This window comes from Syzygium oleosum, unplaced genomic scaffold (assembly GCF_021117445.2).
Source record: "Syzygium oleosum isolate NSW1041296 unplaced genomic scaffold, Sole_v2.1 Sole_v2.21, whole genome shotgun sequence".
Classification (NCBI taxonomy): Eukaryota; Viridiplantae; Streptophyta; class Magnoliopsida; order Myrtales; family Myrtaceae; genus Syzygium; species Syzygium oleosum.
Window position 1 is genome coordinate 6,545,760 of NW_026607505.1, and position 72,089 is coordinate 6,617,848.

Here is a 72,089-nt window from a genome sequence, read left to right on the forward strand (position 1 = left end):
TTGTTCCTTCCTTGTTGATATCTCTTGTTAGACTTCGCGTTGGAAACGGAAAGTAGAAAGAATAAAAATGTTCTTTCCTATTTTCTATTGAAGTCACGGTCAAATTTGGAAAGTTTATCAGTGACTTGAACTGGAGCATTATTTGGTCAACTTGAATATATAGATATATATTTGGTTGGTGAGTTTTTTAGCCGCATGTTGATCAACGCATGCATTGAATACTTGAAGCGCCGCTCGTTTGTGAGTGCTTCGTGTGCTAAGACGTGCAAAGGGAACTCGTGAATTGTATTCATAAGTCAGTATTCGGGCTATAAAATCTTGTGTTAAGATTTATGTGTAATTCTTTCGTGAGATTGAGAGATTATTTGGTGAGAAATTATAAAGTTAGACACTATTTGATTTATTGGGTGGAATTGGGGCTTGTGAAATATTTAAAGTGTTGGAGTGACTTGAGTGTATTTATAATATCCTCTGTATCGCTTGATTTATAGTGGAATTCGTTGCTGCTCTTCCTGTGGACGTAGATCACTATGACCGAAATACGTAAATCTGATGTCCGATTTATTTTTTTATTTGTCTATTTTATTGTTCGATGGCTTGCTTCCGCAACACATACAAACAAAACAAATATGTAATATTTCAATTATCTTTACTTTCTTGTATTGTATTTTTAGTTTTCAGACTCGCGTTATTTATTAAATTCCGGCATGTTTCTTAGCTCTAGTCCCTAGATTCATGTCGTCAATTAAATTTTACCGTAGCATCTTCATGTTATCAAGGTTTGTCGACAATTAAATTCCAACATAATTTGTTTGCGCTTTGTTCTATTGAAGTGACTGTATTCTTCAAACCTTATCGTAGATTGCATTACGGCACAGATTATGTTTGTATAGTGTCATTCAAAGTGAAGTTATCGATTTCCTTATCTACTTTTACAAGACATAGCTTTATTTTAGTCGCCACCAATTATTTTACAAAACGGGTCGAAGTGATCTCTTATAAACATTACTCAAAAACTGTAAAACAGTTCATAGAAATACATACTATACATCAATTCGGCATATCTGAAACTATAACTGCCGATCAAGGAACTGTTTTTACTGGTCGAGAGGTGCTGGACTTCACAAAATCAAGAGGTATTAAAATGATACACTCAACACCCTATTATGCTTAGCAGAACCCAAGATTTCTAACCCTGTTTTAAAGTCTAAAGTTTGGTGGGTCGTGCGCTCATCTCAGTCAACGGATGAAAGGGGGAAGAGTCAAACAGCCAATGATATTCCATTTATCTTGATATTGCTCCGGAATACGCTTACATAACACCAAGATACCTTCGATTCCTGTGGTCTATAACCAATGCAAGCAGGCAAAGTCGGAATTTTCAGGATCAGTTTAACAGCCCATCATTTGTTAAGCCAGAAAACTACAAGTTTGTTCCTCCGCAGAAGGCAAAAATCTTACTAGTTTAACATGTTACTCCTTTTAGGAGCATTCTCGTAATAATGAAAAATTATTCCGTAAATTTAATACATATGCTGAATTGAATATGGACCGACAAATTTTATTAGATGACCAATCTTAGCTATGCCGATGTCTAATCCAAGCAACAAATAGTTTCCATATATCAATTTCGACTCTCCTCAAAGCCTGTGTTGATGCTAGCTTTAGAATTACATGTATCGCATATTTGTGTATTTTAAATTATGGATAGTGACCTATATTGGTGCGCTCTTTCTCAATTCCAGAAAAAAATATTAGTATAGTTGCGTATCAATAACCATCGGAACCTGTGCTATTAGATCAATACGAGTTTTTTTAGCGTCATAGATGAATTTAAGAGTTCGTTATATTATTCAATTGAATATACACAACATTTAGATTTCTTAAAAAACACGTAACAAAAAATCGTGAGAACTCCACACCATGTCCTATTGCAAAAACACAAGTTTTCTTAGAATTATTATTGTTGTGATTGGTTTTTTCAGTCGCAATCACTTACAACTTACAAGCTAAATCTACCCAAAATTGGGAAAAGTACCAAAAAAGTCATAAACCTATTACATTGGTACCAATTCAGTTATAAACTTTTCAATTAGACCAATTTAGTCTTAAATTTTTTTACATTGGTACCAATTTAGTCCACCCGGTCAATTTAGGCCTGAAATCGCTGATGCGGACGCCGGCGGTCCTACGTGGCACCGCTGGTGCTGACGTGGACAAAATTGATAATTTTTTAATAATTTTTTCAGATTTTTAAAAATTTTTTTTTCCTTTTTTTTTTCTCTTTTCTTTTCCTTTTTTTTTTCTTTTTCTAGAAATTAACAGCCATAGACGAGGGCCCTTGTGCCCTCGCCGGCCACGGGCAAGGGCGTCGGTCCTCACTTGGTCTGGGCTAGGGTGTCGCCCCCTCGCCTGGATTTGGGCGACGATTTCGACCCTCGCCTGGATCTGGCGGAGGGCGTTGGCCCTCGCCCATGGCTGGTGAGGGCACAGCAGCCCTTGCCCAGACTAGGTGAGGGTCGCTGGCCTTCGCCTGTGGCCGTCAGTTTCTAAAAGAAGAAAAAAGAAGGAAAGAAAAGTGAAAAAAAGAAAAAAAATCTGAAAAAATTATTAAAAAATTATAAATTTTGTTCACGTCAGTGCTGGTGGTGTCACGTGAACGCCAGCGATTTTCTGCCTAAATTGGCCGGATGAACTGAATTTGTACCAATGTAAAAAGATTTAGGACTAAATTGGTCTAATTGAAAAATTTAGAACTGAATTGGTACTAATGTAACGGATTTAGAACTTTTTTGGTACTTTTCCCATCCAAAATTTCCACAGACACATGCCGTTCGTTCACACGACTTCGTGGGAATTCAGGAAAACAACTAGAAGCTCTCCAATGTTTGAACGTAGACTAGTCTCTATTGTTCTTTCTTTTCTGTAGGTTTGGTGGGCTCTTGCGCCATCCCTTTCATGGAGGACCTTGGTTTGCTTTTCCTCCCCTCGCGCTATGAAGTAGGTTAGCTAACAGCAGCTTCGCCTTTTATGAAGTAGATCTGCACGTTGTGTGCTTTCCATATAATCAACCAATGAAGATTAATCTAATAAGAGTATTCATTGCCCACTCTCATTATCTTCTTCTGAAATTTTAATTTAAAATTTCAGATAAGCGACTTGCAATTTTAAAATTGAAAATAAAATACATTGAGCTACTCGCGGTGACGCAGCGTTCAGCGAGTAATTCAAGCAAAACCTTGCTTAGAGAGAAATCCCGAAATTCAATATTGATGATAATGTTATGTTTTTTTCAAAAAGAATCCTAAAATAAGCTTATATATCTCTAAACCAAACCCTACTAGGACTATAAAGCATAAAATATCAAAATTACAAAACTGCCCTTAAAATTAAAATCCATAAAAAAATTAAAATAATAAAAAGACCCATGTAAATAAATCCTGAATCGCTCAAATCCATCTTTAGTCACGGCCAAAGGCGGTGAGTTGTCTTCAGACCGCCGTTTCGCTTCAAACGACCGAATTTGAGCCCAATCCGATGTCGTTAACCAGGCCCGCTGGTTCTAGTCGCATTACCGTTTCGCCGTCCATTTGGACTTCTACCTGTCCAACTGGTCCAAAAACGCACTACTAATAGATTCTGCATCATTCTCCTCCACTTGAAAAAAACTCGTCCTCGAGTTAAAATCAGGATCTGGATATAACGGCTCTGGGCTCATGAAACGGTGATAAATCAGCAACATTGAAAGTGTTAGATATGCCTATACTATGTGGAAGGTCTATAACATAAGCATTATCGTTGATCTTCTTGCTGATAGTGTAAGGCCCATATTTCTTTTGCTGCAATTTGCTATAAGATCCAACTGGTAATCGCTCTTTACGAAGAAAAACCATGACCTGATCACCTACCGCAAACACCTGCTTTCGCCTGTGCTTATCTGCTGCAGCTTTATACTTCTGATTAGCTTCCTCTAGCTTCTGTTGGACTTCATGATGCACTTCCACAATCTGTTTAGCCATACGATCCGCTCCTACACTCTTATCCGTTTGCTTAGGCAACTGTACTAAATTCAGAGTATGCTGAGACGCCTTTGTATAAACAATAGAAAAAAGGCGACCTACAAATAGAACTATGAACTGCATTATTATAAGTAAACTTTGCCTGTGATAAAGCAACATCCCACTGCTTCGGCTTATCTCCACAAATACTTCGAATCAAGTTTCCCAGAGCTCTATTAACCACCTCTGTTTGCCCATCAGTCTGCGGGTGAGCTGTGCTACTGAAATTTAAAGATGAATCAAACAATTTCCACAAAATCTGCCAAAAATGCCCCAGAAATTTACTGTCCCTATCAGAGGTAATAGACTTAGGGACACCATGCAAATGAACCACCTCCTTAAAGAATAACTTGGCCACACTTACTGCATCAGAAGTCTTTCTACAAGGAATGAAGTGCGCCATCTTGGAAAATCTGTCAACTATAACAAAAACATAATCCACACCTTTTTGTGTTCGTGGCAAACCAAGCACAAAATCCATGGACAGATTTTCTCATATATTGTCAGGGACAGGTAATGGCATATGCAGACCTGTATTCTTATATTTCCCCTTAGCAGTCTGGCAAACATAACACTTTTGTACGTATCTGCTGACATCTCTACGCAACTGGCGCCAGTAAAATCGCTTCCGAACTGCAGCAATAGTTTTATCAAGACTCAGGTGTGCAGCTAATCCACCATCATGTAAATCACGAATTACCTTCTCTCGTAATGATGTTTGAGGAAGGCAAAGCTGGTTTCTACGCATCAACTAGCCATCCTACACATAAAATTCTTACACAGGTTGACCAGCAGCACATGACTTCTAAATTTGCCCAAAGTCATCATCATCTGCATAACGGTCTTTCAGCTGCTCGAACCCCAAGATGTCTTGGCGTAATGTAATCAACAAGCCAGCTCTCCTACTCAATGCATCTGCTACGACATTATGCACACCTGACTTGTGTTGTAATTTGAAAGGAAATTTTTGCAAAAATTGACACCATCGCGCATGCATATCTTTGTTAATCGTCTTCTAACTATTTAGATACTTCAAAGCTTCATGATCAGAATAAATGACGAATTCTTTCCCAATCAGATAATGCTCCCAAGTCTTCAAAACCTTACGACAGAATAGAATTCTTTGTCATAAGTGCTCTACTTCTGCCTCGCCTTGCTAAGCTTCTCACTGAAATAGCAAATTGGTCTGCGTTCTTGAGACAAAATAGCTCCTGTACCCACTCCACTGGCATCACAGTCCACTTCAAATAATTTATCAAAATCAGGTAAGGCAAGAACATGTGCAGTACATAACTTTTCCTTCAGAATGGCAAAACTATTCTCTACTTCCTCTCCTCATAGAAATTTTCCTTTCTTCATACTTTCAGTAATCGGAGCTGCAATAGTACTGAAATTCTTAATAAATCGCCGATAGAAAGTAGCCAACCCATGACAACTCCTAACGTCAGAAACTATTTTTGGAGTCGGCCACTCTCTGATTGCTCTTATCTTCGCCTCATCTACCTCTATTCCTTCAGCAGTAATAATAAACCCCAAGAATAACAGCTTATTAGTTAAAAAAACTTCACTTCTTAAGATTAACATAGAGCCTATTAATCTGCAAAGCTGTCAACACCTCCATTAAGTGCATAAGATGATCCTCCTCAGTCTTACTATAAATCAGGATATCATTAAAATAAACTACAACGAATTTGCCAATAAAAGATTTCAAAACTTGATTCATAAGCCTCATGAAAGTACTTGGAGCAATGGAAAGTCCGAAAGGCATTACCAACCATTCGTACAACCCCTCCTTTGTTTTGAAAGCTGTCTTCCACTCATCTCCAGGCCGAATCCGAATCTCATGGTACCCATTCTTCAAATCCAGTTTCGATAACCACTTAGCACCGTGCAACCTATCCAGCATGTCATATAATCTCGGAATTAGAAACTTGTAACCCACAGTTATTTTATTAATGGCCATGCTATCTACACACATCCGCCAACTCCCATCTTTCTTAGGAGTCAACAAGGCCAGAACAGCACATGGGCTTATGCTATTCTGAATGTGCCCCTTTCGCAACAACTCCTCCACCTTCACTTTTAGATTCTCGCTCTCTTTAGGACTCATCCTATAGTGCGGTAAATTAGGCAGACTAGCACTAGGAATTAAGTTTATATGGTGCTGAATATCGCGCATAAGAGACAACCCATCTGGGATCTCCACAGGCATCAGCTCACTAAACTCCTTCAATAAAGGTTTAACTGATTCGGGCTGTTCCTCCACTTGTAATTCAACCTTTGGCTCGAATGCCCGTTTCACTATTAACGGGTGAATCTGTCGAGTCTCCTTAATCTCAGCTTCAAATTTCTTTGTAAGGATAAGGAAATTATTTGCAGCAGCTTATTTTCCTTTATTCTTTAGTGGCAGCAACATGTACTTTACTCCATCCTTCACGAGGTTATACTGATTGCTCTTTCCCGAATGCTGCACATCTACATCAAATTGCCACGGCCTCCCAAACAACACGTGTGACATCCGGAAATTTCGTAATCATATGTTTGTGACGTTAGAAATTTCTATGTTTGAAAATGATACTTAGATTTAAAGCTAAGTATTATTTTCGAGTTAGTATTCGTGTGGACGCGTAGGAATTTTCGTTGGATCGTATTTCGCGAAGCGCGGATTCGGAAACGTAATCGTACCGAGTCCGACGTGTTTCATATTTAGACGTTGTCGTGTGCGTTAATCGTAGTGCGGTATTAATTAGATTACCGTCGTCTTGGTAATTAGTGGGCATTATTATTATTATTATTGTTTTATCTTAGTTAAGTAAGGTTATTGCCGTAAGAAAAAGAGGGAAGAAATCTACTCAAAAATATCCTCTGGACTCTTATTTCCCTCACGTGGCTGTTGAAGAAGAGTTGACCGAATGCCATTTGTCCCCTTGGGCTAGACACCTAAGCCTTGGGTAATCATTTCCCTTGGCCAATACTCCTACGATTAAGCTGCTGATTTCTTCCACCTGGCCTTGATGAAGAGATAAGATGCCACCTGTGAATACAATGAATTTACCCACCCCTTCGAATACCTCTCCGTTTTCACTTTCGCCTGGGTAATTACCGAAGATCATTTTCACCCAAACCCATACTCTCTCCTTCACTTTCTACTCTCGCCATCACCGATCCAAAATTTCCGGAAGAGTTTTAACCTTTGGGGTGTTCAGATTCTGTTCAAGGTAAGTGAAAATTCTAGGTTTAAGCTAAGTAAATCTACTTGGCACTTGCAACTTGGTTGCTTGAGAAAGGTTATTTTGAGGTGCAATAGTGAGGTTGTGATGATGGTTGAATCTGTTTTGCTGGTTCTGTGCAAGTTCAAATGGATGTGATTTGTTTCCTTAAAGTATGGCGATAATATCGGCAAGCGGAACGATTAAATCGGAATGAGTAAGTGTAAATTTTGAGGTGATTGTTGGGTTCTTACTATTGGTTTATGTATGTTTAAAAAGGGTAGAAAATCGTTTTACTCAAAGTGATGATTATGTTTATTGTGATACTCAAAGTGCTGATGATGTTTATTTGATTCTCCAAGGGATGTTTTTGTTTATTTTTGAAACTGGGCAGATTTTTAATCCTCAAAATTTGGTTTTGTGTACCTTGAAACTGCTAAGACTTTGTTATCAAAATCTGGTTCTGTGTACTTTTGAACCTGCTCAGACTTTGCTATCAAAATCTGGTTCTGTCCACTTTTGAAAAATATTCAGATTTTACTTTCGGACTTTAACTTCATACTTTACCTTCGAGACTTTACTTTGAGACTTTACCTTGATTTAACATCCGGACTTTGCGTTCGAGACTCTACTTTTAAAATTGCTTAGACTTTGCTGCTCAGATTTTACCGTTCATACTTACTATTCAGATTTTACTGTTCAGATTTTACTGTTCATCAGATTTTACTGTTCAGATTTACTATTCAGATTTTACTGTTCATAATTACTGTTTAGGTTACTGTTCAGACTTACTTATAAAACTGATTCAGACTTTATTGTTCAGAACCTACTTTTGAGTCTGAATTAGGTTCTGAGTCTGAATTTACTTCTGAGTCTGAACCCGCCTCTGAGTCTGAATTTACTTTTGAGTCTGAATTAGGTTCTGAGTCTGAATTTACTTCTGAGTCTGAATCCGCTTCTGAGTCTGAATCTGTTCCTGAGTCTGAACTTGCTTCTGATGACTCGAATTTGCTTCTGAACCCCAAATTGCTTATGAGCTGAGTTGCTACTGAGTTTGAAATGTATTGTTTCATGTTTAAATTGCTCGGATGATGCATTTCATGGCTTTAAAGTACAAAAACCGTGATGGCTCGGTATGGGACGGGCCAAAGCGGACTTTTGCATACAAATACTTGGTTGTCATGACTTGCATGGGAATAATATTAATTCCGTCGCCCATTTAGTGGTGTGTGATGATGCCCCGTGTGTCGGGATGCCCCGTTGGTCGGGATGCCCCGGGGAGTGTTTCGGGATGCCTCGGGAGTCGAGATGCCTCGTTGGTCGGGATGCCCCGGGTGTGTGCCGGGATGCCTCGGAGTTGGGATGCCCCGTTGGTCGGGATGCCCCGGGAGTGTTCGGGAGGATGAAGTAATGAATCTAATCGAATGAGCATAAATGTTTTACATCATGCTTGCGGTAAGTGAAAATATCATGGTATGTTGCATTATTCAGATTTTGCGGCACATCCAGACGGAAAAGGTATAACTTGCATTCAAAATCTATGCGTATCGTTTGCTATGCATGCGTATGTGTTCAGGCCAGGGGTAGTGGTAAGCTGATTTTCCTAACTTAAAACTAGAGATTTCATTTGCTGGGCTTCGGCTCATTCCATCATTTTTTCAGATATGTAGGATGGATGTTCCACAGCCCCTACGTTTTGGAGTTCCTGTTCATTTTGATGCTGTTTATGAGGATGTGTTTGCGCCGGAGCTTGACGCTGTATATACTAAGTGTAGTTCTACGATATGGGTTGATGTGGGGCTTCCGGAATGGGTTTCTTATCTTTTTGTTGCTTGGTATTTCAACTTGGAGGGCGAGTTGATTGGCCCGTTGAGGGGCTTTGACCTAGACGATGGTGGTTCCGCAGCGGAGGGTGAAGTGATCGACCCGTGACGGCCGGACTTTGTGCGACTTTTGGATGAAGGTTCTAGTTGGAGATAGGCAACCCCGACCTACCCGAGTTTTGTTTTTGTACTTGTTTAATGCTTTGTCCGAGTTGTAAATCGACAAGGGTTTATTAATGAGAAGAAAAAAATATTTTGACTAAATTTATGTGATATTCATGTCTAGGCTTTGTTTTCTGCTGGTCAATTTATTAATAATACTAATTGGTACGTGTCGCGCGTGACGTTCTGGGGCGTCACAGCCTGTTTGGTATCAGAGCAGGTTTTACCCATGGAGTGATAAGGTGCGCTTAGAATTTGGAGTAGTAGACTTGGCGTAGATTGCGCGAGTGTAGAAAATCAAGTGCTTGTGTTTGCTCTTGATTGATTTTGCGCTACAAGTAACTTCTGTTACTTATTAGTTAGTGGCTAAGTAAGATATATATGTAAGTATCACAAGATGAGTTCGGATAGCAACATAGAAAAGGATCCTCGGTTGGAAGGAATCCTTCAAGTGCTTGCCAATGTCGGAAGTCTAATGGAGAAGCAAGAACTACAACGAGCTGCCTCTGGCTCTGGCAATGGCGAACGCCGTTTACAAGGTCTGGTCGAACAATTTTTGAAACTGAAACCACCACGGTTTGCTGGAACTGGAAATCCTGAAGAGGCAGAAGCGTGGATTGACGGGATGGAGAAGATATTCGATCTACTGGACTGTAATGACGTTGACAAAATAGCCCTAGCAGAATACCAACTCCAAGGAAATGCCAGACACTGGTGGAAGGCATCCAAGGAGACCGTGTTTCCAACCGGCCTTAATGAAACTTGGGGCGTTTTTGTCAAGGTATTTTTCGGGAAATACTTCTCTGATTGTGCCCGGGATAAAAAGGTGATGGAGTTTATGCAACTGAAACAAAATGACCTAACTGTGGACCAGTATGAAGCCAAGTTTGCAGAACTTTCAAGGTTCGCCCCCAGGTTGGTTGAAGACAAGGAAGACAAAGCTAAAAGATTTCGAGATGGCTTGAGACCAGATATCAGAAGTAAGCTAGTGCCCTTGAATTTGAAGGATTATAATGAGTTGTACGAACGCGCACAACTTGTTGAAAAGGATTTGGCAGAGTTAGCGGAGACAACATTGACTTTCCAAGCACGACCCAATTGCCAAACTTTCCAACCTAATATTCATCGTGACAAGAGGCCCATGCAAACTGGAAAACGGCCTTTTGTTCCAAATAAAAGGAACAATGTTGGAGGTTTTGGATTTACGCGAAACAATCGACCGGCGATGCATATGCAATCTCCTAATAATATATGTCGCACTTGTGGCAAGCGACATGAAGGTACGCCATGCCCAGTTTTAAGGGAGTGCTATTGGTGTGGACAGCGAGGTCACATATTACGAGATTGTCCAGTAATGAAGCAACAACGTATCACGCCCCCACAACAACTACAGCAGTCGTCTCAAAACAAGATCTCGCAACAGGGAAATTCCTCAAGGCCACCAGCTCAAGGTCGAATTTACGCGATCACACGGAGGAAAGTTGAAGCCTCCAAAACGGTTATATCGGGTATCATCTCATGCCCAACAAGAATGCTTATACATTATTTGATACGGGTGCCACACATTCATTTATATCTGCACGATTCATGAAATTGATTGGATTAAGTCCTCGACCACTCGAAATACCCCTTTGTGTTTCTACACCGTTAAGAGATACAATTATGTCCACATTGATATGTAAAGACTGTAAGATCTCTATAAGTGGACACGATCAAACAATAGATTTGATCGTATTGACTATGTTCGACTTCGATGTTATTCTGGGGATGGATTGGCTTCGTAAGCAACGAGCCAACATGGACTGCTATCGGAAGATAATCCAATTTAATCCCCCTAATTGTCCTAGTTTCGAATTCTTTGGAAAGGGAGCAAATCCTTCAATGCCGCTGATCTCTGCGCTCGAGGCACATCGTCTTCTTGATAATGGTTGTCAAGGATATTTGGCGTTTGTAGGGGATCAATCAAGGGAAGAAATGAAACTTGAAGAAATCCCCGTAGTTCGAGAATTTCCTGACATATTCCCGGAAGAATTACCAGGGTTACCACCAGAGCGTGACATCGAATTTGTTATCGAATTAGCTCCGGGAATAGATCCTATTTCCAAAGCTCCTTATCGGATGGCATTAACGGAGCTAAAGGAATTAAAAGTGCAGCTACAAGAATTACTTGACAAAGGTTTTATCCGACCCAGTGCATCACCTTGGGGTGCACCGGTATTGTTTGTAAAGAAGAAAGATGGGTCAATGCGCCTTTGCATTGATTATCGACAATTAAACCAAGTCACGATCAAGAATAAGTATCCGCTTCCAAGGATCGATGACTTATTTGATCAGCTGCAAGGGGCGTCAATATTCTCCAAGATCGATTTAAGGTCAGGGTATCATCAATTGCGGATTAAGGAGGAAGATATTCCTAAGACGGCTTTTCGAACTCGATATGGACATTACGAGTTCTTAGTTATGCCTTTTGGTTTAACTAATGCACCAGCCGCATTCATGGATTTAATGAATAGAGTATTTAAGCCGTTTTTGGATCAATTCGTAATAGTATTCATCGATGATATCCTTATATACTCAAAGGAACGAGAGGAGCATGAGCAACATCTAAGACTTGTGCTTCAAACACTTCGCAAACACAAGTTATATGCGAAATTTAGCAAGTGTGAATTCTGGTTGGATCGTGTGGTATTTCTGGGTCATGTAGTAACCGGTGAAGGAATATCGGTGGACCCATCGAAGGTTGAGTCAGTAATAAATTGGCCAAGACCGACAACAATAACAGAGATTCGAAGTTTCTTGGGTCTAGCTGGATATTATCGAAGATTTGTCGAAGGATTTTCTCGCCTTGCGGCTCCATTGACTAAATTGACACGGAAGGAAGTGAAGTTTGAATGGTCAGTAGAATGTGAGCAAAGTTTTCAAGAACTCAAAAGAAGATTGACTACGGCTCCAATATTGACAATACCAGCAGGATCCGGAGGTTTCGTAATTTATAGTGATGCATCTTACAAGGGGCTTGGTTGTGTTTTGATGCAACATGGAAGAGTAGTTGCCTATGCGTCAAGACAGTTGAAATCATATGAGCTAAATTATCCGACCCATGACTTAGAACTTGCCGCAATTGTTTTTGCTTTGAAGATATGGAGACATTATCTATATGGGGAGAAGTTCGAAATTTATACGGACCACAAGAGTCTGAAATACCTATTCTCTCAAAAAGAATTGAATATGAGACAAAGACGTTGGATAGAGTTGTTAAAGGATTATGATTGCGAAATCTTATATCATCCCGGAAAGGCAAATAAAGTCGCGGATGCTCTTAGCCGAAAGTCAACTCAAATGGTTGCCCAGATGATGATTAAGGAATGGACCTTGCTTGAAGCGGCTAGAGATTCTGAATTTAGATTTGATATGAGTAGTCTTTCAAATGTAATAGCTACTCTTAGAATTGAACCTGAGATTGTGCAAAGAATCAAGATCCTACAACAAACAGATCTTGAGATTTCAAAAGTCAGGGAAGAGACTTTAGAAGGGAAAAGGCCAGACTTTCAGGTATCAGAAGATGGAGTTCTAAAATTTCATGGACAACTTTGTGTGCCTAATGACATTGATTTAAGGAATGAAATTTTGTTAGAAGCACATCGAAGCAATTACAGTGTGCATCCAGGAAGCACGAAAATGTATCAAAACCTCCGTCACCATTTTTGGTGGAATGGAATGAAGATGGATATTGCTAAACATGTCTCGAGATGTTTGACATGCCAGCAAGTGAAAGCAGAACATCGTAAATCGGGTGGAATGTTGAAACCGTTAGAAATACCTGAGTGGAAATGGGAGCATGTGACGATGGACTTTGTTCAAGGATTGCCAAGGACATCGACGGGCCACAATTCCATCTGGGTGATAGTGGATCGTCTAACGAAATCTGCTCATTTCCTTGCGGTGCGAATAGACTATACATTGGACAAATATGCTGAGCTGTATGTCCAACAAATAGTTCGATTGCATGGAGTACCTGTAACTATCACGTCAGATCGAGATCCAAGGTTCACTGCGAACTTTTGGCGAAGTCTTCAAACTGCATTGGGAACTAAACTCCAATATAGTACTGCTTTTCATCCCCAAACTGATGGTCAATCAGAACGAACTATCCAGACGTTGGAAGATATGCTGCGAGCTTGTATAATTGACTTTAAAGGCAGTTGGAATGAACATTTGCATTTGGTGGAGTTCGCTTACAATAATAGTTTTCAGCAAAGTATCGGCATGGCTCCTTTCGAAGCATTGTATGGGAGAGCCTGCAGAACTCCTATCTGTTGGAGTGAAGTTGGCGAAAGGAAATTAACGGGACCGGAGTTAGTACGAATCACTTCAGACACTGTAAAAGTGATTCGGGATCGGCTTAAAACTGCTCAAAGTCGACAAAAGAGTTATGCGGATAAACGTAGAAGACCATTGGAATTCAATGTTGGTGACCATGTATTCTTAAAGGTGTCGCCGATGAAAGGTGTTTCACGATTTGGAAAGAAAGGCAAGCTAAGTCCAAGGTTTATAGGGCCTTTTGAAATTCTTGAAAAGATTGGTGACTTGGCCTATAGATTGGCATTGCCACCCAGACTTTCCAATATTCATGATGTTTTCCATGTATCTATGTTGAGAAAATATGAATCGGACCCTACTCATGTATTGGATTTTGAGACGATCGAGGTAGACGAAAGAGTAACCTATGTGGAGAAACCAGTACGGATCTTGGATAGAAGAGAACAAATTTTGAGAAATAAGACCATTCCGTTGGTCAAGGTCTTGTGGCAATATCATGACATGGAAGAAGCAACATGGGAGAGCGAAGAGGACATGCGAAACAAATATCCACATCTTTTTGAATGATCAGGTAATTCTGAATTTCGAGGACGAAATTTCTTTAGGGGGGAAGAGTTGTGACATCCGGAAATTTCGTAATCATATGTTTGTGACGTTAGAAATTTCTATGTTTGAAAATGATACTTAGATTTAAAGCTAAGTATTATTTTCGAGTTAGTATTCGTGTGGACGCGTAGGAATTTTCGTTGGATCGTATTTCGCGAAGCGCGGATTCGGAAACGTAATCGTACCGAGTCCGACGTGTTTCATATTTAGACGTTGTCGTGTGCGTTAATCGTAGTGCGGTATTAATTAGATTACCGTCGTCTTGGTAATTAGTGGGCATTATTATTATTATTATTGTTTTATCTTAGTTAAGTAAGGTTATTGCCGTAAGAAAAAGAGGGAAGAAATCTACTCAAAAATATCCTCTGGACTCTTATTTCCCTCACGTGGCTGTTGAAGAAGAGTTGACCGAATGCCATTTGTCCCCTTGGGCTAGACACCTAAGCCTTGGGTAATCATTTCCCTTGGCCAATACTCCTACGATTAAGCTGCTGATTTCTTCCACCTCGGCCTTGATGAAGAGATAAGATGCCACCCGTGAATACAATGAATTTACCCACCCCTTCGAATACCTCTCCGTTTTCACTTTCGCCGGGTAATTACCGAAGATCATTTTCACCCAAACCCATACTCTCTCCTTCACTTTCTACTCTCGCCATCACCGATCCAAAATTTCCGGAAGAGTTTTAACCTTTGGGGTGTTCAGATTCTGTTCAAGGTAAGTGAAAATTCTAGGTTTAAGCTAAGTAAATCTACTTGGCACTTGCAACTTGGTTGCTTGAGAAAGGTTATTTTGAGGTGCAATAGTGAGGTTGTGATGATGGTTGAATCTGTTTCTTGGTTTCGTGCAAGTTCAAATGGATGTGATTTGTTTCCTTAAAGTATGGCGATAATATCGGCAAGCGGAACGATTAAATCGGAATGAGTAAGTGTAAATTTTGAGGTGATTGTTGGGTTCTTACTATTGGTTTATGTATGTTTAAAAAGGGTAGAAAATCGTTTTACTCAAAGTGATGATTATGTTTATTGTGATACTCAAAGTGCTGATGATGTTTATTTGATTCTCCAAGGGATGTTTTTGTTTATTTTTGAACCGGGCAGATTTTTAATCCTCAAAATTTGGTTTTGTGTACCTTGAAACCTGCTAAGACTTTGTTATCAAAATCTGGTTTGTGTACTTTTGAACTCGCTCGGACTTTGCTATCAAAATCGGTTCTCGTCCACTTTTGAAAAATATTCAGATTTTACTTTCAGACTTTAACTTCATACTTTACCTTCAGACTTTACTTTCAGACTTTACCTTCAGATTTAACATCCAGACTTTGCAGTTCAGACTCTACTTTTAAAATTGCTTAGACTTTGCTGCTCAGATTTTACCGTTCATACTTACTATTCAGATTTTACTGTTCATCAGATTTTACTGTTCAGATTTACTATTCAGATTTTACTGTTCATAATTACTGTTTAGGTTACTGTTCAGACTTACTTATAAAACTGATTCAGACTTTATTGTTCAGAACCTACTTTTGAGTCTGAATTAGGTTCTGAGTCTGAATTTACTTCTGAGTCTGAACCCGCCTCTGAGTCTGAATTTACTTTTGAGTCTGAATTAGGTTCTGAGTCTGAATTTACTTCTGAGTCTGAATCCGCTTCTGAGTCTGAATCTGTTCCTGAGTCTGAACTTGCTTCTGATGACTCGAATTTGCTTCTGAACCCCAAATTGCTTATGAGCTGAGTTGCTACTGAGTTTGAAATGTATTGTTTCATGTTTAAATTGCTCGGATGATGCATTTCATGGCTTTAAAGTACAAAAACCGTGATGGCTCGGTATGGGACGGGCCAAAGCGGACTTTTGCATACAAATACTTGGTTGTCATGACTTGCATGGGAATAATATTAATTCCGTCGCCCATTTAGTGGTGTGTGATGATGCCCCGTGTGTCGGGATGCCCCGTTGGTCGGGATGCCCCGGGGAGTGTTTCGGGATGCCTCGGGAGTCGAGATGCCTCGGGAGTCGAGATGCCTCGTTGGTCGGGATGCCCCGGGTGTGTGCCGGGATGCCTCGGAGTTGGGATGCCCCGTTGGTCGGGATGCCCCGGGAGTGTTCGGGAGGATGAAGTAATGAATCTAATCGAATGAGCATAAATGTTTTACATCATGCTTGCGGTAAGTGAAAATATCATGGTATGTTGCATTATTCAGATTTTGCGGCACATCCAGACGGAAAAGGTATAACTTGCATTCAAGTTCTATGCGTATCGTTTGCTATGCATGCGTATGTGTTCAGGCCAGGGGTAGTGGTAAGCTGATTTTCCTAACTTAAAACTAGAGATTTCATTTGCTGGGCTTCGGCTCATTCCATCATTTTTTCAGATATGTAGGATGGATGTTCCACAGCCCCTACGTTTTGGAGTTCCTGTTCATTTTGATGCTGTTTATGAGGATGTGTTTGCGCCGGAGCTTGACGCTGTATATACTAAGTGTAGTTCTACGATATGGGTTGATGTGGGGCTTCCGGAATGGGTTTCTTATCTTTTTGTTGCTTGGTATTTCAACTTGGAGGGCGAGTTGATTGGCCCGTTGAGGGGCTTTGACCTAGACGATGGTGGTTCCGCGGCGGAGGGTGAAGTGATCGACCCGTGACGCCTTCGGACTTTAGGCGAGACTTTTGGATGAAGGTTCTAGTTGGAGATAGGCAACCCCGACCTACCCAGTTTTGTTTTTTGTACTTGTTTAATGCTTTGTCTGAGTTGTAAATCTGACAAGGGTTTATTAATGAGAAGAAAAAAATATTTTGACTAAATTTATGTGATATTCATGTCTAGGCTTTGTTTTCTGCTGGTCAATTTATTAATAATACTAATTGGTACGTGTCGCGCGTGACGTTCTGGGGCGTCACAACACGTGACATACATCCATGTCTACCACATCACAATATAGTTCATCATAATATTTTCCAATGGAGAATGGAATTTTACATTGCTCAGTCACCTAAATGCTTTCCGCTCCAGATTTAATCCACCCTAACGTATAGGGATTAAGATGCTTCTCCACGGGTATTCCCAGCTTCTTCACTGCCTCTTTCCCAATGATATTTTCCATGCTTCCACTATCAATAACCATAGTAAATATTTTTCCCAGAATAGTGCACCTACTTCGGAATAACTGATGGCGCTGCGAATCATCTTCCTGTTTTGGGGCCAATAGCATCTTACGCACCACACAATTTACTTCCCCTTCTTCTTCTTCTTCAAAATCGTCTTCTTCACCATCTGGCTCACAGCAATACCTATCTTCTTCCTCATCTCTCGCTGCTACGTTTACAGTTTTTCTCTGAGGGCATTCATTAGATCGGTGTCCAGGTTGATTATACCTGTAACACTTTATCGCGGCTGGTTTAGCATAGGGGTTAGGGTTCGCAGTTTTCTGTGCTTGCGTTCCCTTATCCCTCGGCTCGTTTATAGGACGCCTTTCTAATGCCTTATCTTCTTGATTTCGCCCTAGGTTGTTGCGGTTGTTGAAGCCGCTCTTCTCTATTGAACTGCTCGAACTGCTACCTCGATAATTTTCGTATGCTCTTTTTCTCTTATCTTGCTGCATCAATTCTACCTTCATCGCCACATTCTTCGCTTCAGTTAAATTTCATAGAAACTGTACCCCAATTTTATCTCGAACGAAGGATTTCAAACCATCAAGATATCTGGCCACCTATTGTCCCTCTATCTCCGATAGATTATTCCGCTTCGCCAATCTTATAAATTCGGCTGTATACTCATGTACAATCCGATTGCCTTGCTGGCAACGTTGGTACTGCTGGAACATAATCTGCTCATAGTCGGGTGGAAGGAACTCCTGTTTCAGCAGCCTCCTCATCCTAGTCCAAGTTTGAACTCTCTTTTTCCCTTCTCGCTCCCTCTTATTCTGCGATCTCTCCCACCATGCAGACGCACCCTCCTTTAATTTACAGGCTACTAATCGCACCCTTTTCTCACTAGGGATCTCCATATAATCGAAAAATCTATCTATATCAGCAATCTAATCTATAAATTCTTCTATGCCCAGACTTCCATTAAAATAAGGAATATCGACTTTTAATTTAAAGTCGTTACCTTCACGATCGTCGTAACGTCGTCTTCCATCTCTCTTATCATATCCTCTTTGAAATCCTCCATGACGATGTCTGCCGCCATAATCAGCACGTTTCTCATCAAAATAATCGTTTTCTTCTTCTTCCAAACTCTCTGAAAACAGAGGGTTATTTTGCCTGCGGACAGGAATAGGCCTATCAACAGGATCACCGCGAGCAAGATCTGCACCCGGTCTTCTACTATTTCGCCGATTCCGGTTCACATCAATGCCGAGACCTTCGAATCGATCTGTTAACTCGTCAAATCGTTCTTCGAAACAATGAAGACTTTGATCGATTCGTTGATCCAAGCGTTCCATTAAACGTTGCTCCAAACGTTGCAGCGTGTCGTCCCCAAGGATTGGGGCTCCAGTCTCCTGATCATTGTCACGAAGACCACCGCCAGTCGCCATAGGTTTTGATACCACCTGACGCAGCGTTCAGCAAGTAATTAAAGCAAAATCTTGTTTAGAAAGAAATCCCGAAATTCAATATTGATGATAATGTTCTGTTTTTCTCAAAAAGAACCCTAAAACAAGCTTATATATCCCTAAACCAAACCCTACTAGGACTATAAAGCATAAAATATCAAAATTACAAAACTGCCCTTAAAATTAAAACCCATAAAAAAATTAAAATAATAGAAAAGCCCATGTAAACGATTTCGAATCGCTAAAATCCATCGTTAGTCACAGCCAAAGGCAGTGAGTTGTGTTCAGACCGCCGTTTCACTTCAAACGACCGAATTTGAGCTCGATCCGATGTCGTCAACCGGGTTCGCCGGTTCTAGTCGCATCACCGTTTTGCCTTCCATTTGGACTTCTGCCTGTCCAACCGGTCCAGAAATGCACCACTAATAGATTCTGCATCACGTAGTTACATTATAGTTAAGTGAAATAGCTATATAAATCAATCCATTATTAGGTAGTAGTACAGGCGAAGATTGAAAACTATTCGTTGGCATAGGCATAACCCCCTCCATCCATAAAGTTACAATTACTTATTTGATATATTTATTATTTGTTTTTATGGAGGAAAATTGGAAAATAATACAACAAGATGTACGTAAGTCTACACAAATATAGCTTATCCATCTGCAATCCTGTTACATGACGTAGCAGGATCTTTAATCACCCATGCACTCAACAATCAGTAGAGACTTAATGATGTTCAACAAAATTATCTTGTCTACTCAAACTATCAGCATACTTTATCTGAAAAGTAACAAGATTTTGCATGAACATGATGGTCTAAATTATCGGCAATTACGTGCTTCAATAAATTTGGGCAATACATAAATCTGATCCAAACCACACACATGTGAAGCAAATAGTCTCTGTAGAGAGCCATAGTCCCTGGCCCTACAAATGGACACTTTTAACAGTTGGGTGGATGATATGAAATTTGACTTGCTTAAAAGAAGGCAAGAGATAGAGGAGTCATTTATCAAAGCAAACAACGGTTTTTGTTGACTTCAAACATAAGAGGCAAGACATGACCTACCGCGCATTTGGGAAAAGTTTTTGCGTAAATGCAAAAGACTTTTAGAGTAGATGGTTTTCACAAATGCATATTGTGATATCCCTGAATTAACTCACTGAGATATTATCTGCTTTGACCTGTCCCATACCCATACCGAGTCTCGTGATTTTGTTCTTTTACATACAGGAGAACACCTTCACTGGAGGTTACCTATCTTGATAGTGCTATAATTTGAGCATACTTAACTTTGGAGTTTCAAAGCAAAACTCGTTGTTACGTTAAAAGGCGTCTCAGTAAGTTAATTCCAGTTTTCACATATATATCTAAAAAATGCTCTATCTCTTATCGGTGTACAGTTTGGTTCATTCCCGCCCTCTTTGCCATCCTAGAAACCTACTAGAAGTTGCTCCTTGTCCAGATCCTTTAGCCCCGGCGACTACTCCCCACCCTCATCGGACCAAGTCGTTATAAGCCCACTAGCTTCCGCATGGTTTGTCCCCTAACCACACACCTATTGAAGGCGGTCCCGCTCTGATATCATATTGTGACATTCTTGGATTAACTAACTAAGGTATTGTCCGCTTTGGCCCGTCCCATATCGAGCCTCATGATTTTGTCTTTTCGCGTATAGGCTAGCATCTTTCTCCAAGGTCACCCATCCTGATAGTGCTTTAGCCTGAACACGCTTAACTTTGGAGTTCTAAAGCAAAGTTTGCCATTACGTCAAAATGTGCCTCCGTGAGTAAATTCCAACTTTTACATATGTATATATATCCCAAAATCGTTCTCTCCTTGTTCGGTATACAGTTCGGTTCATTCCCGCCCCTTTGCCATCCTAGAAGCTTGGCAAGAGCAGCTCCTTGTCCAGGCCGTCATGTCATGACGATTACTTTCTGCCCTCGTCAGATTGGAACTACACATATAGTGCTTGGTAAACACATTTTGTAAACTTTGATATTCGATCTAAAAAGTATTTTAAAGAAAAAAAAAACAGGCTAGGATGAGCTCGCTTAAGGGCCGACCCAGATTGGAACTACACATATAGTGCTTGGTAAACACATTTTGTAAACTTTGATATTCGATCTAAAAAGTATTTTAAAGAAAAAAAAATCAGGCTAGGATGAGCTCGCTTAAGGGCCGACCCAGCTCAACCGAGGGCCGTCGCGAGCCCAACTAAGGGCTCCAAGGTCGAGACACCCCAGGCATGGCCACACTGGGATCGTGCGACCTCGGTGAGCCTCGCGATGAATAGATCTATAGTGAGCATCGACGGGAGATCTAGTGCCTTGACAAGCCTCGTGACCGGCAACGCGACCCTTGGCGATTGACAACAGATATGGAGTGAAATAGTACCTGTGAGAGGGAGAGATTGTAACTGAGGGCAACACATGCATAAGAGATATTAATGAAGGCAAGATTGGGAAAAAAATTCATTAAACCCCGAAAGCAGCAATTTTGAAATGTTGAAAGCCAATGCTAGTCCCAAGTTGTATTGGGCTTTTTAGCAATTACAAAGCTGAACTTTGGCTTGGAGGCCTTTGCGGTTGTGTCACTTAATGCCTCAACTTTGGTACAAAGACCTTTAGAGGCCCAAAAGACTTTGGGAATGCTCTCTCCAACGCACCCTTAGATGTTTTACTTTTGTTTTTCTCCCTCCTTTCCTTTTTCTTGGGGAAAATAGTTTTGCTAAGCTTATCTCCCAAATTTTATGAATTACTTCTATGACATTCGGAATTTTTTAGGTTCAATAATATTATTTGGGATGTAAAGTTAAACATTAATTAACTGGGAGTATTGGATGGCACGCATGGAATCTCGGGTGGATTATTAATTTTGTGACATACGAAAAGTGCGAAGGATGATTTTCGTGACCCTAATTGCCCCGAGTTTGATGCGTTAAGATTGAATTGATAGATATTGAAACGTGCGTTGATGGTGTAGAGTGACATAATTGATTTATCACCATATTGATTGTTGAAAGGGACTGATATGCTCCGAATTACATATTTGATGATTTTCAAGTTTTAAACTTACCGAGTTGACATTTTCCTAATGGTTGATATCTTTTCGCCATTGGATCAACTGATGAAGTGGCGACAAGACCCACAGAACCATGAAGCAAGTGGGAGTGTATGAAATGATAATCTATTTTAATATGCTTTGTGCACTCATGGAAAAAAATCATTGTATGCTATTTGGATTGTGATATTGGCCAACAATATCACCTAAATAGGGTGAATTGGTGATTTTAAAGAACTTAACAAATAAATATGGAATTAGAACTGTCGAGTGAATATGGGTGTGACAGTGAAAAACAGAGTGATATGAAGAGGTTTCGATAACATCTAGGAGTGTAGTAATGAATATGAGCAGGATTAGTGAATAGTGCACTCAAAGTTTAAAGTAATTTGGCTTAGTTTAAGCTTATGTCAACTCTCCTAGCTAACGGTCTACTGGATGGATTCCACTAAAAATCTTCTTGAAGTTATACTAGAATGTGCCGTTAAATATGATGTCATAGTGACATCGGCAAGCCGCAGGAGGTTGTCACACAAGAGACACTCGGGTGCGTGATCTCACGCGCAGAAGACTTGGATAGCGTGTGAGGGCGCGTGGTAGTGGTTCCGGCGACGGCATTTGCTGGGTTGGACTCGTTAAAGGATGAGGAATCTATTTCTGGTGTTTGTCGTAGAAAATCGCCAACTAATGACTATGGAAAGGCACTTACAGGCGACGACATCAGTGGACCTTGGCGGCGCGTGGTGGATGTGCGGTGGCTTCCGGAATTTGTTGGTGACCAATTTTTTAGGGTCTTGTTTGTCTGAGGATAATGAGTTTGATGATGTTGTTTGTTTTTCGAATTTAGCAACGAGATCATCTGAACAACAATCAAGGGCAGTGGTTTGGTGACGAACGGATACTCACGCGGGTGTGGCAACATTGCTATAATACCATATGACTCAATAGCAGCTTCCTTGGACAAAAGTAGCTCTCATATCAAGTTAAGAATAATGTGAAAAAGTGAATCGGAGAATTTTCTATATATTTTGATGTGTTATAGGCCGTTCTGGATGACTATGTGTCCGTTTGGTTCAACTTTGAAAATGCTACTTGGGGGAATGCAAATACCTTTGGGTGAAAGCCCATTGGGGAAATGCAAATGGTGTTTGGTAAAAATATTTTATAAAGCTACTTTGGCCAAAATATAGTGTTTGGTGAATTATTTTTGCAAATGGACTTTGGGAATAAAAAACCTAACTTACCCTTCGCCGAAGCCGGCGAGCCAGATCTGGCGCCGGCGGCCGTTGCCTGAGGTCGGGCGACCGCCGGCGGGCCAGATCTAGGGCCAGCGGCCGTCGCCCGAGACCGGGTGACCCTCGGCGAGGGTCGCGGGACCCAAGCGGACGCCTGAGTCGCGCGATCCAGGAGGCCGGTGCCTTGGTCGCGTGACCTTAGGCGGCCGTCGCCCGGGTCGCGCCACTTAGGCGGCCGCCGCATGGGTCGCGCGACCCTGTGCGGCGGCCGCCCGGGTCCCGTGACCCTTGCCGAGGGTCGCCCGGCCTCGGGCGATGGCCGCAGGCCTCTTGCCGGCCCGATCCGGCGCCGGCGTCCCTTGCCGGCCACCTCACGAAGAAGAAGATGAACAATACACACGAGGGGCAAAACCGGAATAAGCCAAAATAACTAAGGGTAGTTTGGGGATAAAAAAATTTTGGTTCAGCATTCCAAATGCTAGCATTTGGCAAATGCTGATCCAAATGGTTCAGCATTTAAAAGGGGCTTTCGGCCTCGAAAGCCCCTTTTAAATGCTGAACCAAACGGGCCCTATCTAAAGTAAAAAATATATTATAACATAAAATACAATCAATTAAAATTAATTAAGGAAGATAATTATTTCTCTAATGGACACAATAATTTTCCTCGTTTTAGGAATTTCCGAGGAGGGGCGACGTTGAACTTGTGTCCGGATTTCTTCTCGACATATTGCTACGTTTGAGCAGCACTTGCTGTACCTTCTTCATTGTGGGCCTCATGGAAGGCAGCGTCGCAGTGCAAAAGATGCCAAGCTCAAAGACGTTGCTTATTTCACCTAGGTACGAGTCGTCCTTGATCTCCTCATCTATTGCATCAGATATCGGCTTGCCATCTTGGATGTGATGCAATGCCCAATCAGCGAGGCACATGTCTTCGTCCCTGTCGATAGCTTCCCTCCCGGTGGTCAGTTCCAATAGAACGACCCCAAAGCTATAAACGTCAATCTTCTCATTAACTCTTGTCGTATGAGCATACTCTGTTATTCAACAAAGAAAAGGCAAGACAAAACTAAATATTCTTGCTGGTAGGGTGTGAGGAAGTTGAGCTTTTGTAGCTGAAATGAACTCGTGTTAAGTGAATAGACAAACCTGGTGGAAGATAGCCGAAAGAACCGGCAACACCTGTCATCGTTACAGCTTCTCCGTGCTTGGTCAACATCCTTGCAAGGCCGAAGTCAGCAATTTTTGCATTGAACTCGGAGTCTAAGAGAATGTTGCTAGATTTCACGTCTCGGTGGATGATGGGCGGTGAACAATCACTGTGCATATAGCGAAGTCCTTTAGCTGCTCCTACCGCAATCCGCAACCTTTTGGGCCAATCCAAGATCATATTGTTGGCTACACCTGAGACAGGCGACGATCTTTTTGTCTTGTGAAGCCAATGGCCCAGGCTGTGATTTTCCATGTACTCGTACACTAGGAGTTTCGAGTTCTCGCAAGAAATACAACATAACAATTTGATAATGTTCATATGCCTTATGTTCCCAAGTATCTCCACTTCTGCTAAGAATTGCTTCTCCATCATCTCGTCTAACTTTCGGTTATTCGAAATCCTTTTCACGGCGACAGCATCACCAGAATGATTCACGGTAATGCGATATACTTTCCCTGATCCGCCACTTCCAATTACATTATGCTCCTTCAATCCCGGCATAATATTCCGTTCCGTAAAATTCAACCTTTGGTATGGGATCAGTTTTGGAGTTGAATTGAACCCGTCCCTCTTCTTTCTGGAAGCTCTGATAGTGAATAGCACTGCCAACAAAACGAACATCGCTGCGGCAATGGCCAAGATCACGATCATGGCGAAATTGGTACGGGATTGAGAATTGCACATATTGAGCTTCATGAACGAATAGGATGAACAGAGGCCGGGGTTGTTCAGGAAACTGGCCTCAAATGCGGGGTTCTCTAACTCTTCGTTCTCTAATTCGAACGGGACTCGTCCGGTGAGACGGTTGCAGGATAAATTCAGAAGGGTCAGCTTCAGCGAGCTGATTTCAGGAGGAATGGAGCCAGACAGTTGGTTTACAGACAGGTCCAGCTGCCCAAGTACCAGTAGGGAACCGAATTCGCTAGGAATGGGTCCCACCAATCGATTGTGACTAAGATTCAGAGTTCTCAAGGATTTCCATGAAACAATAGCTGTGGGAAGATTCCCGGAGAGCTCGTTCTGACCTAGCAAAAGTATCGTCAGAGAAGGAAGCTCGGTCAATTCAGTTGGAACCGTGCCACTGAGGAGGTTATTACTGGCATCAAACACCCTCAAGTTCCTCCACGAAGACACTGTACTCGGAATCTCGCCAAAGAATCTGTTGTTGCTCATCTCGATCCGAGTGAGGTTTGTGGACAGCTCCTTGGGAAGTTCGCCAGTTAATCGATTACGACTCAAGATCAAAGACGTCAAGTACGGTGACACCCAGAGTCCTCCAGGCACGGTGCCAGTGAATCCATTGTTGTTCAACATAACGACCAACAAAGTACTGCAATTTCCAAGTGACTCCGGCAACTCCCCGCTGAGATTGTTGTCCATAACCGCCAACCCGATCAGTGTGCCGCCATGGCACGTTTGTTCAGGCAATGTGCCGGTCAAGTTGTTGTAGGCCACTTCGAACCTTTTGAGTGCAGAAAACTTGCCGAAGTCCGGGGGGATCGTGCCTGATAAATTGTTGTTGGACAGCCTGACATCGCTCAAAGCAGGAAGATGCCCAATACCTTCTGGGATTCTACCGGACAATCGATTGAACTCTAAATTCAACTCGGATAGGTCCTGGAGCTTCCCAAAATCTTCAGGTATGGTCCCCGCCAAATTATTGTCTGACAGATCGATCACGCTCAGGTTCGCTGCGCTCATGGCCTGAGGGATCGACCCGACCACATTAGTCATGTACACGTATAGCTCCCTCAAATTTCTCAGAGCAAAAATGCTGCCCGGGATCTCTCCTGTCAGTAGATTCATCCCCAAATCCAAATGCTCGAGAGCCTCCATATCACCGACCGTCTCTGGGATTCCGCCATACAGGTTTGTTTGCGCCATCGAGAAGAATTGCAGCTTCTTCAGGGCGGTGAAGTTCTGTGGTAGCTGTGACGGTGTGAACTTGTTGTTGAACTCGAGCCTCAGTTCTTCGAGATCGGAGAGGCTAAAAATCTCTTCAGGGTAAGTGCCGTTGTACTCGGACATGTAAAGGTGAAGGATCCTCAGCTTCCGCAGCCTCGCGATCGACGCTGGGACGTCGAACGAGAAACTGGTGGCGGCGAGAATCAGGACCTGAAGATTAGCCATCCGGTTGATGTTGGATGGAATAGGACCTTCGAAGTAATTCTGGGACAGGTCGAGATACACGAGCTCAGAACAGTTGTAGAGAACTGTTGGAAACTCTCCAGGAATATTGTTGTTGGAGACATTGAGCTTTGTCAGATTCTTGAGGTCACAGATGATTGGGGGCATCGAATAATTTATGTTCAGGAATACAAGATTGAGCTCGGTGATCGAGCCATTTTGGCATGTGATCTCGGGCCATGTGCAGTGGGAGGATGAATTGGAGGCGATCCAGTGGGCGAGGGAAGATGGGTCATGCCAGGATTGCCTCAGTTTCAACAGGACTTGCTGTTCTTGATCTTGGATTTGAGACTCTGCAAAATGGAAGAGGGAGCAGAGGAAGACGAGACAGGGAATGCAGAAGAAGAAGTGAATAGGAGGAGGTGATGAGGTTAGTCTCGGCATAATTGAAGGTCGTTCAGAGTTTTTTTCTGGTTAGACACTCTCCGGTGTCCGAGCTAGAGATCTATCAGCTCAACATGAAGCAAAACGTGATAGTTTGCTTTTGTTTATTGCTTCGGCAGAGCCCAAAGGTTTGTAACCCCGTTTCAAAGTGTGAAATTTGGAGGGTCCTTAGATGATGGATGGGTGTGCATGAAATTGTTCATTTTTTATCTTTTCCATTTTGCTACACTGATGTCTAGTCTCAGTCAACGGATGAAAGAGGGAAGAGTCAAAGAGCCAATGATAATCCCCTTAATATAGTTACAGAACAGTAGCCATAAGAAAGAATGCTATAAGATCAATAAGAATTATTTAGAGTCATAAACAAAGTGAAGAGATCAATGTCTATCATTCAATCGAATTTACACAGCGTAGTTGGACATTCAGATTTCTTACAACACATGAAAAAGAAATCGTGAGAACTCCACATAGAGTCTGACAGAAAAACACGAGTCTTCGTACAAGTATTATTGTTGTGATTGGTTTTATCCATCGCATCACTTACAAAATAAGTCTGTTACGTAATCACCTCATTTACACACCTTCGAGGAAATTCAGGGGAACAACTGAAAGCCCTCCAATGTTTGAGCGTAGACCAGTCTCTATTTTTCCGTTCTTGTTGACCGGGTTTTGTTGGCTTTTGCCTTATCCCCTTCTTTGGTTTGGAAACAAAGAATTGGAAAATGCAGCTAAGCAAAGCAAGATGGTGCAAGACCTTGACCTGCTTTACGTCCCCTCACAATGTGAAGTAGATTAGCCAACGACAATCACGATTTGTACGTTGTGTACTTTCCACATAATGAACCAATGAAGATTAATGGAAATAAGAGTATTCATCGCCAAACCCTCAGTACCTCCTTTAAAATCTCAATTTAAAATTTCAAAATAAGCTGGTTGCAATTTTAAGATTGAAAATAAAATATATCAAGCTGTTCACGGTTATAATAGCTTTGGAATCTTGCAAATTAGTCTGTTCTTATTTAGCAATACAGGCGAAGATTAAGAACAACTCGCTGGTACAGGTAAAAATCGGCAAAAGTACACTACAAGTGCCATAACTTGTGTACGGCGATCATTTTGGTGTATAACTTTTTTTCGGATCACTTTGGTGCAAGTCGGAGCAAAGAGATCACTTTAGTGCCAATTTGGTCGGAAATCCGACGTGGCATTTTTATTAATTTTTCGCCGACGTGGCTCGGGAGGCTCGGTCAGCGTGTAATAGCATTTTTAATTTTAAATAATTTTTTTAGCGTATACATCAGCATTTTTAATTTTAAATATTTTTTTTTCCTTTTTTTTCTTCTTTCCTTTTTCTTTTCTTTTTTTTTCTTTTCTCCCCTCGCCGGTCGGTTGCCGGTGGCCGGCCGGCCACCGGCGAAGCCCGGGAAGGGCTGGACGAGGGCGGCCTTGCCCATGGCCGGCGAGGGCGGCCGACCCTCGCCGGCGACAGGAGAGGCCAGCCAGGCGAGGCCGCCCCTCGTCGGCCCAAGCGAGGCTGCGCCTCGCCCGACGCCGGCGAGGGCGAAGGAAGCCCTCGCTCGGGCGGGCGAGGGTCGCCCTCGCCGGCTCGGGGCGGGCGACCCTCGCCGGCGTCGGGCGAGGGTCGCCCTCGTCGGATCTCGGCGAGGGTGACCCTCGCCCGCGTCGGGCGTCGGGAGAGGGAAGCCCTCGCCCGGGCGGGCGAGGGTCGCCCTCGCCCGAGTCGGGCGTGGGCGACCCTCGCCCGACGCCGGCGAGGGTCGCCCTCGCCGGATCCGGCGAGGGCGACCCTCGCCGGCGAGGGCGAGGGCGCCCTCGCCCTGGGCGGCGAGGCGGCCTCGCCTCGGGCCGGCCTCTCCCGTCGCCGGCGAGGGTCGGCCGCCCCTCGCCGGCCATGGGCAAGGCCGCCCTCGCCCAGCCCTTCCCGGGCCGGCCGGTGGCGAGCCGGCGAGGGAAAAGAAAAAAAAGAAAAGAAAAGAAAAAGGATAGAAGAAAAAAAAAAGAAAAAAAATATTAAAAATTAAAAATGCTGACTGTACATGCTTAAAAAATTTATTTAAAATTAAAAATGCTGACTGTACACGCTGACTCAACCTCCGGCGAGCCACGTCGGCGTAAAAAATTAATAAAAAATGCCACGTCGGATTTCTGGCCAAATTGGCACTAAAGTGATCTCTTTTGCTCCGACTTGGCACCAAAGTGATTCGAAAAAAAGTTATGGCACCAAAGTGATCGTCGTACATAAGTTATGGCACTTGTGATGTACTTTTGCCGGTAAAAATCCCATCCATCCATAAAGTTACAATCGGGTATTTGACACTTCCATTATTTTATTTTTCTAGGAAAAATTAGAAAATAATACAACAAGATGTATGTAAGTCTAAAATGAATATAGTTTATCTATCTGCAATCTTGTTACATGATGTAGCGGGATCTTTGATCACTCATACGCTCGATAAGTAGTAAAAACTTAATAATGTTTAAAAAAAACGCTTGTCCACTCAAACTATCATCATATTATATCTGAAAAATGACAAGATTTTGCATGAGCATTAATAGTCTAAATTATCGACAATTACGTACTTCAACAAATTTGGGCAATGACCACCCGCCTGGGTGGCGCTGCTGGAAAGGGCACTCTTCCTCTCGCAAAAGGTTGAGTGTTCGAATCCCGGGCGTCGCAGGGTGACTTAACCGGTGCACGTGTGTGGTGGCTAGCACGTGTCGCCCCCAGGGTTTACCTCCCGGCTGTCGGCCGTGCGGGGGTTCCTTGGGTTACCAAAAAAAAAAAAAACAAAAAAAAAACAAATTTGGGCAATGCATAAATCTGATCCAAACCGCACACACGTGAAGCAGATAGACTGTGTAGAAATAGATAATCCCTAGCCCTACAAATGGACACTTTTAAGAGTAAGGTAGATGACGTGAAACTCAACTTACTAATAAGAAGGCAAGAGAAAAAAGAGTCATTTATCGAAGCAAAGAACGATTTTTGGTGACTTCAAAGCTCGGAGGCAAGACATGACTTTCAGTGCATTTGGGAGAGCGTTTGGGAAAAAGCCTTTGCAGAAATACAAAAGACTTTAGAGTACATGGTTTTTACAAAATGCGAATAGTGTTTGGTAAACACTTATTCTACAAAATTTAATATCCAATCTGAAAAAAAAAAAAATCTGGATGAGCTCATCTAAGGGCCGACCCAATTCCATTGAGGGCCGCCGCAAGCCCAAGCAGGGGTTTCAAGGACATGTGACCCCAGGCACAGTAACGCCTAGGTCACTCAACCTCAACAAGCGTCGCGACGAGTGGCTCCGAATGACCATCAATGAGCAGATCTAGAGCCTTGGCGAGCCTCATGACCCTTGACAAACAAATTTGGAGCCTTGATGAGCCTCACGATCAACGATCGACAAACATATCTAGAGTGAAAAACAGTTACTGTAAGAGGAGGAGAGACTGTAACTGAGGGCAATACATGAATGCGATATATTAATGAAGGCAAGATTGGAAAAAAAAAGTTCACTAAACCCTAAAAGCAACATTTTCGAAATGCCGATAGCCAATGCTAGTCCCAAGTTGCATTGGGCTTTTTAGCATTTGCAAAGCCGAACTTTGGCCTAAAGGCCTTTGTGATTGTATTACTCAATGCCTCAACTTTGGTATAAGAGCCTTTAGAGACCTAAAGGACTTTGGGAATGCTCTCCCAAACGCACCATTAGATGTTTTACTTAAGTTTTTCTCCCTTTATTCCTTTTTCTTGCGTGGATCATGATCGATGTCATCCTAGCTAAATAGTTTTATAGGGACATCTCCCAGATTTTTGTGAGTTACTTTCTCACGATTAGGTCTTGCATTTAAACTAATTGAGATTAGAGATTCTCAAGAATGGCTTTCTTATGATTAAGTCTTACTATGAAATTTATGCTGGGATGTTAATGTTGTCCAATGCGTTAGTTCTGATTCTGTTCATCAACTCAGGTAGCTCAACTTTTGGAACTGGAGCTGAGCAATGCCATCTAATAGGGCTAAAACCAGCTCACGAGTTGCAATGTAGGAAAACGAGTTTGTTTTGGTTAATGCAATATGTGGATTATCCAACCCACAGAGAGACAAAGAAAGTTTACAAAACCAGACAACTTCAACCGACAGCTTCTACTGTCTCGGATTGGCGGCCGTAGTTATAAAAAGATTAAATCTCAACCGTTCATTATGATTATTTTAAGAGTCTATCAGCAAAAACTTTTTAGACCATAATTCTGGTCAAACATATCTCATCAATGCTCCATTCTAATCAAAGAATGATTCCTTCAGGGTTTTTATTGGAAATCTAAAAGAAAAAAAAACGACACTTGTTACCTATTTGCGCATGGCCGAGTTGGTGGGCGCTTTCCTTCTCTCCTTAGAGGTTCTAGATTCGAATTCCCGCTCGGTTCCGTAATTTAAGTGGGGGACCCTGGCGGTGGGTTGCTGGATTGGTCTCCCCCGAGGTATAGGCGCCCCGATTATCCGTGCGGGCTCGTCCCCAGGGAATGGTGGCGGATCCTCGATTACCAAAAAAAAAAAAAAACGACACTTATTTAATTGGATGAGCAAGATATCTACCTCTAAAAGCACTTGCTTAGGCAAGTATAAGATCGAATATAATGACTTTTCTTTAAAAAATGATCGGCCCTTGGCAAACCTAGCTAGGGGTTGAGGTCGGAAAATCGTGGCTAAATATACTTTATCATATCAAGCATATTATTTAGGATATGTTTAATTTTCTTCATAAAAAAATTTAGACTAGACAAGCCTGGTTGGGCGGGCTGGGACTCAAAAGAAAATGGAAAAATTATTAGGTACCTTTGGCATATGCTAGCCCGTTTTGCAAGAACCATTAGGTCATGTGGGACCCACGTAGGACCCACATGATCTAATGACTCGTGTAGAGTGGGCTAATGTATGTCGAGAGTACCAAAAGGATAATGAAGAAAATAGTTTGTCCAAGTCTGCCCGATCTGTACGTTAGGGATGTAATAGATCTAGGTCATGATTAACTTTATTTTCTGCTTAATACATCGCATTGTGTTATGTATTATTATTAAGGTGAAACGGCTTGACACATACCTCTAGAATGCAGATGATAATGGAATTAAGGGTTAAGTGCACTAGAAGTCCTATAAACTTATCAAGTTTGTGCAATTAAGTCCCTTTGTTAGCTTCGTTCAATTTGACTTACGGAAAAATGTTGACGTGACATTTTTTTTTATTAATTTGCCTCTTCTACGTGGCATTTTGTTGCGAAGGTCAAGAGAGAAGTGCAAGTGTTGATAATATTTCCTGTTATAACATATACCATCCTTACAATTTTTAGTGATGTGAATGTAGGCAGTTTTAGGAATCCACAGTTCTCTGTTTTGATGTGAATCTATGCAGTCCTGTTTGAATAAAATCAATGAAGCTTTGAGAGGAATTCACTTTCGAGACTAGATTTAACGGGGAAGAGGTGTGCATTTGGTTTGATTATTCAGGGGTGAACTACTGGTGGATTTCGGAACAATCTGCATAGATATTGTATCACATATTAGCATGATCTGCATAAATTTTTCGCAGGTTATCAGCAGGTGAAAATCATTCGTATAAAAGTCGATCCTGCACATTGGGGCCCATGGATCACAAAAGACTTGCTGATTTGAAGGTATAGAGAACTGATACTTTACTCCTAGAATCATCTTTCACATTCAACAGATTCCTGAATTCAATGTGCATAGTGCAAACCAGCACCATGAGTCATAGCTTGAAGCCTTGTTAAGGCCAAGAGCAAACCACTCAACACATAGCACCGAGCTTCACTTCCCAAAATCATCTTTTTTCTCGGTGGGTTTCAACTGATGAGCAGAGCTGATGGCGCAAAACATTAAAATACAAATGAATGCAGACACGGGCGATTATTAAGAAAAGATAAATCTACTTAACAAATACTAATCACACCATCTCACAGTTATCTCCGAAAGTTCTAATCACCAAAAACAAAAACAAAAGAAACAGAGAAATGAACGAACTGACAAATTTCCTACTTAAGTTGCAGTAAAATTTGACAATGAAAAGAACTCACTGACTAACAATCCAGAGTTCCAGCAGCTACAGATCCATGACTCCACCGAGTACATTTTGTTAACTTCATAATAAGAAAAAAAGAATATAAGAGCACTAAAGATGTGTTTGTTTGAGTGAAAGAATTTTCTGCGAATTAGTTTTTTGGACTTTAATGCGTTTGGTTTGCTGAAAATGATCAGTTACTGGAAAACCATTTGTGGTAGACAAAATGCATTCTTAAACTTAGGAAAATGAATTCCCTAACTTGAAATGGGGAAAACATTTTTCTGTAAAAGGATTTCCCGGAAAACAATTTTCTTTGTCACGAAATTTTCCTCGAAACCAAACACATCCTAAAATATTATTATAGAGAGGCAAACTGAATGCCCGCAGCTTGAAATACTTCACTAGTCTCAACAACACATGAGAATAACGGATGCACACAGCAAACTGGATTCACATTCATCAGGTGTAGTGTTGCTAAAACCTACCATGTTCACCTTCATGCTTGGTAATAAAACTAGCAGTGATCCGTCTCAGTTGTCAGGCATTGTCAAATTTCTTTTCCATCTTCAGCAATCAAAGTCACCAGTACTAAGATTTTGAGCACTTAATCTTCAGTGTTAACAAACAGAGCCTACTTCATGTCTGCCGTTATCATGACTTTGCGCAGCCTGTTCTATCCCCTTATTGCAAATCACAGTGAAAATGATCCAGTGTTCTTACTGTGGTCTTCTGGAATCAACTTATCAAACTTTATTTTGTCTCATTTTCTGGATTGTTCTGTTATACTGCTGGATTAATTTATTAAATTTTCGAGATTTAAAATGCTTTTCTTGAAAGAAGCTGTATTGAACTTACTGAGTATGGCAAATGTATGGTGGGTGATCAGACATCTTTGTCCTCGTAGGTTGTCGACACAGACTGGGGCAATTTCTAGTCGTCACACCTTCCACTGACAGTTTATGATCAAACCCTGGATGACGAGAGTTTGAATCCGGGAGAGAAGGTCGCTTCACTTCTTTTTTCTATCTCATGTGCCTCATGAGTATGAGTAACATCATTTTGTTGTTATTGGTAGACTTACGAGAAGCTGATTTCGGGCATGTACCTCAGAGAAATAGTCTGGATAGCTTTGTTGAAACTGGCCGAGGAGTCAGCATTTTTTGGTGATATCGTTCCAATGAAGCTGAAAATTCCTTTCATACTAAGGTACAGTTATAAATTTAATCCTCGCTGCTTCTACATATGAACACGAGATGGTACGGTTTCCATAAACTTCTGTCCCGAATTTGCAGGACTCCTGACATGTCTGTCATGCATGGCGTCTTCTGATCTTACAGTCGCAGGGAAACAATTATGGGATATCTTGGAGTTATCAGCCCATCTGCAGCTTAATATTATACCCGTGGTGTCTCTAATGGTATGGCTTTTTCACTTCCGTTCTGTCTAGTACTAATGAAAAAGTAATCTCTTATTGATTCAGTCGTGAAGTAAATTCTACTTTTACAGCGCGGATTGATTGTGACGACTGGATATTCAGGAAGTTAAAATACAAATCTAATAGCCCATGTTTCTGGAACAATGAAAGACACTTCTTTTTTCTCTTTTCCACAATTATCCACAGCTGAATCCACATGCGTATTTTACGCTTCACTTTCCTAAATTCAGTTCCCCACTTTAGGAATTGCTGAGTCCCACTATATATAATGATGATTTGTCCATCCTCAGAAACCCGACATCTCCTTGAGAATGAGCAAAGTTGTAGTTGATCTATGCGACATAGTCACCACACGAGGTGCTCGTCTTGCTGCTGCCGGGATATTCTACATGATGAAGAAACCGGGAAGAGATACCGAGGAAGAAGAGATGGATCGTTTTCCAAATTTTGTATGCTTTCCCACCCTTTTCTCAGGATATCATTTGGGTCTCTTTGAGGTCTCGTTGTATCATACTTCGAGGTGGGAGGCCAGTAAGAGTCTTTTTTTTTTGGTCGAAGGGGGCCAGTAATAGTCTAGCGAGCAAAAAATCGAGTAACTTTTAGCCTAGATAGCTCAAGTGTCCGAGGAAGAAGAGATGCAAATTTTATTAAGTCGTGAATAAATGAAGGATCAGGCTCACATTAGGACTCTTTAGAAGAAAGCTCCTGTAAAACCATTTATTACTCCTGGTAAAGCGGGAACCATTTTAGCTGGAACCTATGTAGCACCGACACGCGACACGATATACCGACACGTCATTCCTCAAAAAGTAGAAAATTCCGACACGTTGGGACACGCTGCATATTAAATATATATTTTTATATATACATGATAAATTATTATTTTTACGATTATTTCAATCAAATTAATTTAATTCAAATCTATAAATAAATAAATAAAATAATTTAATTTAATTTGATAAATTATTCATGACATATTTAATTATGCCATATGATATAGTAAAGTTCCTTTGGTCATGTATATTTTGCTCTTGACCAATTTTCGTTTTTTTCCCCACGAAAGATTACAAATATAAGCCTAAACGCAGTCGTCTCATTACCCAACATCTCCTTTCACTCTCTCTCTCTCTTAGAGTCGGACGAAACCGTACCCCTCCCCCGATCCCGACCGAGCTCCCTCTCCTCTTCCATGGCCGCTCCTCTCCCTCACTTCGCGACCTGCCCTTCCTCCTCTCTCTCTCCTCATAGGCTCTTTTCCCCCTACCGCCGCCGCCGTCGCCGCCTCCTCCAATGTCGCCGGGAGCTTCGCTTCCTCTCTCGGGACTGCTCTCCTCGTCGGCGCTCCACCGTCTGCGTCGCTTCCGTCAGGGAGTCCAGGTTCGTCTCGCCCGATTCTCTTCGGTCGCTTTTCTTTCTTCTCTCTCCGTATTGCTTTTTCCGGACTCGCGCGTCGCCGGTGTGTCTGGCGCGTTGACCGCGTGTCACAAGTTGGACAAAGGTTGCTGTATACAGTGTGGCGCATGCGTGAGATGAAGTTGTACTATTCTTAAAACTCGATCGTATCAAGAAAACGGGTCTCATTTCTTCGTTCCGTTTGTGTCAGCATCATATAATAGCGATTCTAAAAGCTGTCTTGAGTTAAGGAATTGCCAACTTTACTGAGATGCGAATGTGGCAGAAGATCAGACATTCAACGGTGATATTCATCGTACAGCAACACCTTTCGTTGCTGACATGACTATCTTCTTTGAAGTCTAAGTAGCATAAGTGCTCTTCGATCTTTTATTGCCTCGATATATTGAGGTTTGCTCAACACCCTCTGCACAAAGTGCCCATCCTTATTCTCTATCTATCTAGCACAAATTGACATATCCATCTCTCTTCTATTCTGTATATTCTATAGTATACATTCGGAAACTAGTCTTAGGTATGGAGCACTAATACACAGTCAGACAAATCGTTTGACGCTTGTCTTTCCGTAGGATAAGATGAGGAAGTTTCACAGAAGTTGGGAGTCCACAGCCCTTCACTCTTCGACTGTTTTAGTGCTAACAGTCAATAAGTGTTGCACTCAAGAACATGAAAATCGCTGTGCGGCATTTCCTTGTATTCAGAATTTCCAAGGAGTGGGACAACGTCAAACTTGTGATGGGATTTCTTCTCGACATTGTAAAGCGGATCGCTACATTTGAGCAGCACTTGCAGTACCTCCTTCATTGTAGGCCTCGTGGAAGGCAGAGTAGCAGTGCAAAAGATCCCGAGCTTAAAGACATTGCTTATTTCATCTACGTACGAGTCATCCTTGATCTCCTCATCTATCGCATCAGATATTGGCTTGCCATCTTGGATGTGACGCCATGCCCAATCAGCGAGGCACATGTCTTCGTCACCGTCGTTAGCCTCCCTCCCGGTGGTCAGTTCCAAGAGAACAACCCCGAAGCTATAAACGTCGATCTTCTCATTAACTCTTGTCGTATGAGCATACTCTGTTGTTCAACAAAAAAAAATGGCAAGACAAATCTAAATATTCCTGCTGGTAGGATATGTAGGATATGAGGAAGGCGAACTGGCATAGCTGAAATGAACTAATGTTAAGTGAATAAACAAACCTGGTGCCAAATAGCCGAAAGAACCAGCAACACCTGTCATCGTAGCAGCTTCTCCATGCTTGGCCAACATCCTTGCAAGGCCAAAGTCAGCGATTTTTGCGTTGAACTCTGAGTCCAAGAGAATGTTGCTCGATTTCACGTCTCGGTGGATGATGGGCGGTGAACAATCATTATGCATATAGCAAAGTCCTTTAGCTGCTCCTAGCGCAATCTGCAACCTTTTGGGCCAATCCAAGATCATATTGTTGGCGACACCCGAGACAGGCGACAATCTTTTCTTCTTGTGAAGCCAATGGTCCAAGCTGCAATTTTCCATGTACTCGTACACTAGGAGTTTTGAGTTCTCGCAAGAAATACAGCACAATAATTTGATAATGTGCAGATGCCTAATGTTCCCAAGTATCTCCACTTCTGCTACGAATTGCTTCTCCAGCTTCTCATCTAATTTTCGGTTATTCGAAATCCTTTTCACAGCGACGGCGTCACCAGAAGGATTCACGATAATGCGATATACTTTTCCTGATCCACCACTTCCAATCACATTCGGCTCCTTCAATCCCCACAGAATATTCGATTCCGTAAAATTCAACCTTTGGAATGAAGTCAGTTTCGGAGATGAATCGAACCTGTCCCTATTCTTTCTGAAAGCTCTGATCATGAATAGCACCGCCAACAAAACGAACATTGCCGCTGCGATGGCCAAGATCACGATCAAGGTGAGATTGGTCTTGCTCAATCTACCGGATTGGGAATTGCAGACATTGAGCCTCATGAACGATTTGGATGCACAGAGGCTGGGGTTGTTCAGGAAACTGGCGCCATATGCGGTGTTCTCTAACTGGTCTGGGATTTGTCCGCTGAGGCGATTGGAGGATAAATTCAGAAAGTTCAGCTTCAGCTGGCCGATTTCAGGAGGAATCAAGCCGGACAGTTGGTTTTCTGACAGGTCCAACTGCGTGAGTCTTAGAAAACCAATTTCGCTAGGAATCGGGCCCGAGATCTTATTGTGACTAAGATTCAGTGCGGTCAAGGAGTTCCACGAAATGATATCTTTGGGAAGATTTCCAGAGAGCTCGTTCTGACCTAGCCAAAGCGTCGTCAGAGAAGGCAGCTCAGTCAATTCAGTTGGAACCGTGCCACGGAGGAGGTTATTACTGGCATCAAACACCTGCAAGTTCCTCCACGAAGACACTGCACTCGGAATCTCGCCAAAGAATCTGTTGTTGTTCATCTCGATCCGAGTGAGGTTTGGGGACAGCTCCTTGGGAAGTTCGCCAGTTAATTCATTACGACTCAAGATCAAAGCCATTAAGTACGGCGACATCCAGAGTCCACCAGGCACAGTGCCAGTGAATCCATTGTTGTTCAACATAACGACCAACAAAGTACTGCAATTTCCAAGTGACTCCGGCAACTCCCCGCTGAGATTGTTGTCCATAACCGCCAACCCAGTCATTTTGCCGCCATGGCACAGTTGTTCCGGCAATGTGCCGGTCAAGTTGTTGTAGGCCACTTCGAACCTTCTGAGTGCAGAAAACTTGCCGAAGTCCGGGGGGATCGTGCCTGATAAATTGTTGTTGGACAGCCTGACATCAGACAAAGCAGGAAGACGCCCAATACCTTCCGGGATTCTACCGGACAATTGATTGAACTCTAAATTCAAGTTGGACAGATTCTTGAGCTTCCCGAAATCTTCAGGTATGTTCCCCGTCAAATTATTAACGGACAGATCGATCTCGCTCAGGTTCATGGCGCTCACTGCCAGAGGGATTGACCCGGACACATTGGTCATGTACACGTACAACTCCCTTAAGTTCCTTAGAGCGAAAATGCTGCCTGGGATCTCTCCGGTCAACAGATTTTTTCCCAAATCCAAATGCTCGAGAGCCTCCATATCACTGACCGTCTCTGGGATTCCACCAAACAGGTTCGTCTGCGGCATCGAGAAGAATCGCAGCTTCTTCAGGGCTGTGAAGTTCTGCGGTAGCTGCGACGGCATGAATTTGGCGTTGTACCCGAGATGCAGTTCTTCGAGATCGGAGAGGCCAAAAATCTCTTCAGGGTAAGTGCCGTTGTACTCGGACTGGTAAAGGTGAAGGATCCTCAGCTTCCGTAGCCTCGCGATCGACGCTGGGATGTCGAATGAGAAGCTGGTGGCGGCAAGGATCAGGACCTGAAGATCAGCCATCCGGTCGATGTCGGATGGAATAGGACCATCGAAGTAATTCTGGGACAGGTCGAGGTACACGAGCTTGGAACAGTTGTAGAGAACTGTGGGAAACTCTCCAGGAATATTGTTGTTGGAGACATTGAGCTTGGTCAGATTCTTGAGGTCACAGATGATTGGGGGGATCGAATAATTTATGTTCAGGAATACAAGATTGAGCTCGGTGATCGAGCCATCTTGGCATGTGATCTCGTGCCATGTACAGTGAGAGGATGAATTCGAGGCGACCCAGTGGGCGAGGGAAGATGGGTCTTGCCACGATTGCCTCAGCTTCAACAGGACTTGCTGTTCTTGATCTTGGATTTGAGACTCTGCAACATGGGAGAGAAAGCAGAGGAAGACGAGACAGGGGATGTAGAAGAAGAGGAAGAAGAAGTGAATACGAGGAGGTGATGAGGTTAGTCTCGGCATAATTGGGGGTGTTTCAGAGTCTTTTTCTGGTTAGAGAGACTCTCCGGTGTTGGAGCTAGAGATCTATCAGCTCAACATGAAGCGAAACGTGATAGTTTGCTTTTGTTTATTGCTCGGCAGAACCCCAAGGTATTTAACCTCGTTAAAGTGCTAGAATTTGGTGCGTCCTAAGATGACGACGTTTGTGGATGAATTTGTTCCTTTTTGTTCTTTTCCATTTCGCTCCACTAGTGTCCCATCTCAGTCAACACGTGAAAGAGTGAAGAGTCAATAAGCCAATGATTTTCCCCTAATCTTAACATTGCTCTGGAGTACACTTCAGAGAGCACCCAGACGCTTTCGATTCCTGTGGTTTATTAGAACCAGTAAAAGCTGGCAAAAACTAGATTTGCCAGATCAGTTTAACGCTAGCCTGAAAACGACAAGTTGTTCCTCTGCAGAAGGAAAAAAATGTTGTTGATTTTACATGTTCCCCATCAGCATAAGCAGAGCAAGCAGGGGAGAAGGAAATGCATGTTATGAACTAGGGCAAAGGTGGAAATTTGACAGACTTTTTTTTTGGTCGGAGAAATTTGACAGACTTTAGTAGCTGGCCAATCTTGGCTATGCAATTTCAACTCTCCTCGAACCTTTGATTGGGTTAGCATTATGATTACACGAATCGAGTATCCGTGCGTTCACGCTCTTGGATCGTGACTTATCTCAGCTCATTCCTTTTCATTTCAAGAAGGAAAATAAAGAGGTTTGAAGCAAACTGTTTGCAAGAATGCGATTTCATTTTTATTTCGGACAAATTTTTTGCCCAGAAATGGGTTTGGAACATAAATGAGAAGTAGATTTTTTTTTTTACTTTTCTATCAAAAATAACAACTCTCTTTATTGCTCGCCCTCATCGCCTGCTGCTGCCCCCCATTGCGACGCCCGTCGCCACCCGCCTTTCGCCTAAACAGAAATTTAAGAATAACTTATCAAACGAATTTATATTTTCGGAACAAAAATTTTGCGTCGTTATCAAACACTATTTTTTGCTCAGAAACTCGTTTAGGGAATATAAATAAATCTAGCCAGAAATAGGGTTAGGGAAGAAAATGATTATCATTCGCGCCTCTGGAGTCAGAGGCAAATTGAAAAGTATAATGGATGAATTTCCATAGTTTCGTCAGACATTCTAATTTCTTAGAACATTTAAGAGAGATTGTGAAAATCCTACACCGAATTCCGCTGAAAGCCCAAATTTCCATATGATCGTTATGTCGTGGTTATGAGTTGACTTTATACAATATTTCCACTATAAATATCGGTCTCCCGTCTTGCCGTAATTGTGATCCATGTGCTTGTCACGTCAACCACCATAGAGATAGGTGTAAATACCTCCACGTGAGCTGGTGAACACGTGATTACACGCACATCACCTTCGAGGAAATTCACGAAAGCAGCTAGAAGCCCTCCAACTTTGAACGTTGACCGGAGACTTTTTGCTTTTTTTAAAGTGAGGTCGTTATCGGCTTTTGCCTTACCCCTTTCTCTGGTGGGGAAGCAAAGACTTGGAAAGTTGCGGCAAAAGCAAGCAAGTTTGTGGAAGACCTTGACTTTTTTGGCCCCTCGCTTCACGCTATGATCTAGATTGGCGGCTAACCACCGTGATTTGTAGTTTGTGCTCTTTCCGGACAATCAACTCATCAGGACGAAATTCTACTTTGGAATTTAAGATAAGCGAGTCGACAATGGAATATATCAAGCTGCACGATATGACATCATCATCAATTATTTGGGTTATAGTATGGCCGAAAATTGACAACTGTCCATTTAACTCGTTGAAGAAAGTTACGTGTAACACGCGAGATCTCATTCATCGGTGGGGTTTCGGTTAGGTATTTGGCACTTTTACTATTTGTTCTTGGCGGAGGAAATTAGAAAATTAAGACAACAACATGTAAGCCGGTCTAACCAAATATAGTTAATCTACTTGCGGTCCCATTATATGATGTAGCAAGATTTTTGATCTCACGTACACTCAACTCAACAAGCAGTAATGACTTAATAATGTCTAACAAAAGACTCTTTTCAGCCAATTTTTAACCGTCTTCTTACATCACCATGACTAACTAAATGATGAGATTCCGAGTTAACACGATAATCTAAATTATCGGAATTTTCACGCTTAAAAAACTTGGGCCGAACATATATCCAATCCGAAACACACGTGCTTCTAGAGAGTGTAGAAAGAGATGATCCCTGGCCCTACAAATGGACACTTTCTAAAAAATAAGGTGGATGATGTGAAACTCGGCCTACTAAAAAGAAACTACTAAGAGAAAAAAAGAGTCGATCATCAAAGCAGAGAGCCGTTTTAATCGAGTTAAACCTAACATCCACGACAGGAGTTACTATGTTTTGGTTATGTTTTTCTCCCTCCCGCCCTTTTCCTTGGGTGCGTCATGATCAGTGGCTTTGCTAAGGATGACATTAGCTAAGGATGACAGTGAGATACTTACAAATATCTAGAAACAGCTTGCTTCTGATTAGGTTTTGCATTGAAATTAATTGACATTGAAGATTCTTAAAAATTGCTTCCTTATGATTATGTCTTGCTGTGAAATTTATATTGAGATGCTGATGTTTTCGGAGGCTTGAACTTCCAATTCCTTCACAGGCTAATACCATTGAAAATCTCAAATCGGTACTTTCATGACACATTGACCCCATACTAATTTTCGTCCCACAAAAATCCTTAAGTAGAACCTCCATGACACATTTATTCAAACTAATTTTCGCCTCATGAAAAATTCCAAATCGGTACCGTTGACCCAAATCTACCTTTTGTTAAAATACATACATGTCAACATACGTGGATTTTCCACGTTGGTTCTGTCATTTTCCACGTCGGATCTGTCTTATATTCGTTTGCCACATGGGATCCATCTTACAATCATCTGTGATGTGTATTGACATGTATTTACTATAACGGGATATTGAATAGAATATTCACCGATGGTAGATTTGGGTCAGGGTACTAGTTTAGATTTTTTTTTTGTGTGACGAAAAATTAGTTTAAGGTAAATGTGCCACGGGTTCCAATTTAGGAGTTTTTGTGAAAGGGAATTTAGTTTAAAGTAAATGTCTGGTAAGGTATCAGCTTGGAATTTTTAATGGTATTAACCCTTCCTTCACCAACTCAAGTTAGCTCACTTGCGGAATTAATGCTGAGCAAGACTTTCTAATAAAATCCTATATACAAGGACCTTCTCAGAGCCAAAAGGAACGTTTAGCAAAAAAGAAAAGATAAGATAAAATACACCAAAAATCATAAAATTTATTAAATGAGATGTAGTTGGGCTGCAGAAATTGTTGCATAATGCAATGAAGCTCCAAAATTTCTGAAATTTATGTAGTCAAGAGTGTCCATTAAGTCCGTTTGTTCTGAGCGATAGCAACAACCATTTTGTACTCAATTCTGATTTGACTATTATTTTCACTCAAGGAGAAAAAACAAGTCTTTGTTTCTTAGTCTTCATGAAAAAGTAAGTCTTTGTTGCAACCCACCAACGTTTGTGCTTGTAGTTGTTGCAACCAGCTAAAGTTTCTTGCGTTCCCTGAATTGGCAAGACAACAACCTGAATGATTCCGATTGATCCTGTTGGCCAACCTTTGAATCTTCGCCATGCCCTCCTATTCTCCAATGTCACAGCTTTCAATTTGTTTCCTGATGTTCGCCTTCTGGATGATGAGCAAATTGGTCTTTGGTGGAGCTGAGTGCAAGCGCAAATTTTCCATAGCGTGATCCGGCAATGACGGGTCGAGCATTCTAGATGGGTAAGGAAGATAAAACTTGGTTCCATTGAGCCCCACACGATTGAACTGAACCAATCCTCATTGCTAGGAATCTTGCCAGCGCATATTACACAAGTTACCATCATCCATACGCTTAGACATGCTTAGTTAAACATGTAAATGTGTTACCCGTGTCAACATGACACGCTTCAATGCATTTCGAGACGGTAATATTTGACAGATAATGAGCATCTAGTGTAAACTAAAGCAGAAAAACCCAGCAAAGATCAAAGGGCGGTTCTACTCACTTACATGTATCAATTAATGCGCTCGTCTTCCAAGCATGCGTAATGGAGCCTCAATAATCACGCTCTTGTATTAGTCAAGATAGTTGGAATTCTACTGTCCAATCGCAGTAAAGTCACAGAGAACACGAGCGTTGAACTACCCATTTCAAACACGGCAGCAACAAATTCATTGCTAAACCTGGGTGATCATACTATTGTTCGTCTAAGATTACCATTAATCTGACATGATTCCCATAAATAATCCATCTCTGGCTAAAGTTACCAGTGGTATCTGAACTAATTCCAGATTCTAGACTGGATACTGTGTCTCAACTAACAGCAGTTACGTGTCCAACTGTCGGTATTCAGCAATTTACTTTAGTTCAGTCGCTAGTGGAGGTTGAAACGGTAAGTAATTCCACTAAGAGAGTGCTTTCTGCACATTAGAATATAAACTCCTATGAGAGTTTGCACTAAAGAACGAGTCTGAAAAAATTGATTTGAGTATTGAAGATTGCATATAACACGGTCAAATAGAGTCAAAACAAATCATTAACCAGAAAAGATAAGATTCCACTAACTCGTTGATGAGAGAGAGAGAGAGAGAGAGAGAGAGAGAGAGAGGATATCATCATAGACTATGGAGAAGATTATCACAGATCTCAACAACAGACAGAAACAAAGCCTATGGCGTGCTTCAGGCACCTGTGGACACACGAGACAGAGGGACTTTTGTTTACTACTCCTAATGCTTCTGTGGCAAACTTATTTTAACAAACCTGTTACGGATATCAATCCTAGAGATATCAATCCTCCCTGATTGAGAGATATATGTTAGAGATATCAATCCTCCCTGATTGATTCTATTTGATATTATTTTGATAATGTAATATTTTGTTGCTTTAGATAGTTATCTAGAATAGCCTATAAATAGGCTCATGTATCATCAGTATTAGACACACAAAAATATATAGAAATTCTCTTTTCTACTTTATTCTTCACATGGTATCAAAGCCTATATTTTTTTTTTGAGGAAGCGGCCACGGTGTTTTTAAACCAGTAGCCACAACCGCGCGGGATATCCATTCTCCGCCGGACGGACGCCGAACTGTCGTCTTAATTGCTGCTCAGAAAGTCTCTTTGCTTATTTCAAAAATCAAACACTATCGTTAGACTCGCTGCCCCAAAATTAGTCAGACTCTTCAATTTCGTCACCAACAGACTCGGAAAACCTCCACACGCGCCGCCACGCGCCACCACGTCACAGGGCCTCCGATGCCGTCGACTGTAAGTTCCTTTTCCGATGTCAATAGTTGGATATAATCCAAAACAAACATCATAGATAGGTTCTCCATCCTCCGACGAGTCTAGAACAGCAACGAACGTCGCCGGAAAGCTCTCCACGCGCCCTCACGCGCCTCCGAGATCCTCTGCGCGTGAGATCCACGCGCCGCGCAAAATCCGCGGTTCGAACTAGTGACGTTATCCTATGACGTCAGCGACACGTCACTGCCAAGTCATCTGCCACGTCATAACAGCGCTGACCGACCCTTGACCGGAGTTGACCTGACGTTGACCTGCGTTGACTGGACGTTGACCAGAACGATTTATCTATTTTCAGATCGGTTCGATCTCTTTTGGACTGGTTCTTGGCATTTTCAGACCGGTTCCTGAGGTATTTCGACGTCCTGAATCCATTTTTGGCCTTATTTTGTCAATATTAGCCTTGGAAATATCGGTTTTCGCAGAATTCATTATATTGGTTATATTCTAGTTCATTACATATCATTGAAAAATTAGAAGTCTCAGTACCCATTCAGACCATCTTGAATGGATCAAACTATATCTTATGGACTCAAGAAATGTCAAGTTTTTAAAAAGGACGTAAGCTTTGGCGTTACGTCACTGGAGATATTCATGAGCCTGTTCAGGCTACTGGTGAGGCTGATGACAAATTTGCTGAACGATTGGAGGAGTGGGATAGCATGAATCATCAGATACTCACGTGGATTTGAAACACTTCAATTCCATCTATCAAACTTTAGTTTGGTCAACTAGATACAGCAAAGGAAGCTTGGGATCTTCTTGCCAGTCGTTATTCCACATCAGATATTGCTCATCAATATCAACTATTAGGGAATTTACATCGCATGCATCAGGAGACAGGTCAGTCTATTAATGAATTTTTATCTTCGATGCATGCTATATGGGATCAGCTAGCCTTATCTGAGCCTAAATGGGAGTCAACTAGTAATGCCCGCATGTTTATGGAATATCATGATCGAATGCGTGTAATGCAATTTTTGATGGCACTTAGTGATGAGTTTGAACCTGTGCGAGCTTCACTTTTGCATCGAGATCCTTGACCTCGTCTTGAGGCAGTTGTCTCAGAACTGTTGACCGAAGAGACTCGACTAGCTACTTTAAAAGCACAACGTGCTACTCTATCAGTCTCCACTCCTACAGATGTAGTATTTGCCACTTCTGGTTCTTCCTCATGGCGAAAGCCTTACTGTACGCACTGCCGTCGACTTGGTCATCGTGCATCCAATTGTTATCAGCTACAACCTAAGCAACCTATGGGAACAAATAGCCGATCTCGGTTCAGAGGTCCGCATGTGCGCTCATCCACTACTGCTGCTACCATTGAGGATTCTTTCAACCATTCATCAGTTACTCTATCATTAGATGATCTTCGATCCACAGTCCATTCCATTATTCAAGAATTTGGTACTTCTAGCTCCTTTGTACCTAACTCCTCTGCTCTGTCGGTTAATCCAGGTACTTCTGATTTGTGGTTCTTTGATTCTGCCTGCTGTAATCACATGACCTCCAACTCCCATTTATTCAAGTCAAAATCATAAACTTCACAAGCACCTATTATTCATACCACTGATAACTCTAAGATGCTAGTGAGTCATACAGGGAACATTTTGACGTCCACATTATCCTTGCCCGATACATTTATGGTTCCCAAACTCTCATTAAACTTGATATCTGTGGGACAGCTATGTGAACTTGGTTTTGAAATTAATTTTTCTTCAAATGGTTGTCTTGTGCAGGATCCATGGACGGGACAGACAATTGAGACAGGACGTAAAGTGGGTCGCTTGTTTAAACTTGTTTCGTTAAAGCTTCTCAATTCCTTCATTCGTTGTGCTGCCACAGTATCATCTGAAACTTGGCATTCTTGTTTGGGTCATCCTTCTTATTCTAGATTAAGTCCCTTGATTTTAAGTGGTCATTTAGGTTCCGTTGACAATAAAAATTTTGATTGCTTGCCTTGTAAATTGGGAAAACATCATGCTTTACCATTTAATATTAGTGACTCTGTCTCTTATGCTCCATTTGATCTCATTCATTCAGATATTTGGGGACCATCTCTTACTCCCACTATGGGTGGATCTCGTTACTTTGTGATTTTTGTGGATGATTATTCTCGTTTTACATGGCTATATCTTATGAAGAATCGATTTGAACTTACTCATATCTATGGTAACTTTGCTGCCATGATCAAAACACAATTTTCTCGAGATATCAAAGTTTTTCGTACTGATAATGCCATGGAATATAGGGATAGAGAGTTCCTTAGAATTCTTTCTCAGAATGGTACTGTCATTCACCGTTCTTGTCCAGGAACTTCTAAACAAAATGGTTGAGCAGAGCGTAAACACAGACATATCTTAGATATCATACGAACTCTTTTAATCTCAGCATCTTGTCCAGAACAGTTTTGGGGAGAGGCCTGTCATACTGCTGTATATACTATCAATCGTATTCCGTCACCTATTATAGGTAACATTTCTCCTTACGAGCGTTTGCATGATAGAGTTCCCAATTACAGTCTACTTCGAGTTTTTGGAAGTGCATGTTTTGTCCATCTTCTCCCTAATGAACGCACGAAGTTAGAATCTCGTGCTCGTCTATGTTGCTTCCTTGGATATGGCATTGAGCATAAAGGGTATAGATGTTGGGATCCTATCTCTAATCGTCTTCGTGTGTCTCGTCATGTTACATTTTGGGAACATAAGATGTTTTTGTCTCTCCGTCCTTTTGAATCCTCCCCTACTGTTCCAATTGTCCATTTCTTCACCAATCCTTCTGTCCATCATTTTCCAAAAGATGACACAATCGATTCTTCCTCTTTGGAATTGCCCTCTCCTAATCTTGATGTAGGTCTTTCTGGAAATCCTACTTCGGCAGATCCTGACATGTCTGTGCCATCCGCGGATTCTTCTTCTCCTATTCGTCGTTCCACCCGTGTAAGTCAACCTTCTATTTGACTTCGTGATTTTCATTGTTATTCTACAATTGCTTCTTTTCACGAGCCTCGCACATATAGAGAAGCTCGTACTAATCCTCTTTGGCAGCAAGCAATGGTGGATGAGTTGCAAGCATTAGAAAAATCTCGTACTTGAGATTTGATTGATTTGCCTCCTGAAAAGTCAGCTATAAGTTGTAAATGGGTGTACAAGATCAAAACCAAGGCAGATGGTACAGTTGAACGCTACAAAGCTAGACTAGGAGCAAAAGGTTTCACTCAGGAATATGGCATTGACTATGATGAGACGTTTGCTCTAGTTGCACGTCTTACTTCTGTTCGCAGCCTCCTTGCTGTTGCTGCTATTAAGCGTTGGCCTCTGTTTTAGATGGATGTCAAAAATTCATTTCTCAATGGTGATCTCACTGAAGAAGTCTATATGGAGCCTCCTCCTGGATATCCTCACACTCCTAATAAAGTGTGTCGCCTACGCCGTGTATTATATGGACTGAAGCAGGCTCCTCGTGCATGGTATTCTAAGTTTAGTTCCACCATGGAACGTCTTGGTTTTACGTCCAGTCCCTATGACAATGCACTCTTTGTTCAACAAACATCTCATGGGTATATTCTGCTATTATTATATGTGGATGACATGGTTATTACTGGCGATGATCATAATGGTATTACGAAACTTCAGCAGTATTTGAGTCAACAATTTGAAATGAAGGATCTCGGATGGCTCAGTTATTTTCTAGGTCTGGAGATTACGTCAGATTCCTCTGGCTATAATCTTTCTCAAGCAAAATATGCCACTGATCTTCTTTCTCGAGCTGGACTTACCGATGACAAAACTGCTACAACCCCCATTGAGACTAATGTCAAATTTGATGACAAAGATGGCACTCCTCTTCCAAATCCTACGCTTTATCGACAGATGGTTGGTAGTCTTGTATACCTCATTGTTATCCGTCCTGACATCGCTTATGCTGTTCATATCGTAAGTCAATATATGACCGCGCCGCGAACAACTTACTTTGCTGCTGTTCTTCGCTATGTCAAGGGTACCTTATTTCACGGTCTTCACTTTTCTACTAACTCAAGCTTAGAGTTGATAGCTTATTCTGATGCTGACTGGGCTGACGATCCTCTTAATCGTCAATCTACTACAGGCTACTGCTTCTTCTTAGGAAAGTCTCTTATTTCCTGGTGAAGCAAGAAACAGACTACCATCACCCGATCAAGTACTGAAGCAGAATATCGTGCTCTTGCTGATACAACATCAGAATTACTATGGTTGCGGTGGTTATTGGAAGACATGGGAATCCATCAAAATGGTGGAACGATCATTTATTGTGATAACCGAAGTGCTATCCAAATAGCACATAATGATGTTTTCCATGAGCGTACCAAGCATATTGAAATAGATTGTCATTTCATACGCTCTCATGTGCATCGTGGTATTATTCATCATGTTCCCATTACATCGGTTGATCAAACGGCAGATGTTTTCACTAAAGCAAATCCACCCAAATGTTTTCAAGATCTCTTTTCCAAACTCCTGTTGACCTCTTCTATGTTACCTTGAGTTTGAGGGGGGATGTTAGAGATATTAATCCTAGAGCTATCAATCCTCCCCGATTGAGAGATATATGTTAGAGATATCAATCCTCCCTGATTGATTCTATTTGATGTTATTTTGATATTGTAATATTTTGTTGCTTTAGATAGTTATCTAGAATAGCCTATAAATAGGCTCATGTATCATCAGTAATTAGACACACAGAAATATACAAAAATTCTCTTTTCTACTTTATTCTTCACAAAACCAAAGGGTTATATCAAAAGACATATCAAATACTTGACCTACACGAATTAAAGCATTTGCTTTGGAAGTCCACAAATGCTGAATACTTTGATTCAAGTGACTCTAATTGGAGCTTTGTCGCGAGTGACAAAGAACTAGATATAGAAGAAGCTGTTAGAAGGAAAAGCACACGTGCAGTATGATGAAACCACGAGTGTCGCGATCAATTTTGGATAATAGTATGGGCGAAAATTGAGAACTGTCCATTTGACTCGTTGAAGAAAGTTATGTGTAACACGTGAAATCTCATTCATCGGTGGGGTTTCAATGAGGTATTTGGCACTTTTACTAGTTGTTTTTGGCGGAGGAAACTAGAAAATTAAGACAACAACATGTAAGCCGGTCTAACCAAATATAGTTAATCTATTTGCGGTCCCATTATATGATATAGCAAGAACTTTGATCACACGTACACTCAACAAGTAGTAATGACTTAATAATGTCTAACAAAAGACTCTTTTCAGTCAATTTTTAACCATCTTCTTACATCACCATGACCGACTAAATGATGAGATTCCGAGTTAACCTGATAATCTAAATTATCGGAATTTTCACGCTTCAAAAACTTGAGGCAAACACATATATCCAATCCAAAACATGCGTGCTTCTAAAGAGTGTAGAAACAGATGATCCCTAGCCCTACAAATGGACTCTTTTTAAAAAATAAGGTGGATGATATGAAACTCTACCTACTAAAAAGAAACTACTAAGAGAAAAAAGAGTCGATCATCAAAGCAGAAAGCCGTTTTAATCGAGTTAAACCTAACATCCACGACAGGAGTTACTATGTTTTGGTTATGTTTTTCTCCCTCCCGCCCTTTCCCTCGGGTGCGTCATGATCAGTGGTTTTGCTAAGGAAGACATTAGCTAAGGATGACAGTGAGATACTTACAAATATCTAGAAACTGCTTTCATCTGATTAGGTTTTGCATTGAAATTAATTGACATTAAAGATTCTTAAAAATTGCTTCCTTATGATTATGTCTTGCTGTGAAATTTATATTGAGATGCTGATGTTTTCCGAGGCGTGAACTTCCAATTCCTTCACGGGCTAATACCATTGAAAATCTCAAACCAGTATGTAAGTAACAGACACTGAAAAACAAATACAGAACACAGGGATTTACGTAGTTCGACCACAAGGTGATCTACGTCCACGGACGAGGCAAGACAAGATTCCACTATAATCAAAGAGAGTACGGTTTTCAGAAGTCGAAACAACGACAAAAACTCACGGCTCACAAAACTCTCTGTAAACAAAATTCTCTCCGTATTCCAATGAGAAAATCTAGCCTCGGTATAAATAGGGCTCCCCAAAAAATTTCCTCGGAGGCTACACCCCCGAACCCCCCGAGACATTTGTTCGCTTGTTCTAGCTCGGGCGGACCGCCATAGAGATTTGTTCGCTTGCTCCGAGTTGGGCCTATCGGCCCAACCCTCCGCGTCACGAACCAAATCTCAATTTTTTCTCCACTTTCGGGTCGCGCAAAAAATATGTCGGGTCGAGTGATGAACCGGACCGAGTACATAAAATTCAAGACATATTTAACACAGTACTTCCATGACACGTTGACCCCAAACTAATTTTCGTCTCATAAAAATCCTTAAATAGAACCTCCATGACACATTTATTCAAACTAATTTTCGCCTCATGAAAAATTCCAAATCGGTACCCTTGACCCAAATCTACCTTCTGTTAAAATACATACATGTCAACATACGTGGATTTTCCACGTCGGTTCTGTCATTTTCCAAGTCGGATCTGTCTTATATTCGTCCGCCATGTGGGATCCATCTTACAATCATCTGTGATGTGTATTGACATGTATTTATTGTAACGGGATATTGAATAGAATATTCACCGATAGTAGATTTGGGCCACGGTACCAGTTTAGATTTTTTTTTGTTGTGACGAAAAATTAGTTTAAGGTAAATGTATCACAGATTCCAAATTTAGGAGTTTTTGTGAAACGGAATTTAGTTTAAAGTAAATGTGTCGTAAGGTATCAGCTTGGAATTTTTAATGGTATTAACCCTTCCTTCACCAACTCAAGTTAGCTCACTTTCGGAATTAATGCTGAGCAAGACTTTCTAATAAAATCCTATATACAAGGACCTTCTCAGAGCCAAAAGGAACGTTTAGCAAAAAAGATAAGAAATGATAAAATACACCAAAAATCATAAAATTTATTAAATGAGATGTAGTTGGGCTGCAGAAATTGTTGCATAATGCAATGAAGCTCCAAAATTTCTGAAATTTATGTAGTCAAGAGTGTCCATTAAGTCCGTTTGTTCTGAGCGATCGCAACAACCATTTTGTACTCAATTCTGATTTGACTATTATTTTCACTCAAGGAGAAAAAACAAGTCTTTGTTTCTTAGTCTTCATGAAAAACTAAGTCTTTGTTGCAACCCACCAACGTTTGTGCTTGTAGTTGTTGCAACCCACTAAAGTTTCTTGCGTTCCCTGAATTGGCAAGACAACAACCTGAATGATTCCGATTGATCCTGTTGGCCAACCTTTGAATCTTCGCCATGCCCTCCTATTCTCCAATGTCACAGCTTTCAATTTGTTTCCTGATGTTCGCCCTCTGGATGATGAGCAAATTGGTCTTTGGTGGAGCCGAGTGCAAGCGCAAATTTTCCATAGCGTGATCCGGCAATGACGGGTCGAGCATTCTAGATGGGTAAGGAAGATAAAACTTGGTTCCATTGAGCCCCACACGATTGAACTGAACCAATCCTCATTGCTAGGAATCTTGCCAGCGCATATTACACAAGTTACCATCATCCATACGCTTAGACATGCTTAGTTAAACATGTAAATGTGTTACCCGTGTCAACATGACACGCTTCAATGCATTTCGAGACGGTAATATTTGACAGATAATGAGCATCTAGTGTAAACTAAAGCAGAAAAACCCAGCAAAGATCAAAGGGCGGTTCTACTCACTTACATGCAGTATCAATTAATGCGCTCGTCTTCCAAGCATGCGTAATGGAGCCTCAATAATCACGCTCTTGTATTAGTCAAGATAGTTGGAATTCTACTGTCCAATCGCAGTAAAGTCACAGAGAACACGAGCGTTGAACTACCCATTTCAAACACGGCAGCAACAAATTCATTGCTAAACCTGGGTGATCATACTATTGTTCGTCTAAGATTACCATTAATCTGACATGATTCCCATAAATAATCCATCTCTGGCTAAAGTTACCAGTGGTATCTGAACTAATTCCAGATTCTAGACTGGATACTGTGTACTAACAGCAGTTACGTGTCCAACTATCGGTATTCAGCAATTTACTTTAGTTCAGTCGCTAGTGGAGGTTGAAACGATAAGTAATTCCACTAAGAGAGTGCTTTCTGCACATTAGAATATAAACTCCTATGAGAGTTTGCACTAAAGAACGAGTCTGAAAAAATTGATTTGAGTATTGAAGATTGCATATAGCACGGTCAAATAGAGTCAAAACAAATCATTAACCAGAAAAGATAAGATTCCACTAACTCATTGATGTGAGAGAGAGAGGGAGAGAGAGGATATCATCATAGACTATGGAGAAGATTATCACAGATCTCAACAACAGACAGAAACAAAGCCTATGGCGTGCTTCAAGCACCTGTGGACACACGAGACAGGGACTTTTGTTTACTACTCCTAATGCTTCTGTGGCAAACTTATTTTAACAAACCAAAGAGTTATATCAAAAGACATATCAAATACTTGACCTGCATGAATTAAAGCATTTGCTTTGGAAGTCCACAGATGCTGAATACTTTGATTCAAGTGACTCTAATTGGAGCCTTGTCATGAGTGACGAAGAACTAGATATAGAAGAAGCTGTTAGAAGGAAAAGCACACGTGCAGTATGATGAAACCACGAGTGTCACAATCAATTTTGGACAAATCCCGCAATACGCAGAGCAGCTCGAAGAATTGGATAAGATGAGCAAGACATGAAAGGTTGACTTGATGAGGATTGCTCCGAAATATTGGTTCAAGGCTTACTTTAAAATTACATGCAAGTCAAATATTGTGGACAGTAACTTGTCATGAGCATATAATGGATCGATAATGGAAGCTCGACACATGTCTATCCTATCTATGCTTGAGGTTATTGGGGAGAAGATATTGACAAGAGTGGGTGAAAAAAGGAGATGGATGTCAAAGATGGAAAAGCGACATTGCGCCAAGGATATTAAGGAAGTTAGAAGGCAATAAAAAGGGAAAGTACCTTTTGTCATGTGCTTTGGAATGGAGAAGATGGATTTGAAATGCGCCATAGCAACGATTAACTAGTAGTTGACATAAGAAACAACTCATGCAAGGCGTGGGATTTAAGTGGGATTCCATTAGGGGTGAGCATGGTCCGGGTTGGGCCGGTCCACCCCCTAACCCTAGGACCAACCTGCACAGTGTTGGTCCTCAATTTTTGGGACCGAGGACCGACCCTATTAAGCCTGGGACCAAGGACCGGACCGACCCAATGGGTTCGGTCCGGTTCCAGGGTCAACCCGGGACCAACCGGTAATTTTTTTGTTTTGTTTTTTGTACTCCTTGAAAAGGAAAACCTACTACTTCAAATTACATATCATCGACAATGTGGCGCTGTGCAACCAAACTATAAATACCATTACATATTTAACAACAATCAATGACCCCAACAATCAACTCAAAAATAACCAGTTTCAACCCATAAACTCCAGACTCACCCTTTGAGTCAAGACTCACCCGCTCGAGCGACGAGCGGCGAGCGCTTCAACCCATAAACTCCAGACTCACCCTTTGAGTCAAGACTCACTCGCTCGAGCGACGAGCGGCGAGCGCTTCAACCCATAAACTCCAGACTCACCCTTTGAGTCAAGACTCACCTGCTCGAGCGACGAGCGGCGAGCGAGGCGAGCGCGGCGAGTGGCGCGAGTGTCGAGAGGACAGAGGCGAGCGTCGAACGGGGTGAGTGTGAAGTTTTTTTCTTCGATTTTGGCAAAATGGAGAGTCTGAACTCTGAAGACTAAAGAGACTTTACAAGGAAGACTAAAAGAGAAGATCATAAGATGTTGTCAGTACCACTACCAGAGGAGGACTGAGGGTTTTAGACGCGTGAGAGGCGTGAAAAAAGACTAAAGAGAGTCTCTGAGACTGTACAGGAAAGACTAAAGAGAGAAGTTGTCGAGGATAACGCCGTGGGTAACAATGTAACACCGTTTTGGACACGTGAGAGGCTGAGAGCTGTTTCCCACCTTTTCTTTTTTGGTCAGTTTTTCACAGCATTTCACAATTTCAATTGGGTTCTCTACATAAAAAAATTATAAATAATATATTAAATATATAATATATTTCAGATATATTATATATAATATATATAGTTCGGGTTGGTCCGGGTTGGACCGACCCTAAACTATCCGGACCGAGGACCAACTCGCACAGTGCTGGTCCAGGGATCCCAGGACCAAGGACCGACCCAGTCCCCCTGGGAACCGGACCAGGACCGGCAGGGTTGGGCCGGTCCAGGGTCGATCCAGGGTCAACCCTGGACCGATGCTCACCCCTAGATTCCATGCCCTAATTTGATCTGTGTCATTTTATTCAAAGGGAAGGAGATAGAAACTTTGTCGCCCATTGGTACAAGATGGATATCTATTTAAAGACACGCAGTCACTACTTGGAAGCAATGAATGGTGATTGTGACACCTTGGATTTAACTCACTTGTGGTATTGTCGACTTTGACCTATTCTATACCAAGCCTCACGATTTTATCATTTGGCATATAGCTAGGCACTTTCTCAGGAGGTCACCCATCTTGGTAGTGTTCCCATCTGAGTACGCTTAACTTTGGAGTTCCAAAGCAAGGTATTGTCTACGTTGGCCCGTCCCATACAAAGCCTCGTAGTTTTGTCCTTTGGCATACGGATAGACACTTTCTCAAGAGTTACCCATCTTGGTAGTGCTCCCACCTGAGTATGCTTAACTTTGAAGTTCCGAAACTAAGCACTGCCGTTTCGTCAAACGGCGCCTCCGTGAGTTAATTTCAGTTTCATATATATATATATATCCCAGGCACACTCTCTCCTTATTCGATGTGCAATTCGGTTCAATCTTGCCCCATTTTTTCATTTTAGAAGCCTGCCAGAATCGCTCCATGTCCGAGCCCTTAGGCCTCAGCGACCACTCCCCGCTCTCGTCGGATCGGGTAATTATAAGCCTACCAACTTCCACTTTGTCCTTGAACCACACACTTATCGGAGGGGATCCTGCTCTGATACCATATTGTGACGCCATGGATTTAACTCACTTAGCGTATTGTCCGCTTTGGCCCGTCCCATACCGAGCCTCATGGTTTTGTTCTTTGATGTATAGGTGGGCACTTTCCCAAAAGGTTACCCATCCTGGTAGTGCTCCCACCTTAGCACACTTAACTTTGAAGTTCCAAAACTAAGCATTGCCGTTACATCAAAAAGCGCCTTCGTGAGTTAATTCCGCTTTTCACATATATATCACAAGCGCGCTCTCTTCCTGTTCGGCGTACAATTCGGTTCATTCTTACCCCCTTCATCATCCTAGAAACTTGTCAGGAGCTGCTCTTTATCCGAGCCCTTTGGCACCGACGACCACTCTCCACCCTCGTTGGACCGGGTTGTTACAAATAACCTTTCCCCTTCTAGCGATAGAAACCTTTGGTGGCACCAACGCCTCGGATTATGCCTGGTAGGTCTAAAGAGAAAATGATAAGAGAGGAAGGAGAATCTAAAAAATGGATTCAAAGTGTCAAGACAGGGCACAAAAATCACATGCCATTTGTGCTTCAAGCAAGGCCACAACTCAAGAAATTGTCTATTGAAACAAAAGAAAAAGGTAAGGTTTATTCATTTTGTGTCTCTAGTCTTTGTTTGTGTCCATATCTTATTACTTTATTTGTAATGAACAGGATAAAGAGATAGTTGAACAGAGAGAGCCAACCAACTTGTCATGAAGATAAATCGTAACAACGCCACAACTAAAAAGGTACTCTTGACCTCACTTTTAAGTAAGTGACTATGTACTTAAATAATAAGTGCCATTTTAACTGGAATATTGTTTTGTTCTCAATAGCTTGGACTGGAAGGTAGCCGAGCCATTTCTCTCCAAGAAATACCAACCATGTTGTGGTTAATGCTAAGAAGGTAGAGAGGGCATCTCACAAATTTATCACCACAATGGGATTAGAGGTACAGGTTTATGGTAGTAAACTAGTTGTTATGTTATTTTGAATTAGTCCATTCTTATTTGGGAAATTTCCAAATATGAGCATGAAGTGCCATCATTTTCTTAAATAAGGGCCTGAAGTGGACTTTGTGTCAAATAAGGACCTGAAGTGGCATGTCAGTCTCAAATAAGGGTCTAAAGTGGCCATGAGAGTTTCAAATAAGGGCCTAACTTTGCTAGTCACTTGACGGCGAAATATTCCGGACGGTGACCGGCAAGGTCAAGGGTATTTTCGTCCAAAAATAATTTTAATTTTAAATAATTTTAATTTTTTCTTTTTTTCTTTCCTTTCTTTTTTTTTTTCCTTTTCGTTTTTTTTCCTTTCTTTTCTTTTTTTCCTTTCTTTTCTTTCTTTGTCTTGCTATATAAAATTATAATAGAAGTGTGTAGAATGTTGGCAAAGTCAGTTAATGCACCGACTTTGCAGCCTATAAATAGGAGCACTTGCTCCTTGGGCGTGAGTGTAGAGTGTTGTAGAGAGTGTGGTGTTGTCTAGTGAGTGGTGTAAGTAGAGAGAGCGTGGGTGTGCAGAGAGGAAAGAAAAGAGTGAGGCAAACACTCTTGTGTGAGCATTGTGAGAGAGCATCTTGTGAAGTTCCCAAACAAAATATTGAGTGGGTGTTGAGTGATCTTCCTATAATAAAAATGAGTGTTTATTTTAAGTGAGTTTCCATTTGATACTCATCAGTCACTAGGTTCTCGAGGACCGCCCTCGAAGACCAAACTTTCATTCCAAAATTCAAAAAGGCCCTCGACGCTGAGTGTCGTTTCAAATACCAGAGATGTTATACATAGTTTTGCAGGGGAAGCATCAAACACTTGAGGCTGATATCAGCTTCTTTCGTCGATTATCATCAGTGCACCAGAATGAGTCTAAACAGTCCAGAATGCCATGTCACCTCTCAGAATCAAGCACAAATTGGGTTTCAGTCGACAAATGCACAAAACTGCCTTAACAATTAATCTTCTCACGCCATGAAAGGACTAGGAATCATTTGAACCAAAAAGAAATAAATTCAAACTGACTAAATACGGCAATGCTTGTCTTCCCTTTCAGCACCATGACCGCCCGAAATTCAAACGGAGCCATAGACTACAAAGACAGTGAACCATAGTCCAAGATCGTCCCACTTTGACTTTCCTCTATGAATGATTGAGAAAGCAAGGTCTCTCTCTCATTTATAAGCTCTTTGTTAATCAAACACCTATAGTCAATTAAATTTCAGCAGGTCAATGAAGAACACGGTTTCCAACAAGTCAATCAAGAACAAACTGCAATTGACGTTCTACAAAATAGTCATCCTGAACAAAAACATTTAGAAGCAAAGATATGAGCGAAAGTCACCAATGCTATCTTGTTGAACTTCAAAGGTGTAACTCTAATATCAAATGTTGAGTTGTGGAAGCGTGACTCAAATATCAAATTATTGAGGAAGACATGCAAGGCTCGCTTCAAGAAAACACTCTTATTAGTGGAGGCGCTCTCTTACAATGTTGGTTGGAAAAACTCTTACGCAAACACTTGTGTGCCAAGCACACTCTCGCACTCTCACTTATGGGAGTGTAAGAATTAGACTGTAAGTTTGAGCTTGAGTTTTGCTTATTCTTTAACTCTAGAATAGCGTTTGTATTTATAGAGTTTATCTACTAGCTGTTACAATAATTACATAAGATAAAAAGGGAAAATTCGAAATAAGGGCCTAAAGTGTCATCATTTTTTCAAATAAGGGCTCGAAGTAAACTTTGTATCAAATAAGGACTTGAAATGCCCTCATTTTCTCAAATAAGGACCTGAAGTGGCATGTCAGTCTCAAATAAGGGTCTAAAGTGGCCATGAGAGTTTCAAATAAGGGCCTAACTTTGCTAGTCACTGGACGGCGAAATATTCCGGACGGTGACCGGCAAGGTCAAGGGTATTTTCGTCCAAAAATAATTTTAATTTTAAATAATTTTAATTTTTTCTTTTTTTCTTTCCTTTCTTTTTTTTTTCCTTTTCGTTTTTTTTCCTCTCTTTTCTTTTTTTCCTTTTTTGATCTTCTCTTTGTCCTGGCCACCGGCGAAGCCCGATAATGGCTGGGCAAGGGTCGCCCTCGCCTGATCTGGCGAGGGCCACCCTCGTCGACCACCCATCGCCCAAGCGAGGCCGGCCCTAGCTTGTGGCTTTCGAGGGCAGCCTCGCCGGTAGCTGGCGAGGCGACCCTCGCCTGTTGCTAGTGAGGGTGGCCCTTGCCTAGATCTGGCGAGGGGGCGAGGTCACCCTCGTCGACCATGGGCTAGCCGGCCTTCACCAGATTCGGCCGGCCACTGGTGAAGAACAAAGAGAAACCAGAAAAGAAAAAAGAAGAAAGAAAAAAGGAAGAAAAACAAAAGAAAGTAAAGGAATTCAAAAAAAGTTAAAAGGCGTAAATACCCCTACCATTTAGAAAGTTAGGCCTTTCTTTGAAACAAAAATAGCCACTTCAAACCCTTATTTGATACAAAACCTATTTCGGGTCCTTATTTGAGAAAATGAGGGCATTTCAAGTCCTTATTTGATACAAAGTTTACTTCAAGCCCTTATTTGAAAAAAATGATGACACTTTAGGCCCTTATTTCGAATTTTTCCCTTTTTATCTTATGTAATTATTGTAACAGCTAGTAGATAAACTCTATAAATACAAACGCTATTCTAGAGTTAAAGAATAAGCAAAACTCAAGCTCAAACTTACAGTCTAATTCTTACACTCCCATAAGTGAGAGTGCGAGAGTGTGCTTGGCACACAAGTGTTTGCGTAAGAGTTTTTCCAACCAACATTGTAAGAGAGCGCCTCCACTAATAAGAGTGTTTTCTTGAAGCGAGCCTTGCATGTCTTCCTCAATAATTTGATATTTGAGTCACGCTTCCACAACTCAACATTTGATATTAGAGTTACACCTTTGAAGTTCAACAAGATAGCATTGGTGACTTTCGCTCATATCTTTGCTTCTAAATGTTTTTGTTCAGGATGACTATTTTGTAGAACGTCAATTGCAGTTTGTTCTTGATTGACTTGTTGGAAACCGTGTTCTTCATTGACCTGCTGAAATTTAATTGACTATAGGTGTTTGATTAACAAAGAGCTTATAAATGATAGAGAGACCTTGCTTTCTCAATCATTCATAGAGGAAAGTCAAAATGGGACGATCTTGGACTATGGTTCACTGTCTTTGTAGTCTATGGCTCCGTTTGAATTTCGGGCGGTCATGGTGCTGAAAGGGAAGACAAGCATTGCCGTATTTAGTCAGTTTGAATTTATTTCTTTTTGGTTCAAATGATTCCTAGTCCTTTCATGGCGTGAGAAGATTAATTGTTAAGGCAGTTTTGTGCATTTGTCGACTGAAACCCAATTTGTGCTTGATTCTGAGAGGTGACATGGCATTCTGGACTGTTTAGACTCATTCTGGTGCACTGATGATAATCGACGAAAGAAGCTGATATCAGCCTCAAGTGTTTGATGCTTCCCCTGCAAAACTATGTATAACATCTCTGGTATTTGAAACGACACTCAGCGTCGAGGGCCTTTTTGAATTTTGGAATGAAAGTTTGGTCTTCGAGGGCGGTCCTCGAGAACCTAGTGACTGATGAGTATCAAATGGAAACTCACTTAAAATAAACACTCATTTTTATTATAGGAAGATCACTCAACACCCACTCAATATTTTGTTTGGGAACTTCACAAGATGCTCTCTCACAATGCTCACACAAGAGTGTTTGCCTCACTCTTTTCTTTCCTCTCTGCACACCCACGCTCTCTCTACTTACACCACTCACTAGACAACACCACACTCTCTACAACACTCTACACTCACGCCCAAGGAGCAAGTGCTCCTATTTATAGGCTGCAAAGTCGGTGCATTAACTGACTTTGCCAACATTCTACACACTTCTATTATAATTTTATATAGCAACTTGCCAACTTGCAAAAAAGTCTGCTCAAAGAAAAGGACTGGAGCATTCTGGAGAGAGGAGAGAAGCTGGAGTTCTCTAGAAAGATGAGGACAAGTCTAGAGAGAGAGAGAGGCGGTGTTCTTCTCAACGGTGACCGTCCTAGTTTTTTGCTTGCTGTCTTTCTTTCCATGAATGATGAATTTAATACCAATTCTTGTCTTTCTTAGGGATGAGAAAGGGTTATATTATGCCTTGGATCTTGGTTGCACAATGATGTGGACATCGAACCCTATCGAGGAGGAGGTGCTAGGGACCCGCTGTTCTATCCGTTAGGCCCGATCACTCGAGCGAGAGCGAAGGAATTCAAACAAGCTGTCGGCATCATGGTTCAAGATATTTGGAATGGAGACAATCTGGATTCGAAACTTGAAGATTCTGAAGCTCCTTGGCGCAACATGATTACTCTTGGTCCAGCGAATTCCGAAAGAGCTTAGAATTGACGAACTCCGAATTGGCTCAAATTTGGATGGACGCTTGGAAACGGGCCGCTGATCAATACTTTGATGACGTTTTTTAGCGATTTGGAGTCGTTTATATGAACTTTTAGACCTTTTTCCATTTTTGGACGAATTTTTAGTAATTAAGGTTATTTTTGTAATTTTAATCCTAGTAGGGTTAGGATTAGGGTTAGCACCATATATAAGGTTGCTTATAGATTTCTAAGAGAGAGAGGCAAAATTTTATATAGAGAAGTTTTCTTCTTGAGTTCTTTTGAGAACTAGATCTTATCAAGGCTCCCTTGTGGCGATCGAATTCAACTTATCGAGCAAGATCGCGAATTCTCTTGTTCGTGGCGTTATAGCGTAGATTGGTTGACACAGGTTCGTCAACAGGTCGCGTTCATACCGAGATTATCAATCACAGGTTCGATTGGGGGTCGAGGTCAGCAATTCGTAACTCACAGATCTTCGTAGAACGATCATCTTCCGCACAGATACATATCATCTGGTATCAGAGCAGGTTCTACAAGGTCTAGTTATCCTACTTTTACTGCTTTTCATTCATCAATCTAGGGTTTATAGAATTAGGGTTTCGTTATTAATCGAATTAGGGTTCTGAATTTGTTCTTGCTGTGATTTCAATTTTGATTTAGGGTTTTCAATCCTAGTTGTTTTTTTATATTGTACTTGAGTTCGTAAAAAAAAAAGCTAAAAAAAAGCAAAGAAAAAAAAAGCCAAAAAAAAAGCAAAAAACAAATTCAAGAGGACGACTCATTTTTTTTTTTTATCATTGATAGTTGGACCGAATAGAAAAAAAAATATTTAAGTAGCAGAAATTGAATATGAATCCGAATCTCGCGAAAATTTGTTGAATTGCTGAGTTGAGCGGTATATTGCTAAATTTGATCTTGCTTGGTGGTTTATCGATTGTTGTGAGGAGCTTGTGAGACTGGATTCAAGTCTGAAAAAAAAAAGAGAGCTTGCTAGAAGGAAACGAGAGGTAAAAGGCAAGAGTGTGTGAGTTTAATTGAGGGAAGAAAAAGCCGAAATTGAGTTAAACACGAGAGGAGTGACAAACACTTTGAGCGGAAAACGTGAGGGAGTGACTAGTGAGATTTCTTTTATATCTAACATTTTCTTGCAGGTTTAAAAAAAAATGTCAAGCTCAGGCCAGAGAAGTGTGAATCAAAGGGAGGATCGCACTTATCCAAGGGATGATGCGATTCTAGCAGGCATCCAGCAATTGAGTTTACAAATTGAAGCACTTAGCAACCGAGTTGCAAAATGTGAGACGAGACTTGAAGATGACCGAGAGCCACCACGAGGGAGGCCACAAAATTAGCGAGAGGAGCCTAGGCACAACCTAGATGGCAGCGGCAATTTGATGATGCATATGTGTCCGATACAGAAAATGATCGAGATGGCAGGCTTGAGAGGAGAAACGGACGCCGAGGATTTAGACGTTGAGAAGATGATGAGCTTGGCAACATCAAGATGAAGATTCCATCTTTTCAAGGAAACAATGATCCTGACGCGTATCTAGAATGGGAGAAACGGATGGAGATGGTATTTGATTGCCAGCGATATTCGGAGCTCAAAAAGGTAAAAATTGCAGCTGTTGAATTCACTGATTATGCTATAATTTGGTGGGATCAACTTGTGACTAGCAGGAGACGCAATGGTGAAAGACCAATAGAAACGTGGGATGAGATGAAAGCAGTGATGAGGAGGCGCTTTATACCTAGTCATTACCACAGAGACTTGTTCCATAAGCTGCAAAATCTCACACAAGGTAATAGGAGTGTGGAAGAATACCATAAAGAGATGGAGATTGCTATGATCCGTGCTAATGTGGTGGAAGACCGTGAGGCCACAATGTCATGATTTTTGTGTGGTTTAAGCCGAGATATAGCAAGGGTGGTAGAGTTGCAACACTACGTTGAATTGGAGGAATTAGTGGACAAAGCCATCAAAGTTGAGCAGCAATTGAAGTTGGATCGAAATTACAAGAGTGGTGGAGGTTCAAGCTCGAATTGGAAGTCTAATTGGAAGAGAGACGAGAAGCCGAATTGGAAGGGAAACAATATCAAGACTGAAACTTTGAAGGAGAAGGAGAATGATGGCAAAGTTGGTTCGAATCCGGCTTCAGGTAAAACTGAAAATCCTAACACTAAGACTCGTGATATTAAATGTTTCAAGTGTTTGGGCAGGGGTCATATGGCAAATCAGTGCCCTAATAGGAGGGTGATGATCATGACTGGACATAATGATATTGAATCAGAAAGTGAGAGGGAGGAAGAGGATGATGACATGCCACCATTGGAGGATTGTAGTGATGTTGAGATGCCAGCAAAGGGTGAATTGATGGTGGTTAGGCGTTCTCTTAGTGTTCAAGTCAAAGAGGAGGAGCATCACCAGCAACGCGATAACTTGTTCCATACAAGATGCTTAGTGAATGGTAAGATTTGTAGCTTGATTGTTGATGGAGGTAGTTGTACAAATGTAGCAAGTGGTACCATGGTGGAGAAGTTGGGATTGAAGACTACAAAGCATCCAAGACCATATAGATTGCAGTGGTTGAATGATAGTGGTGAAGTAAAAGTATCGAAGCAAGTCCGAGTTCCATTTGAGATAGGGCGATATAAGGATGATGTGATGTGTGATGTTATACCTATGCAAGCAGGGCATCTTTTGCTTGGTAGGCCATGGCAGTATGATCGAAAGGTACAACATGACGGGTACACTAACCGATATTCATTGGTGATGAATCAGAAGACATACACATTGGTGCCAATGACACTTATTGAGGTGTATGAAGATCAATTGAAACTACAACGTGAGGCTGAGAGAGAGAGAGAGAGAGAGAAAAAGTGATAAAACTGAGGGCCTGCATAGAAACTCTGAGACGCAAGTAAAAGGAGAGGAAGATAAGAGTAGAGTGGTAAAAACCGAGAGAAAAGGAGAGAGAAAAGAAAAGAGAAAAGAATTTCTATGCAAAATCGAGCGAAGTGAGGAGAGCTTTGATTCTGGACCGACCGATACTTGTACTTTTGTACAAGGAGGCACTGTTTACTACCAACGAACTTGATCCGAATTTGCCAAGTTCTGTCGTATCTTTGTTGCAGGAATTTGAAGATGTCTTTCCTGATGAACTTCCTGGAGGTTTACCACTGATTCGAGGCATAGAGCATCAAATCGATTTGATTCCTGGTGCACCATTGCCTAATCGACCCGCATATCGAAGCAATCCTGAAGAGACAAAGGAACTTCAGCAGCAAGTTAGCGAATTACTAAAGCAAGGATATGTGAGAGAGTCTCTTAGCCCGTGTGCTGTTCCTGTTTTGTTGGTGCCAAAGAAGGATGGGTCTTGGCGAATGTGTGTTGATTGCCGAGCAATCAATAACATAACGGTAAAGTATCGACATCCTATTCCTAGGCTAGATGACATGTTGGATGAATTGCATGGAGCTTGCATATTTACTAAAATTGATCTGAAAAGTGGTTATCATCAAATTAGGATAAAAGAGGGGGATGAATGGAAAACTGCATTTAAGACCAAGTACGGGTTATATGAGTGGTTAGTCATGCCATTCGATTTAACTAATGCACCTACTACTTTCATGCGACTTATGAATCATGTTCTGCGTGCTTTTATTAGTCGATTTGTAGTTGTCTATTTTGATGATATCCTGATATATAGTCGAAGCCTTGATGACCATATTGAGCATGTGCGAGCTGTTTTGCAAGTCTTAAGGGCTGAGCAATTATATGCTAACCTAAAGAAGTGCTGTTTTGTAACTGACAAGTTAGTATTTCTAGGCTTTGTTGTTGGTGCTGATGGAATACAGGTTGATGAAAAAAAGTGAAAGCAATTCGTGAATGGCCGACACCTAAGACAGTAGGAGAGGTGCGCAACTTTCATGGTTTAGCCAGTTTCTATCGTAGATTTGTAAAAGATTTCAGCACCATCGCCGCACCTTTAACCGAGATTATCAAGAAGCACGTGGGTTTCACATGGGGAGAAGAGCAAGAGAGAGCATTCAATATGTTAAAGGATAAGTTGACTAATGCTCCTTTGTTATCTTTACCGAATTTCGGTACTACTTTTGAGATAGAATGCGATGCTTCTGGTACAGGAATTGGAGCTGTGTTGATGCAAGGAGGACGTCCCATAGCGTATTTCAGTGAGAAGTTAAGCGGAGCGACATTGAATTATCCGACTTACGATAAGGAGATGTATGCTTTGGTGTGAGCTTTAGAGACTTGGCAACATTACTTGTGGCCAAAGGAGTTTGTGATCTACACCGACCACGAGACCTTAAAGTACTTGAGGGGGCAGCAAAAGTTGAACAAAAGACATGCCAAATGGATGGAGTTCATTGAGACTTTTCCATATGTAATCAAGTACAAAATAGGTAAGGAAAATGTGGTAGCCGATGCACTTTCTCGAAGGTACGCAATTCTAACTACTCTAGGAGCAAAGTGTCTAGGTTTCGAGCATATCAAAGGTTTATACGCTGACGATGATGATTTTGGAAGAGTATTTGAAGTTTGTGAGCATGCTGCGTTTGAAAAGTTTTATAGGCAGGATGGATATCTCTTTCGTGAAAATAAGTTGTGTTTGCCTAGATGCTCTTTGTACGAGTTGTTAGTGCGAGAGGCACATAGTGGTAGTTTAATGGGGCATTTTGGAATCAATAAGACTTATGAAGTGTTGCATGAACATTTTTTTTGGCCACACATGAAACGAGATGTCACACGAGTTTGCGAGAGATGTATCGCATGTAAGCAGGCTAAGTCTACGATTAAACCACATGGTTTGTATACACCTTTGCCTATCCCGACGCATCCTTGGGTTGATATCTCTATGGATTTTGTGTTAGGATTGCCTAGGTCTAAGCATGGCAAGGATTCTATTTTTGTGGTTGTTGATCGATTTTCAAAGATGGCTCGTTTTATACCTTGTCATAAATCTGATGATGCATCGAATGTTGCTGAATTGTTCTTTCGTGAGGTTGTGCATTTGCATGGCATGCCTAGGTCCATTATTTCTGATCGAGATACTAAATTTCTAAGCTACTTTTGGAAGACATTGTGGAAGAAGTTAGGTACACAACTTTTATTCTCTACTACTTGTCATCCACAAACTGATGGTCAAACTGAAGTAGTTAATAGGACTTTAGGGACATTGTTGCGTGCTATCATTAAAAAGAACATTAAGTCTTGGGAAGATTGTTTACCGCATGTTGAGTTTGCTTATAATAGGAGCGTGCATTCTACTACTAAATTCACACCGTTTGAGGTTGTCTATGGTTTTAATCTCTTAACTCCGTTAGATTTAATCCCTTTGCCTATTGCTGAGCGTGTGGATTTAGATGGTGCTAAGAAAGTTGAATTTGTGAAGACTTTGCATGAGAAGACGCGGCTGAATATTGAGCTTAAGACAGAGCAGTATGCAAAGCAAGCCAACAAAGGGCGCAAGAAAGTAGTGTTTGAGCCCGGCGATTGGGTTTGGGTTCATATGCGCACAGAGCGTTTTCCCAAACAGCAACACTCTAAATTGCTACTGCGAGGGGATGGACCATTTATGGTGTTGGAAAGAGTCAACGATAATGCTTACAAGCTTGACCTTCCAGGTGAGTATGGTATTAGTGCTACTTTCAATGTTTCTGATTTGACTCTTTTTGATGCAGACGCTGATTTGAGGGCAAATCCTTTGCACAGGGGAGGGAATGATGTGGACATCGAACCCTATCGAGGAGGAGGTGCTAGGGACCTGTTGTTCTATCTGCTAGGCCCGATCACTCGAGCGAGAGTGAAGGAATTCAAATAAGCTGTCGGCATCATGGTTCAAGATATTTAGAATGGAGATAATCTGGATTCGAAACTTGAAGATTCTGAAGCTCCTTGGCGCAACATGATTACTCTTGGTCCAGTGAATTCCGAAGGAGCTTAGAATTGATCAACTCCGAAGTGGCTCAAATTTGGATGGACGCTTGGAAACGGGCCGCTGATCAATACTCACTAATAGTGATTGATGACGTTTTTTAGCAATTTGGAGTCGTTTAGATGAACTTTTAGGCATTTTTCCATTTTTGGACGAATTTTTAGTAATTAAGGTTACTTTTGTAATTTTAATCCTAGTAGGGTTAGGATTAGGGTTAGCACCCTATATAAGGTTGCTTATAGATTTCTAAGAGAGAGATGCAGGATTTTATATAGAGAAGTTTTCTTCTTGAGTTCTCTTGAGAACTAGATTTTATCAAGGCTCTCTTGTGGCGATCGAATTCAACTTATCGAGCAAGATCGCGAATTTTCTTGTTCGTGGCGTTATAGCGTGGATTGGTTGACACAGGTTCGTCAACAGGTCGCGTTCATACCGAGATTATCAATCACAGGTTCGATTGGGGGTCGAGGTTAGCAATTCGTAACTCACAGATCTTCGTAGAACGATCATCTTCCGCACAGATACATATCACACAATTTTCCGCGTCCTCTGTGTACATCTAGGTGGAAAGGAGAAAGGCGTCACCAGCGAGAATTTGAAGAAGTTTCGGTACCACCCCATTTGATAACTGGATAATTCCTAATTCGTGTTCCTGTACTAATTTATGTTCTAAGCCCTAAGGCTATTCTTTTATTTCCGATTGTTTATAGGAATTGTTTAATTTCATTGCCATGGCATTAGCAAAATTTGTTGCTACAGAAGGTGAAGATTCAGATCGTTTCCCTGGTAGACAAAGGGAGCTTGGTTTTACCTTCTCGTTTTTGGTTAGGCACAATCATTGATCGCATCCGAGACTCTAATTAAATGGATGAAACGATACTCAATAGAAGATGCGGTGACAATAACTATCTTAACTTGTCTTCTACAGCCTGTCACATTCACCCCATCACTATGTTTAGTGATTAACTGCTGTTACGCCTATTTCTTACATCCTGGTATCCACAATGGATGCATGCTAGCAGATCCATCCACCTCCACCCACTTATGCATGTGGATCCACTTTCGAACGAAACTCATGTCAAGGTTGTTTGTAAATCTTCACCTTCTATTACATTCACCCCATCATTTGGGTAACTTTGAGCTCTCTTTGTATCATACTTCAAGGTGGTATGCCGGTCTGTAGTCCAGCGGAGCAAAGAATCTGGTAACTTCAGTTTAGATGGCTCAAGTTTCTGAGGAAGAAGAGATGCAAATGTATCAAGTTCATTTCTCTAGCAATATGAATAACTAAGGGATCAGGCTCACATAAGGACACTTTAGAAACCCCGTTTAAGCCCTTTATTACTCCAATAAAACGGGTTACTATCTTAGATGGAACTATTCAAGGATAACTATTTTGTGCATGTTTCCATCAAAGATAAACAATGGATAGTGCAAGGAAAAATGGGTGGTGCTTTTTCCACTCCCACTATGGCTAAAACACTCCTTTTTATAATGGGTCTCACCTTTTTTAAGCATTCTTCATTTGCTTTTCTTCTTTCTCTTTTCTTGCAGGTTCACTTTTCTTTTTCTCATTTATATCTCTTTGTTCTCTCTCTTTCTAAAATATCCATTTCATGTCAATCATCTGTATCGAAGCTGAAATTTGCAAAAACCTCATCCTCACCTAACTAGTCATCTTCCATCTCCATTTCTTTAACTCAAAGCTCAACCGTAAGTGAAAAAACCCATCTCATATCTCTATACTCCCATTCCATCCCTTTCGCTTTGTGTTACTTGTTATCCCATTTCACATCAAACTCTTCGATTGATTGATCACGAAGACAAGAAAAAAACCCCATTAAAGATTCAGATCCAAGAGTTGAAGCTCTACCCAAAACCCCATCAAGCTCATCAGAAATATCTGCTTCTTCATCTTTGTCTTCTTGGTCCTAATTGTCTCATTCATTGCCGATTCGCCATCACCTACCAGCCCCCAGATATATGGCTCGAATCTTCCCCCCTCACTAAGTTGTTAACGCAAATCGAAAAATGCGACCGGCGAGGATTTGCCCCTCCTTGCCCTCGCAGTCTCTCCTACTTCTGCACCCATCTCAATTACCGAGCCGCCGCCACCAGTGATTGAGAAGGCTGAACAGGTGATTGTGAACTCAACTCTCAAGTCCGAGCCCTTATGCGATGAGCCACCATCAATTGTTCAAATCCTCGCGTTCTAATAGGCGTTGAGTTCAATGCAAGAGCTTTTAGGTCTATTTTGTTCATGAGTATCAAATTTTGGTTAATGATTGAAAAACCGACGAGTGTGATGTGGCCTGGACAACAAGTGATAGAGACAAACCACAAAAGAGAGTGTTCTTTTTTTCTTTTTCTTTTTTACAGATTCCACCAAGGCTTGAATATGATCTAAATTAAGAGGGAATGCGGACAAGTAAAGAAGAATGAGGAAAATGGGACCCACGAGCAAAAATAAAGAAGAAAATAAATGGGACATCACAACCAAGCAAAACAGATACTTAAAAAAGATGGGACCACAAAGGTTAAAATTGTCAAAATATTGCGATATGAAGTGTTTTAGCCATGGTAGGAATGGAAAAAGCGCGACCCGAAAAAATTTCCTTACATCTCAGAGGCAATAACGGTGCATGGGCAAAAGTCACTGTTGTGAATTGTCTGCGTTTCAGTTTACTGAGGAATATCCTTAAAATCCCTTTCTCTGCTAAATCATTTCCAAGTTTCCGATTTCATAGTACCAATTCATGATTTTGCCTTATCCATGTCACAATTTGGACAGAAGTCGCTATAAACAATGTTGCGGATGCGTGAGATGATGTGGTGCTGTTCTTAAAAATCAATGCTATCCAGAAAATGGGTCTCATTTCTTGGGGTCTTTGGTGTTAGCATCAAATAATAGCAATTCCAGAAACTGTCTGAGTTAAAATTTACTTACTTCCAAGCAATCAATGGATTTGCAAACTTCGCTGAGATGTGAATGTGGCAAAAGATCAGACACTCAATGGTGATACTTAAAGAAAATAGAGAATTGAGTCAATGAAGTGTTACCTTTCATTGATATGTTTTACAGTATAAATAGATATATCATCACCTATAATTATGGTAGAAGTTAAAGATAAAAGATACAATTTGATTTACAAGGAAATTGAATAAAAGACAAATCAGAAAAGATTTCTAAATGATCAACTCGTGGATATTCTCCTGGATATGTTATCTTCGTGCTGATTCATGGAAGATTTTGCACTGCAAACATTATGATTTTTTGCTTTTTGATTTGTTGCTTCAATTCTTCCCTTCAAACCGGTCAATGGGAAGGACCAGAGACCGAGTTTGATTCTTAAACTAACAAACATATCTCGAGTCAATGGCTTGGTAAAAATATCATCAATTTGTGAGGAAGATGGAACAAAACGAGTTACGATAGAACCAAGAGCAACCTTTTCTCGAACAAAATGATAATCGATCTCAATGTGCTTTGTTCGAGCATGAAAAACAGGATTAGTTGTGAGATGTAATGCTGACATATTGTTTGAGAAAAGTAACGAAGGTTGATGTTGGTAGATCCCAATGTCACGTAGTATGTATGAAATCCAAGTGAGTTCAGCAGCTACGGAAGCAAGAGCCTGATATTCAGCTTCAGCTGTGGAGCGGGCCACAGTAAGTTGTTTCTTGTCACACAATGAAATACAACTTGAGCCAAGAAAAGTACAATAACCAGTGGTGGAACGTCGAGTGAGTTTGCACCCTGCCCATTCTACATCGGCAAAGCCAAATAATTGGTGAGACCTGCGAGACAAAATACGAAGCCCAAGGTGTAAAATACCGCGACCATATCACAGAATACATTTTACCATCTGATAATGAGCAACAGTTGGGGCATGCATATGTTGGCAAACTATGTTGATCGCAAGCGAGAGATCTGAACGAGTGAGAGTAAGGTATTGAAGAGCGCTTACAATACTTCGAAAATGGGATGGATCAGCATAGGGCTTATCACCATGTTTGAGTGGTGGTTGCTTGGTAGCTATTGGAGTAGCAATCGGCTTACATTGCGCCATTGATGCTTGATTCAAAAGGTCCAAGGCATATTTTTGTTGTGAGAGTAAGAGTCCATCAGTGGAGTGATTGACTTCAATACTCAAGAAATAATAAAGAATGCCAAGGTCTTTCATGGAAAACACTTGACCAAGTTCCTACACAAGATGGTTTAGTAATTTCGAAGAATCACTGGTGAGGACTATATCATCCGCATAGAGCAATAGAATAATAATATGACCATGATGACGATAAACAAATAGTGATGGATAAGCTGTGCTGCAGAAGAATCCATATTCAAAAAGAAAATTACTGAATTTGTCGAACCATTTCATGGGAGCTTGTTTGAGGCCATATAGCGCACGCCGAAGTAATCAAACATGGTCAGGATGAAATGAATCACGAAAACCCGGTGGTTGTTCCATATAGACAGGAACATCAAGATCGCCGTGTAGGAAGGCGTTCTTAACATCTAATTGGCGAATTTCCCAATTCTGAACAGTAGAAACTGATAAGACAATGTGAATTGTGGCTTGTTTGACCACTGGACTAAAAGTTTCTAGAAAGTCAACATCCTCCTCTTGATGAAAGCCTTTTGCAACAAATCGGGCTTTCAATCGGTCAAGTGAACCATCGGCATGTAGTTTTGTTT

General features: G+C 41.4%; 3 protein-coding genes, 1 long non-coding RNA gene and 1 pseudogene across 4 annotated transcripts; 3 read left to right on the forward strand and 2 right to left on the reverse strand.

Moving 5' to 3' along the window:
• The first annotated feature begins 9,649 nt into the window (after positions 1-9,649).
• LOC130140755 (uncharacterized) lies at positions 9,650-11,237 on the forward strand. Its single transcript, XM_056321066.1, has 2 exons — positions 9,650-10,311; positions 11,207-11,237. The coding sequence occupies exons 1-2, from the start codon at positions 9,650-9,652 to the stop codon at positions 11,235-11,237; spliced, it is 693 nt and encodes a 230-aa protein (XP_056177041.1).
• A 12,475-nt stretch (positions 11,238-23,712) lies between these two features.
• Positions 23,713-26,914, reverse strand: LOC130140756 (receptor-like protein kinase HSL1). The gene is made up of 2 exons (XM_056321067.1): positions 24,190-26,914; positions 23,713-24,077 (listed from the first exon to the last, which is right to left on the reverse strand). Exons 1-2 carry the CDS (start codon positions 26,822-26,824, stop codon positions 23,713-23,715), a joined length of 3,000 nt encoding a protein of 999 aa, XP_056177042.1. The 5' UTR covers positions 26,825-26,914.
• Positions 26,915-35,516: 8,602 nt separating this feature from the next.
• On the forward strand, positions 35,517-36,902 carry LOC130140721 (uncharacterized). The gene is made up of 2 exons (XR_008818703.1): positions 35,517-35,735; positions 36,341-36,902. It is a non-coding gene; the product is annotated as an uncharacterized LOC130140721 (long non-coding RNA).
• Positions 36,118-39,718, reverse strand: LOC130140720 (receptor-like protein kinase 5). The gene is made up of 2 exons (XM_056320900.1): positions 36,968-39,718; positions 36,118-36,844 (listed from the first exon to the last, which is right to left on the reverse strand). The coding sequence occupies exons 1-2, from the start codon at positions 39,603-39,605 to the stop codon at positions 36,414-36,416; spliced, it is 3,069 nt and encodes a 1,022-aa protein (XP_056176875.1). The 5' UTR covers positions 39,606-39,718; the 3' UTR covers positions 36,118-36,413.
• Positions 39,719-48,312: 8,594 nt separating this feature from the next.
• LOC130140757 (uncharacterized mitochondrial protein AtMg00810-like) lies at positions 48,313-49,509 on the forward strand (annotated as a pseudogene).
• Positions 49,510-72,089: the final 22,580 nt, after the last annotated feature.

Coding starts and splice junctions, on each gene's coding strand:
- LOC130140755 (XM_056321066.1), top strand. CDS start 9,650: ATGAGTTCGGATAGCAACATAGAAAAGGATCCTCGGTTGGAAGGAATC. Junction 10,312..11,206: donor GTTGAAAAGGATTTGGCAGA/GTTAGCGGAGAC, acceptor TGGCGTTTGTAG/GGGATCAATCAAGGGAAGAA.
- LOC130140756 (XM_056321067.1), bottom strand. CDS start 26,824: ATGCCGAGACTAACCTCATCACCTCCTCCTATTCACTTCTTCTTCTGC. Junction 24,078..24,189: donor TTTCGGCTATCTTCCACCAG/GTTTGTCTATTC, acceptor GTTGAATAACAG/AGTATGCTCATACGACAAGA.
- LOC130140720 (XM_056320900.1), bottom strand. CDS start 39,605: ATGCCGAGACTAACCTCATCACCTCCTCGTATTCACTTCTTCTTCCTC. Junction 36,845..36,967: donor TTTCGGCTATTTGGCACCAG/GTTTGTTTATTC, acceptor GTTGAACAACAG/AGTATGCTCATACGACAAGA.